Below are 71,426 nucleotides of genomic sequence, written 5' to 3'. Positions count from 1 at the left end.
CTGTACGAGGAACCATACTGAAGAACAACTGGATAGAGAAATGAATACACTTTGTAATGTTTTGGAATAATAAGTTCCGAGACATGGTTCATCTTCGTGTATTTTTCTTGGTGTTGTGAATCACCCTTTATATGTTTGCTCTGTAGCAGTTCTTTAATTTTCCTAAGAAAACAAACAAACAAACAAACATGACAATCTTATCCACATTTCCCTGGGAGTAAGTCCCACTGACTTAAAAGGATTTGCTTCTGAGTAGACATGCATAGGTGTGCACTGTAAAAACAATTGACATACCAATTTAAGGAAACCACAAATCCCACCCTAAGAAGCACATGCAATGCTATGTCTGTGGACTCAAAAGCAGATCCCACTGAAATGAGGTTTCCTCCAAAGGAACTGAGTATTGCAGGAGTGAGAAACCTGCCATCTTCCAGATGTTGATGGGCTGCCAGTTCCCATCTACTGGATGGGACTAGTTAGATGTTATGATTCCAACAATGGGAGGGTTGCAACATCCCTATAATTTCACGGAGGCTTGCCAAAAGCATGATCCCGTATAAATGAAATTTCTACATGTTTCCTTTATGTTCCACTTATGAGATTCCCTTTTAGCCCTGAAATAATGGGGCTCTCCACGATGTCACTTTCCCACCTCCTCTTTCTGGGAATAGCACATATAATACATAAATACTTGAAAGGCAAATCAATACAGCATAACCTTATTATGGAAGACTCCTTCTCTCACACATTTTAAATAGGCTGTCAAAAGCGCGGGCCTAGAGATTCTTTCCTGAATACCAATGAAAAGCTGTACGTGAGCTATATGTATTTTAAGGATATATTTTTTACGTATTAAAAAGAAAAAAAGGTAATAAAGTACTGGTAGCAGCCCTGATCCCCACCCCTCTTTTATTAGGAATGCATTTGTGGATTTCATTAGTGGCATCAAATATTTTGTCTGCGTCTTTTGGGCTTTAATTATTTCAGTACTCAAGCAAAATCAAATAATCGTTCACCAGAACAATCATTGTGCTGCAGAGTGGCAGTGTTTTCGATGGTAATGTTTTCTTTGCCTTTTCTTTGCCATTATCCTTGAGTATAATTGTTTTGATCGCAGGACTGCACTCGTTTGATTGATGGAAATAGGGCTGCTGCTGTTCTTTCTTTTGCATGAAAAAGAAAATCGTCTGCTCCAACCAGAAAGCTTGCAACTGAACGGACTGAGGTAGTGGTGGCAAAGGTAAAAATGAAGGAGCCACTCTAAATCAACACAAAAGAGCACATAGGTTGATATAGGTTAAAATAGCTTTATTAATTATATTACTGTAAGGAAAAATGCAAATGCATGATAATTAGTATGTACTGACCTCCCAATCACCACAGTGCCTTATGCAATGCAATGAGTGCATTAGCACTCACTGCCAGAATACAGGAATGGAGCAGCCTATTTGTTACTATGTATAAATATTGGTTGTGGATAAGTAGATAACCTAGAACAGAATTAGTCAACATGGCACCCTATGGATGTTCTTAGATGACAACCTCCGTCACACCTGACCATTGGATTGTAGCAAGCTAGGGCTGATGGGAACTGGAGCCCAACAACTTGTGGAGGGCACCCAACCGGGTGCTTCCATTCAACCTCTTTGTTGAGCATTCATCCTGATTCATTTTCAGGGAGGCATTGGCCATTTAATGGGCATTCATTATGATTTGTTGGTTGGGAAGCTGGATGGTGTTGCATCAAAGGAAGAGTTCTCCCATACTCTCCAACGCACTTTCCCATCACTTTCCTTTCAGCAAATAGTCCAGTCTTTTAAGGAAGAGGATGTGTTGCGCAATATCGCCCTATCAGCTATAACTGCAGTATAATCTGAATTTGCCAATATGATTGAATCCCATCCAAAACATGTGCCAGTCTGGAAGTGCTTATTTGGCTACCCCTGGGACAGAGAGGCACTTCTTTCTCTTTCTCCCTCTCTTCCTCCATGAAAACTGGGTATTTGGGGAAGGGGCCAGCTCCCTGCATTGCTGCGCCCTTCGATTCAGGGATTCAGGCTGACTTTGAATAGGCTCCCTATTGTTCTCTCTGCCTAGCCTATGATACAGAACTGGTGTTAAGGTAAGGGGGGCATATACAAGGCCCTGGGCTCTGTGGGATTACAAATGAAATTAATAATAGGAAAAATGTCTCATTTGGGGAATGTTATGTTTAAGACTTAGGTGCTGTGTGGAGGAAAAAGTTGGGTTAGGTTGTTGTAGTTATAAATGCTGGTGGTAGTTACAAATACTGTATTTTCTAAAGCCAACCTCTGTTTTGGGGGGAGGGTCAGTAACAAGAGTGTGTGTAATGCTTTGCTATACATTTGATGTGATTGATCGTACTACTTAGTTTGTTTCATGTCTACTCCTCCAGTGAGGAGCCAGTGGGCTGAAAATGAATTGGGATTTATTCTAAATACATTACGATCTGCATTGTGTTGAATTTTGCTATGTGTGGTGCTGTGGAATTAGGGGGAGGGGGGCTTCCCATTTGCCATATGTTTCATCAAGCAAAATCAAAAGCCAAATGACCCTGTTAAGAGAGGTGCTTCCAAAGCCATCTCCTTAATTTTTCCCCCCAATCAGTATCTAACTGTTTAAAATAATGCAGAAATTCAAGCTATTTAATTACACTTGGGAAAGCATTCAATAATATCAATTATCCTAAAGACGTGCCTCAGAACTACTCAGGTGTCATTGTAGATTTAAAAGGTCTTATTTCTGATCGGCCTGAAATCCTCCAGCTGTGAAGATGTGCTAACTAGATAATAGATATGCTACACCAAACTGAACACATCAGGAAAATAAATCTAACTCGTCAGCAAACAGTATCCGAAGATTTGCTAGGGCTTCGCAAGGTGCCCACTCCTGTTCAGTAGATTTATACACCTTATGAGATCAATAGGACCGTGAAGAACGACTTACTACCAAAAGGGGGGGTCCTGCATATTTGACCCATCGAGTCATATTATCTGCAAGCCAACCTTTTCCTCAAGGTGCCACTTTCTATTAGTTTCAGAGCACCAACTGCCCAATGATCACTTGCCGAAAGCATATTGTCTTCACTTAGCACACCGTAAACATGAATTTTCAATTAGCCACACTTCATTCGGCAACATAGATAATTCACTTCCTTTAGATCGCTCAGTAACTGACCTTCACTGAACAGGTTAAAGGGAGAAATAATGCAGACTTTATCGGCTAATATACGGGTGGCTTCTTCAGCGGTTTTCAAGTTTTCTGCCCTCAGAGAATACTCTCAAAATTGACTCCTCTGCCTAGCAACACTGTGCCTTCCATGTGAGATGCAGAGGATTCTGAGACATGCTATAAGGCACATGGTTCATGTGGGTCACCAGCCATGCCTATCAGTCTACACCTTTGCCATGTATGGCCTACAGCTCAATAGATGTTACATCTTGCCATTCCACCGGTGCAAGAAACTTCTGCTTGCGGAACAGATCTTCCTCCTCCTGTCCTCTCCCTTGCAGCCCCCACCCACAAACCCTCAAAATCTGTTCCTGACCCCAAAATAATGACAGATATGACAATAAATGTGTGACTGGCCGGACACATGTTATACTGTTCTTGAAGATCTGCATTTGATCCCAGTTTGCTACCAATTCCAATTCATGATGTTAACAGTGTCATATCAAACCTAAATGGCTTGGGCCAAAAATATCAAAAAGTACATTCTCCCATGTTGACATTTTTAGGTGCTAAGATCAACGTGGAAGGCCCTGCTGATAGTGTCACCACTCTCTCTGGCTTGAGGGGCAGCTGTGTGTAAGAGGGCCTTTATTGTGGTGGCTCCAGATTGTGGAATGATCTCCTCCTATAACACACTTCTTTACCCAGGCCTTTGGTTGGGTGTATATATGTCCTCCTCCTGTATTGCTGTGCTGTGTAGTTATTTTTTATAGTGGTTGTTTTTCTGGTTTTATTTTATTATTTTAATGTACACTGTACTTGTTTTAATTGTGACCCATTCTCACATCGTTTGAAACACAGGCTATAAGTACAAACAAATTCATCTCTTTAAGGAGTCTCAAAGCAGCTAATATTCTCCTTTCCCTTCCTCCCCCACAACAAACACTCTGTGAGGTGAGTGGGGCTGAGAGACTTCAAAGAAGTGTGACTAGCCCAAGGTCACCCAGCAGCTGCATGTGGAGGAGTGGAGACGCGAACCCGGTTCCCCAGATTACGAATCTACCGCTCTTAACCACTACACCACACTGGCTCTCCAAATTCATCTCTTGTTTCCATTATTTGCTTCAGTCTCTAAGGCACCCTTCCTGCGGAAGTTATTTTTTCACAGAGATCTAGCCTTCATCTTCCACATTGAAGAAAAATCATTCAGTTTCTCTGAGTAACAACTGCAAGGGAATAATTTATAGCATTATTATTAATAATAATAACAACAATAATAATTAAATTTGTATACTGCCCTATATCCGCAGGTCCCAGGGCAGTTCACAGTTTCATAGTTGCCAAATATTACAAATGTTTGCCACAAATCTTATGAAAAGCCCCAATTGAGGATATGATCAAAATATTAAGAAGCTCGATTTTACACACACACACACAAGCGTTTAAAAGGTTGGCGCCAGGAGCTGATTCCATTGAGCTCTCTGAGGATCAGCCGTCAACATGGTTGTGAAATATGCATCTGCATGTGAATGCCAAGTGCAATTAAAGACTCCGAAATAAAAAAAGTACTTTTAGTTTTAGCCTTTTTTTTAACCCAGTGCACCATTATATTAAGAAGTTCATTTTTAACTCTCTGGGGTTGGCAATTGTCATCTGTCATTTATCTTTTCTGAAATGACACTTGTTTAAATTAGTTATACTTAGCAGAAACTGCAAGGAATATGGATATCTTTGAGTTTCTGGATTGAAGCAGTTGCTCTTGGGAAGCCCGCAATCCCTTTATAACCTTCTGCACCTTGCGCTTATAATCCTTGTTTTGTCTTCATTGATTTATTAATGCTCTTCTCACTCATAAGCATAGCATCTATCTGTGGTTTGCAGAGGGATAAATTAATTCTACTTTATTGGTCACTTGCGGCTTACACAGGCATTTAAGAGCACTTCATAATGTTCAACACAAGATGAATAAAGAGGATCTATACTAATTGTATTTATTTCAACTCACTCCACCAGACTATATTTCAGTTTATATCCAGTGCTTTGTTCTGTGTTCTACATTTAGCTCAGATTCAGTGCGCTCTCAAATGCTGATTATTAAGATCCCTTGAAGAAAAATAATAACTTAGATACTCTTACACAAGGAATGGGGATCATGTATCCCTCCTGGGGTTTCTGAGTCCCAGTCAGCATGGCCAATGGTCAGTGATGGTGGGAATTATATTCCAGCAACACCTGAAAGGCCAGAGCTTCCTCAGCCCTGTCCTACACAATACAAACTATCCTCAGCCCAAAAGTGCATTGCAGTCCTAACTTTGTGATGGACAGAAATAAGTAAGTGACTGGGGTGGGGGAACCCTGGGAAGTTCTGATCTGGAAAATTCGGGGACGAAGCCAACTACAGACCTGCCAACTGTCCCATTTTAAGCGGGACATCCCAGATCACGGAAGCCAATCCCAGCTTCAATCCTGGAATGTCCCATTTTTTGGTCTGGCGCTCTGGCCAATTTCTGGCCACCAGCCTCTTGGCCAATTTCTCCATGTAGTCACTTGCTTGGATTAGCTCCACCCACCAAGGCAGTCAGTTCTGTGATCACTCCTTTGAAATGTCCAAAGTTGACTCTAGTTTCACAACAGAAGCATCACACAATAGGGCTTGGTTTTCCAGTCATGTCTAGGCAGAGTTGTAGAGTGAGCTGGAAACCCACATCTGTAGGCTCTCCAGAGAGTTGTATTTTTTTAAAAAAGTATTTAAATCTTTTTATTTAATTCCATCTCTGGAGTGTCTTGTTTGCTATCACTCTTGGTTCTTTTGTTGCTTATTTCCTTCTCTCTCTTTCCAAAATGTGGAAATCAAACAAAATCATTGTGATGACTCATTCTTAGAAATCAACAATTTCTAAATAAAATGGGGGGGACTGCAGAAATAAATTAATTGTGAGAATCTTCACCTTTTTTCAATCCTGTTTGCTAAATGTGTTTCCGCTACCTGTTGTGATGCCATTTTTGTGTTTCTTCTCCCAATCAGGGATCACAATGGCTGGTAACCAGATTAGATATGTGCTACTGTATTTTGGTATTGCTGTACATTTGGGTATTGCTGCCTGAATCACTCACAAAGGAATCCCAGCCAATTAGGATCAACTCGTGAGGGGCATGACATCAGAATACTATGTCTCCAAGCAGATTTGGGTACATGCCAAAGCAACTGCTTTACCTGGTTTAAACTATGCATCTGGTGTACCTTGTCTCAAGACAATACAGGAAAATGTTGCAAGGAAACAGATGACAAGCAAATGAAAAACGGCAACACAATATGTCCCTCTTCCTTTTATGCAGGATGTTCGATCAGATGCAGATAGACTTGTGGGACAAAGCAGGGTGATAAAGGCAGCCTGGAATATTATGTCATTTTGCAAAGAGGTTTCCCCTGGAATTTAGTGCAACGAAATGCTTAGTTGTGTGTCAGAGCTGTACAGAATAGTAAGATTCCCCAAAATCCTCACAACCTACGTCTGTAATATTAAGAGGATTCTCAGAAAACATGCCTCTGAATTGGATTCCCAGGCCATCACACTTCCCTTTAATATTACCCAGTAGAAAGGCTGTATAACCATTGCTGTTTATTTCAAATGCAACATTCATGTATAGAATCGAGCACATGTGTTCATGGAAGGCAATGCCAATGGGTTCTTCCAGACCCATCCCTTACTGAATAATCGCCATGTCCTTTTCATTCAAATTCTTCAGGGCTTCCAAATGACACCATCCTCCATTTGCAGTTGTTTCAGATTTCTTTTTCAGGCTAATCACTTTGAACTACTTTGTTCCGTATGAAAGAAAACCTAGTAAGTGAGAAAAAGGGAGCTTTCTTGCTCCACACCCTCTGTGTGAAAGCTATATGGTGGGATATAAGAATAAAAACAACACCAAAAGAACCATATCATTGTAGAGTTGGAAGAGACCCTGAGGGTTACCTAGTCCAGCCCCCTGCGATGCAGGAATGTCAGCTAGGTCCTACATGACAGCTGGCCATCCAACCACAGCTAGTAGGACCAGTGGTCAGGGATGAAGGGAATTTTAGTCCAAAAACAGCTGGAGACCCAAGTTTGAGAAACACTGGTCTAAAAGGACCCCCTAAGTACATTAACCTTCAATATAAGCATTTTGCTATCCCAGTAATTATATCCAAAGCACAATTAGATGTGGCAAAACTCACATTAGAAATTCCTTATGAGAGGCTAATTGAAAACCAGTTCAAACCCGTGGGGACAGATTGTTAAAAGGCCTTAATTATGGCAGGTTCAGAAATCGGAGGAAATTAGCCACCAACAAGGACTGCATTCTCAGAACAGCAGGTTGAGATGTTTTCAAACTGTAGTCCACATCATCTGTACCTGATTTTAGTTCATCAAAGTCAGAAGAAAAAACCTGTATTGCTGCCACAACCATCATTTCTGGCCACCTCATTACATGGAACGGTGAAGATACATCATGCCCATTGACAGAAAAGCGACCAAAAATGACTAAGAGGCTTCAGAGATACAATCTATTAAAAAAGATGAAAAGCTCATTTCAGCTGTCATCAATATACCGGTAAATACTCAAATCCTAGGCTTAAATTCTGATCACAAGCAAATAGGACGTGATAACAGAGTAAAAACATTTAAAGGGTATAAATGCCTAGGATGGATGATTCTGCACTGCAATGGGATGATGATGCATGGAGGGTTTAGACATCATTTCTTCCCTGGGGGGAAAAAATACTAATATTGCCCATTCTCAGGTTGCTACATGTTCTCCTCTGTTGCGTTCGCAAAGTAAAGGAAGGATTGAACTCTGATTAATAAGAATACACACAGAGACTTGAACCAGCAAGACTCTGGGAAGGGTGCGTATAATCGTCTCTCTGTGCTTGTCCGAGTCTGCAGCCCCCTCGCCCAGGTAGTTTTTATTCACAAAAGAGCTTTTTACAGAGTGTTCGAAAGAACCAATCAGATTTCCTCTGAGCATTTCCACAAACCCACGTGGGGAGAAAGTTAAACTACTAAAACTAATTAAGCACAAATATTTCTGGGATGAATAAGTTGAGAACTACAAAGAAGAGTATCTGGCAACCCTGGAGGTAATAAACAAGCAATACATATGATAAGGAGGATGGCCAGAAGGACAACAATCACTATCACCTTCATGTGAGATCTGCTTCCTGGCCCTAAGATTAACATCCTAAGATTACCTATTAGAAACTACAAAGACAAAACTGCCCAGTCTTTGAGGACACAGGATGCCTGCCTGTCTAAGTGTGTACGTGATTTGAGAAGAGCAAGGAGAAATGGGCAGCAAGGGCAAAAGGGCATCAAAAGGGCATGTAGAATCTTATGGGATTTAATAAGAAATTATCGTCAATATATCAAACCCAGTCAACACAATGCTTTCATCGTGGACACGATGGCTTGATGTATATTTTATAATATACCCGCTGCCTGCCTCCCAGCTGAGTGGGAGGAGACAGGCAGACTCCGGAGCCCCCGTGGTGTGTCCCACCCCTGGGCGCACTGCCCCAGGCACCCAAGCAGCTTCCTCTGCCGCTAAGCAGAGCATAGTAGAAGGAAGTGAGCACCCCTGGAGCAGGCAGCAGTTCCTCAGACAACAACTTACGTAGCTGCCATCTCAGGCTGCACCCTCACTTTTAGCTGAGGCAAGTTAGGAAACTTTCAGCTCTTTCTCTTTTCACTCAAACTGCTGTTCCCCTCTCGCTTTCAAACATATACTCTGAGGTCCCATAATTGCAGATAAATTGCTCATCCAGGGAACCATCCGCCATTATTAAGAATCTCCTTTGTCATCCTTTCCCACACTGAGTGAAATCATGAACCCATCCTAGCTCTCCCTCTCAACATGCTGCCAGTTCCTCCTTCCTTTGTACTCTCCCAGTCTGGCTACTATCCCCTTTCCTGGATTGCCACAGCAACCATCTTCCACATCCACAGCTATTACCGAATAAACTGCACACATTAGTCATCAGAATTATTCAGGTTAATCACAGACCCAGAAAGTTAAATGTCTTTTAAGGGAGTTGAGAGGCTCTTTTTCAAGTGTTACAGTTCCATACAGTTCTTCCACCGCACGGAAGAACACAACCCTTTAAAAAATAAAACGTATGTTTAAATAAATACAAATTAATAAAAGGTTCACGAAATGACACAGACAAAGGGCTAAAAAAGCGGTGCCACTTGGCTCTAATTACATCACGCCCAATAATCTAACAGGTACCTTTGACAAATACAATTCCCACAGCAATCACAGTAGCAACGAGTACGCTATGTGAGTATACATTTCATCTTGCCAGCTACAAAACACAGCAGTTTTGAGAGCTCGGGAAATATAATATCTTTGCCAGTAAAGTGCATTCTCTGGGAAACATAGGAATACTCTGTGCAACAAATACACATTTATTACACAACTGCATGAACTGAACATGTTTGCATGAACTGAGACAACATTTCCTGTATTTATACAATAGAGTTTCTACCTGGTAAACTGCCTTAAAATTAAGATGATTTAGGCTGCAACATCATGCTGTCAGAAGAACTTCTAAATAAAATCAGGATAATGTCTCACAACAACAAACCTTTTCAAACAGAGGGCTAGATCTGGCTGCTTTCAACTCCTGTTTCCAATTACTCTGTAGCAGGCATCGTTTTAGACATATTTAATTATATTTATTTTTTTTAAAAAAACAAAAATACTGATGTTACCTTTCAGGGTCAAACCCTCCAAAGGCAGCTTCCAGTAATGCATCACACAACACATAGCCTCTCCTTCTAAGCAGCTGAGTTTTGTTAAATCCAACTAATGACCCAAAAGTGTCTTCTTTTTTTGACAGTGATGAACTTAGTACAAGATAGTTCTATTATGAATGTCTTTAATAGTGGTCAAATGCCTCTGCAATTTTAAATATGGAGAGCTGATTGCAGTGGCGGAGGGGTGGGGGACGGTTTCCTTAGAAGTTCCCAAATATTCATATTCCCATCACCATGAGTAGCAATGACTTGAACAGAAAGCTTCATGATATAAAGGAGGTGATGAAAGGAAAATTGAGGTCTGTGATGTTCCTTTCATGTACACTTATAAGAGTAGGTGCAGAGGAAACATTTTATCTTTCTGCTTTCCAGATTTCTCTGTTTTCTCCTGCTTGAATAATATATCCTACAGAGAACCAGCAAAAGGTATTTATAGCACGGAACGCAGTAAGCCCGTTGCCAGGCCCTTTGTTCCTGTGAATCGTAGACTAGCATCGTGCTAGCTTTGCACAACAGCCTTGGAAACAGAAATTTAGTCATGGAGAAACCCAATTTTAGGACCCAAACAGGCAGTTTTGGTGGTCACGATAAAAATAAAATTACTGAAATGGGGGTTTTATTACTTCTTTCACATTTGAAGCTTTAATGAGTTTGTTTGTGTGCCCTCAGGGTGAAATGATGCCACAGGCAGAGGACTAGGTAAGTCCAAACACTGAAAGTGGTACTGTACTCGATTTCTGAAAGGTTTTAACTTTCCAGAGCATATGATATATTCCAAATATATGTTCCATAGCCATGCAGCTTCACCTCTTTAACCATTCCAAGTTTTCATGCGTTTTTAATAGTCACTCAAACATTGTGGGTCTCAGCATCTTCTTTCTTTTGGGTAATTATTGAAGATACATCTAAGCAACTTTTATTCATTGCAACTGTAGCTGTTATATTATTTACAAAATCTGGAATAACCCCATGGAAGATTCCATTTAGACAGTGGGACTGCTCTGTTCGCAAGTAAATGGCAGCAGAAAAGGAAAAGGCTGACGAAAAAGAATTGTAGGTTTTTACTGTACTCTTCAGCTACTTGTTCATTTCACCTGTACTTCACCTCAGCTTTTAATGACTCCAAATAATCTTTCTCTCAGTTCCATTTTTAGCTTAAATTATAGCCCAATTAATCTTCTGTTTAAATAGGCTTTGGTGGTCACTATTGTTCTCCATACAATTGTTTGTGTGCATGTATGTCTGCACGCACACACCCACACCAAATGAGAGGAAAGACACTTTGGGGGCTCCCAGGTCAGTATTGATTGATTGATTGATTGATTGATTGATTGCAGTGTCCACATGCTATTCTGGCATCAAAATTTCAGCCTGCACCCCACCATCCTGCCCCTCAATTTACCTTGGATTTACCCTGGAAAAATCTGAAAAGCTACAAAATCCTGTTGTGGGCCCAGTCACAGTGAAACACACACACACACCCCACCAAGGAAGCAAGGCCTGAGCCAAGAAGGTGAACAAACTGACAGGATAATCATGTAAAGGCCCTGCGGGGTCCTGCGGTGTGGAAAAGAAGAGTTTGAATTTGATATCACTACCCGAAGGAGTCTCAAAGCAGCTAACATTCTCCTTTCCCTTCCTCCTCCACAACAAACACTCTGTGAGGTGAGTGGGGCTGAGAGACTTCAGAGAAGTGTGACTAGCCCAAGGTCACCCAGTAGCTGCATGTGGAGGAGCAAGGAAGTGAACCCGGTTCACCAGATTACGAGTCCACCGCTCTTAACCACGACACCACACTGGCTCTGGTATCATTCTGTCTGGCATGTACCCCATATCAATGTAATATACAATAATTTGTTGTTGTTGTTTAGTCGTGTCCGACTCTTTGTGACCCCATGGACCAGAGAACGCCAGGCACCCCTGTCCTCCACTGCCTCCCGCAGTTTGGTCAAAGTCATGCTGGTAACATAATATACATCACTTATTTATGCAGCCAAATGCTCTGCCACTGAGCTATACTCCCCCCCCCCCATTATTTATGAACATAAGGATTATTTATTTATGCCCAGCAGGATCAGGCCAAAACCCCACCTAGTCCAGCATCCTCTTCTCACAGTGGTCAACCAAATGCCTATGGGATGCCCACAAGCAAAGATTGAAACACAGCAGAATTCTCTCCACTTGTCGTTCTAAACAACTGGGGAGGAATTCAACAATGTGCTGCTGCAAATGTACTGTCAGCACAAGGATTCCTGCTTGCCACATGGAACAATCTCCCCTCTCCTCCCTACACATGCTGTTCTGGGGGTTCTCCCACCTCACCCCCTGGAGCCAATTTGGGGGGTGGGGATCAGAGGAAGGGGGGAAGCCCTATTGCTCTGGCAGAAGTACTCGCATGCCCTTCCACTAGGAGGACCAGTTAGCTGAATATGACCCTCCATATTCAGAGGTTTGCTGCCTCCAGTACCGGAGACAGAACATAACCACCATGGCTGATGGTCATTGATAGCCTTATCTTGAATTTGCCATATGTGTGGCCAGAGACCCACCCACCAGGTCTCTGGTTCTGAGGTGCTGTACCCACTACAGTGCAGTGTGGCTAAGAAACGTCCATGCAAATGAAGGCACGAGGCTACACAGAGACAGACTGTTTTAGTTCCCAGTGACTCTCACCAATTCCTGTGGGATGAAATAAATGGAGGTGGGACCCACGCCAGATACGTAATTATGTCAACAGGAACAAGGACCAGAGGGCAGCCCTGCTTCGTTAATATCTAGCATGTAAGTTAGAGATGGGGATGTTGTTGGACTCCAACTCCCATCAGCGCCAGCCAACATGGCCAACAAGCAGGGATGATGTGAGCTGGAGCCCAAACAACGCATGAAAAGCCCCAATTTTCCCATTCCTCTTCAAAGGGCTGCCTCTCACTCCTACAGGAAATGAATGCGGGCAAAGCCATCTTATGGACACCCCCCCTTCACACCCGTCTTGCTTGTCATGATGTGCATTTTGCTGGTCCTATACTAATTCCACTTCTGATTATCTGAAGTGGAATTAAGATTATTAGCTGACTGCTTCAATAACAGACATTTCAGTACTAATACATAACTGTCAAGTATAACAACATCTGGCAGAGTTCTGTTTAGCCGGACAAATTGTTAAGAGTCAATGATTACAACCTGCAATAAACAGAGATTAGCAACTTATTATTGTACTGAATTAATGTTTTGCGGCTTTTAGGACCTGTGTGGGCTGACTGTTCCACTGAAATGTTTCAGTGCCATGGAAACGCCGGTAGATATTTTCTCTTAATTGCATGAATGGCTGACAGATAACAGTGCAGCACTGTGGAATTAAGTCCTTGATTGCTGGTGAATAGTGCCCAGAGTGGGGAGCAAAGAGAGCTGCGCACTGAATTGGCATGAAGGAAGGCCACAACTCGGTTGCAAACGTACAGACATCCAAACAGCTGGGCTCTACCAAGACACAGGCAGACTTGAGGTTCCAGTTGCCTTAGACCAAGTCAGAACACTGGTCCATATATCATAGCATTGCCTCCAAGGTTTCAGGCAGGAGTCTTTCTGAGCCTGACCTGAAGATGCCAGGGATTGAATGCAGATGCTCTGTCGCTGAACTACAGGCTTCTCCTAATGTGCTTTTTTTCTTTAAAAAAATGTTTAGGGGTACTCTCATTTTGACTCAAGAAAATCACCATTTCATAGTTCGAATCGGGAAAAATAAATACAGTAAATGGACAATAGTACAAAGATTCACAAAATGTTTAGGGGTTTGCGTATCCCTGCGTACCCCCCCCCCCAGAAAAAAGCACTGGATGTAACCCAGCCTACAAGCTTTCGGTAGCATAACAAGGAGGCAGTTTATTACTCAGCAAAGAGCACACCAGGATCCCTGGCAAGTAGCTGGAATACCTTGCGTGGTATTATTCAGTTTGTTGACAAACAGAATGTCATTCAGGTAATGGGGAATGTGACCAAGCCTTTTTGACAGTCACTGGGAAAGAAGCTGAACATTTTGAATGCAGCACAAGTTATCGAGCAACCCCCATGGATGTGACTTTGTTGTAGCAGTACTTCCCTCAAAAAGAATTCAAATGAGGTAAGGCCTGCAGAACCACAGGAAGCAACCAGAAGCCATTTGATATATTTAAAAAATCATACATGTAAAATTCACTGTCCCAGAACTGGGTTGTGAGTCCTGGAAGACCTGCTCCCTGCCTTGCAGGCATTTTTTTCACCTGGCTGGGAGAGCAGGGCCCTGACTGACTCCGGCTACAAAACCTGAGTCTGCTGAACAGAATATTGGACCGGGGTATTATTTATGGAGGTTGTGGTGGGGGTTGTTACTGTTAATTTTTTGTACCTTCATTTTGGATCTTGTGATTTGGGTCTTATGATTCATGTGGAAATTGTTCAATTTGGTCGTGTACCTTTTGATGTTTTGTCTGTTGTTTACGGCCACTTGTGTTATATTTGTAGCTATATAATTTTAAATGCCTTGAGCATGGCTTTAACTTTAGAAAGGCAGCATACAAACAAAATGATTGATTGAAGAAGCTCACATTAGTCACAGTGCCTCTTTGAAAAGTGGTTCTGACATCATAGTTCTTTACACTCAAAACTTTTGTGTTTAGCAAGTCCAGCTGCCTAAAAGTAGAATTTCTAAGGGTAAAGAAAAGAAAAAATCAGCATGGATCTTCAAATCACCGGGCCTGTGCCGCTCAAACTCCCAAGTGGAAAAGTAAAGATTAATATAAATACAGCATGACTTGGTCTGATCATTGAGTAAAAGAGTGTTAATTCCCTGTGCAGCTAATGCTCAATCTGAATTCAAATCATTATAGCTCAATCAGCTCCCATGCCTAATAACAGCAGTATTAATGTCCCCAAACCAGTAATATTAACATTAATAATTGGCGTTATTAGCACATGTCAAAGGGAGAACTACATTCCTTGGATTGCAAGCAGAGCTCAGTTAAGGAACAAGACCTTATAGCCAAGAAAAAGTCTCTGGTAACAAGAAACTTATTCTTAGTACCCTTTAAATGAGAATTGTTTTTTCCCCTAATGGTTACCATGAAGCTTTACGCCCCCAGAAACTGTTCTCTGACTAGATGGATGTGGGTAGTTTGGCACACTTCCGTAGCATTACTCAAATCTGTTGGATTTTATTTTCACCTCATTACATTACTCTTACCATCTTCGACAGTTCTCATATTTTAAATTCATTTGTAGTCTAAATTTAGACCTGTCGAAAGTGGAGAAACCGAGGTTTGGGGGGGGAGTATGCCTCAAAACCAACTTAATTATAACCGCATATATTGTCATAAATTTTCATAACACTGTTTAAAAGCTTATATAAGCACCTTCCTGATAAATAACAAAGAGCAGCAGGAACAGACGATATACAAGGAACGGGTAAAAAGGGGGGGAAAGTGTTCCTTCAGTCATAGATCTTCTTTTAAAAAATCTGTTGAAAATACCAGATTAACTGAAATATGGACTTGACTTTGTCAGGAGGATTTCATCAATCCCCATATTGGAAGATAAGAAATAATTCTTCACTAATAACAAAGGAGGAAGTATTTCTCTGGTCTATGTGTCTTAATTCTCTTGCTTATTTTATGAGCCTAGTAATCATTGGCAGTCTAGAACCTTGGCCAAACTCTCAAATCATTGGTGGTCTAGATCCTAGGCCAAACTCTCAACTCTCACTATGAAGTTGTCCTGCCCTTCCCCATTCCTGCTATGGAACTGCCCTGCCCCACCTCCCATTGTGCTGAAACTTATCAGCAATCTGCTTTGGATGGTGGCTGTGATCACAGCAGCATCTCCCCCAGTGGGGCAGAGCCACAGCCACCACTACCAGTTGCATATACTGGCCAGGGAAGAGTGAGGCAGAGATAATGTCCTAACTCGCTACCTCTCCCCGCCACCAACCTCAAAGTGGGTTTAAGTCAGGCATAGCCAGACTTGGCCCTCCAGATGTTTTGGGACTACAACTCCCATCATCTCTTATAGTCCCAAAACATCTGGAGGGCCAAGTTTGGCCATGCCTGGTTTAAGTGAAACAAGTTACATGGCAAAACTAGACCAAGATATAAGCTGCAAACTAGGTGCGCAGCAGAATTGGATCAATCCCAGGCTGAAGTGGGATGTTTTGAGCAGCAGAATTCTCCTGAAATGCTTTGTGTTATCTTGTCAGTTTTTGGGGATCTGATCCCTCCCACGGTGGCAGTCAAGAAGCAGATAAACCAGAAGAATTCTTACCAAGTCTTTTGTTTAGTATTCACAGAGAGAATTATCTTAGATAATGGCATTGCTCCGGGTAAAGTCCCACCCCCTCCATCCCTACTATTATACGTCATCCCTGCCCCAGCTGATCTGTGTTTTCTGCCTCTAAGCTTTCTGTTCTTCAATACACGCCGGGTCCTGGGAGAGGGTGGGTCAGGAATGCTTCCTAAAGACAATGAGTCTGTCAGCTGTCTCTCCCCTGGTGCGTTTTCTTCCTGCTGCCCCTCTCCTAATATTTCCCAGCTTCTCCCCTCTGCAGCCTCTGAACTACGACCTTCTGCAAACCACTGTTGTAAATCTATACTGTCCTCCTCTTCTCGGGAAGGTTCAGGAAGGGGGGGGGGTCCATCCATTTCTCCTCAGTCCAGCCCCTGGCATGCTTTGGATGCACAGATAATAGAAAAAGTTCTGCATACACTTTGCTGCACGAGTGCAGGACTCTCCTCTACATATAATCTAGAATCCTGCACCAGGAGCCCTCCTAATGTAGAGCTCTATGTGTGTGTTGGCTTCCTATAGGTGGTCTAGTGATCACAGTGGTTTTGTAAAGATAGGCAAGCTAAGGCATATTCTGAGTACTGTCCAAGGAAATTCTAAGTACTGTACAATAACTACATGGGTTCCCACCTCCACACACCCCACCCCGCAATCATCCACTCCTGCTGGTTTGAAAGACCATCAAAATGGGACTTAAATGGAGTGTGGTGTAGGTTCTGACACTATACCCTTCAAATACAATTGGTATTTTATTCCGTGGTCTAGTAAAGGATTGCATCTTCTGCATGAGGACTACCGAGTCAGGGCTGCTCAAACAGGATCTTCTTGCAACTTTTCCTACTGTGATAATGCAAAAAACTCTTGATTAAACATGTCAGGGTATGAAAAGCAAACCACTTGAAAATCAGCATATTTTTATCAGGAGTCGCAGCAACAGCTGATTAAAAGCCAGGAGAAAAGAAGAGCCGTGGCTGAGTGGAAGGGCTTCAGCTTCCTATTCAGAAGATTCCTGGCTCAGTCTCCAGGTCGGAGTTCCCCATCTGAAAGCCTGGAAGGTCATGGATATGCAAAAGTGAGCTAGGTAGAACAACGGTCTTGTTAAGTTGTGGGTGAACATATCAGACGACACAGCGATTCTTGAAACAGCTATTGTTTATTCACAGGCCAGAACAGAACTGAACTGAAGGGTTCAGCCAGCCTGCTTATATAGAGCTCGACATCCAATCACTGAACGTCACTTTCAATCCCTTATTTGCATATGTGGACCTGAGTGAAAACTATCTACAGTGTCCCACTGCTGGCCCAGGGTGAGAACGTCAGTACATAACAGGTCTGACTCAGTATAAGGGAGCTTCTTAGGCTCCTATGCATAAATCATCCAGAAATCACATTTGGAATTATCAACATGCAAATAATCTAACTCTTGGGGGGGGGTGGCTCATTGCTGTTACTCCCCTAAATGCTCTGCATGTTATAATGTTTAACACTTTAGGTAAAGGTAAAGGTAAAGGTACCCCTGCCCGTACGGGCCAGTCTTGCCAGACTCTAGGGTTGTGTGCTCATCTCACTCTATAGGCCGGGAGCCAGCACTGTCCGCAGACACTTCCGGGTCACGTGGCCAGCATGACAAGCTACATCTAGCAAGCCAGCGCAGCACACGGAACGCCGTTTACCTTCCCGCTGGTAAGTGGTCCCTATTTATCTACTTGCACCCGGGGGTGCTTTCGAACTGCTAGGTTGGCAGGCGCTGGGACCGAACGACGGGAGTGCACCCCGCTGCAGGGATTCGAACTGCCGACCATGCGATCGGCAAGTCCTATGCGCTGAGGTTTTACCCACAGCGCCACCCGCGTCCCCATAACACTTTAGGTAGCACCTTCCAATTGTTCAAAATAGGGTTCTCTCACATAACATCAATTGTCCTCCCAGAACCTCGAAAGATAAGCTGATGCTATTGACCCCCTTGTTGCAGAGGGGGAGCCGAGAAGATAGCGGCGAAGTCCACCTAGCAAGTATGGGGTTGAGGTGAGCTTTTGAGGCATGCTTATACCGTGGTACCTCGGGTTAAGAACTTAATTCATTCTGGAGGTCTGTTCTTAACCTGAAACTGTTCTTAACCTGAAGCACCACTTTAGCTAATGGGGCCTCCTGCTGCTGCTGCTGTGCTGCTGCTGCACGATTTCTGTTCTCATCCTGAAGCAAAGTTCTTAGCCCTAGGTACTATTTCTGGGTTAGCGGAGTCTGTAACCTGAAGCGTCTGTAACCTGAAGCGTATGTAACCCGAGGTTCCACTGTAATTATTGTTGTTATTATTATTTATTAAATTTGTATGCCACTCTAAACCTGTAGATCTCAGGGCAGATCACAACATAAAATTACAACAGGGGTCAGCAAACTTTTTTAGGAGAAGGCCGGTTCACCGCCCCTCAGACCTTGTGGTGGGCCAGACTGCTCGCCATGGATGGAGAGGCGGGAGGGTGGTGAGTCAGCGCGAAGGCGGCAAGGCTTCGGATTGCCAACCCATGAATCACAATATAAAAACACAAAATACATAAAAACAAAGATAATCCAATAATCTCCCCTTCCACAACACATTTAAAAGGGCATTAGATGTCAGTCAGCCAAAGGCCTGGTTGAAGAGGAACTTTTTCGCCTGGTGCCTAAAGGTATATAATGAAGACACCAAACGTTTCTTGGGAGAGCATTCCACAAATGGGGGGCCACTGCAGAAAAGGCCCATTCTCGTGTTGTCATCCTGGGGACCTCTCGTGGAGGAGGCACACGATGAAAGGCCTCAGAGGATGATATCAGGGTCCAGGTAGGTTCATATGGAGAGAGGTGGTCCTTGAGTTATTGCGGTCCTGAGCTGTTGAGGTGTGCTCAGTTCACAGCTCACCTGTAGCTGCTTTGCCACATGAGCTCTGGAGCTCCTGATCTCTGAAGTAGAACCTAGCGTATGTTCTGTGACTGCAGCTCAACCCCAAGCCACAATTTCACTCTAAGAATTATTTTCTCTAGGATGGATATTAAACTGACAAGCACAATCCCTGTTGAGCTCCTGCAAGTCACAGTCTGCACAGAAGTAAAATGTTCCCCCTTTAGGCACCATCATGTCTAACAAGTTGAATTTATATGAACAAGATGTTTAATTATGTAAAATAATGTTTAAAAGGCTTAAAGACAAAAGCTTTGTATATATATTTTTTCCCCTAATGAAAAAAAACAACAATTTTTTTCTTTCCTGCTGATAAATAATTGGAACAGTTGAACATAATACATGGAAAACTGGCTTGAGCAGAAAAGAAACAGAGCTAAGGGTGATGATCTACCGAACACCCTGAAATTATTTCCCAGTGAGGATATTTCTTCAGCAGCTCACCTAGAAAAACAAAGGCTTCTTTATAGCCCATACATAATGAAAACTGAATGCTAATAATTCAACATCAATTCATATTTAATACAGTAATTATGCAACTATGACGCTCTTGCATCAGCTAAATGTCAATTCAAACAAATCAACATCTTGCTGAAATCCATCTGCATGCCTTTAAAAAATAATGACGCAAATTCAATAGCACCATCGTGTGGCAGAAACAAAAACTACAAAAATAGATATGAAAGGAAAAGGCACTCATTCTGTATCTCGTGTGCATCCTGAACCTCTTCGTGCTTCTTCTTCGGAAACAATTCCATTTGTTTTAGGGACTCAACTCCAGATCAGGACAAACAGATCAGCCTAAGGCAGTTCAGTTCCTCAGGGAACTGTCTTGGCAGAGACTTCACTCACAGGCAATATGCAGCACAGCCCTTCTCTCAGCTAAAATAACCAGCACTCAGCAAGCATTGCCCTGGACTCAGAGCTTGCCATGTGCTAGTGTATTAGAGAGATAATAATAATAATTTTATTTATATCCCGCCCTCCCCAGCCGAAGCCGGGCTCAGGGCGGCTAACAACAATCAAATAATCAAACAGTCAAATAATCACACATTCTAAAAATATTTCATTATAAAAATTAATTAAATTAAATTAATTAAAATCTTGGGAGGGACGCAGTGCATCACCTCTAGAGGCATGGCTGGTACAAACCAGCCACCTGCCACCTCCAGGAATCAGTGGCGTAGCGTGGGGGTGCAGGGGGGGCGGGCGCAACATCTGGGGGGGGGCTTGCACTCACAGCTCTCTGCCCCTACCTGGCTCACTCAGGGTTAGGGGGTGCAAATTACTTGCCTTGCCCTGGGTGCTGACAACCCACGCTACGCCACTGCCAGGAATTCCTTCGGGGAGGAAGGGAAAGGAGAGTGTTAGCCGCTTTGCAACTCCTTAGGGGAGTGAAAGGCGGGATATCAAGTCCAAACTTTCCTCCTCCTCCTCCTCCTCCTCCTCCTGGGTTTTTTTTTTATTGCCCATTAGACATAGCAGTGTGGCATATACAGTGGTACCTCAGGTTACATACACTTCAGGTTACATACGCTTCAGGTTACACACTCCGCTAACCCAGAAATAGTGCTTCAGGTTAAGAACTTTGCTTCAGGATGAGAACAGAAATCGTGCTCTGGCGGCGCGGCGGCAGCAGGAGGCCCCATTAGCTAAAGTGGTGCTTCAGGTTAAGAACAGTTTCAGGTTAAGTACAGACCTAAAGAACGAATTAAGTACTTAACCTGAGGTACCACTGTATTTACATTGGCTTTAAAAGAGGATTAGACAAATTCCTGGAGGATAAGGCTATCAATGCCTATCAATGGCTACCAGCTACGATGGCCATATTCTACCTTCACAGTCAGAGGCAATATGCTTCTAAATACCAGTTGCTGGAAACCGGGAGAGGAGAGAGGGCTCTAGTGCTCGGATCCTGCTGGATGGTTTCCCACAAGCATCCTGAGACAACAGGATGCTGGACTAGATGGGCCATTGGCCTGATCCAGCTGTCTTTTCTTACATGACATTCTTACAGCCATTTAGGCTGTAGCCACATTTAAAGCACTATTATACTACTTTGACCAGGCTTCCTCAACCTCAGCCCTCCAGATGTTTTTTGCCTACAAGTCCCATGATCCCTAGCTAGCAGGACCAGTGGTCAGGGGTGATGGGAATTGTAGTCTCAAAACATCTGAAGGGCCGAGTTTGAGGAAACCTGACTTTGACAGTCGTAGCTTCCGCCAAAGGGTCTTGGGAGCCCTAATTAGTTAAGGATGCTTAGAGTTGTTCAAAGGCCCTTATTCCCCTCACAGGGTTGCAATACCCAGAGTTCCTGGGGAATTGTTAAGCCACTTTGGGGAGTGTAGCTCTGTGAGGGTGATAGGATTCTCTTGTGCAACTCTACTTAAGAGGTAAGCCCCACTGTCCTGACCAGGCCAGCAATAGCTCTCCTGACAGATGATTTGAATTGGACTCAGATAATTGAGTACTTTCAGCGCTTTTCAATAATATTTGTGGATCGGGGGGCAGCTGCCCCCCTGCACCCCCTTGCCTACACCCAATCTTGAAGCCGCCACCGTCTATCATTCCTGACACTAAGGAATAATGCATTAGTCTCCTTTCAGGGCTACCTGAAAACCTCTGAATTCAAACCACGTAGCATAACCAGCACAGTAAGTGAAGAGTGATTATTGTTTAAAAGTGGGGCAATGTGTTGAGAAGGCTCCTCTTTTGTAATCTCACGGTTGAAAACAGCAGCCACCTGGTTAGACACAGGTTGAAAAAAATTCTGCTTTCATTTTCTTAATCTGGAAAATGTATTTCTATCCACGAGACAGAAAGGATAATAATCCTTGTCTAGATGAAAACAGAATTGAGATGTCCAGTTAAAAGAGAACTCGGAAAAGAATGAATTGCTCCCTAAGGTGTTCAGAGCTTAAAGAATGAGTGTTCCATTTTAAAGCTAATAGTATCTGTCAAAGCCATCTGTCATGGATGCTCTAGCTGAGATTCCTGCATTGCAGGGGGTTAGACTAGATGACCCCTGAGTCCATTCCAACTCTAAGATTCTAAGATTCTATGAAAGAATACGTACCATACAACTCCAACTACAACAGCAAAATACAATTAATTAGTATCAAATATCTGTGCAGTATCACAATGGCCAACACAGAACAACCTAAATTGATAATCCATTCTGAGGTCTCAACAGAATCCCGAAATTCTCTGCTGCTACCACAAATTAGTTTCAAGAACTGCAAAAACATTCATGCTGACTAAATATCTGCACCATTTATTTATTTATTTATTTATTTATTTTATTTATTTATTTATTGGAGTTTTTTATATTATGCCTTTCAGAATTCCTGTCATTCAAGCATCAGAAAGATTCGTTAATAAAAATTGCAATTATGATATTAAAGTATAAGAGTTCATTACAGGGCAGTTTGTGGTAGATGGCCTCAGATGGGGAGTGAAGAGTTCCATCTGAAGTGGCCTTTGTCTGCCTCCCTTTCCTTCCTTGAAAGATCTACACTGGCTCCCAGTACGTTTCCGAGCACAATTCAAAGTGTTGGTGCTGACCTTTAAAGCCCTAAACGGCCTCGGTCCAGTATAGTTGAAGGAGCATCTCCACCCCCTTCATTCTGCCTGGACACTGAGGTTCAGCGCTGAGGGCCTTCTGGTGGTTCCCTCGCTGCGAGAAGCCAAGTTACAGGGAACCAGGCAGAGGGCCTTCTCGGTAGTGGCACCCACCCTGTGGAACACCCTCCCACCAGATGTCAAAGAGAAGAACAACTACCAGACTTTTAGAAGACATCTGAAGGCAGCCCTGTTTAGGGAAGCTTTTAATTTTTAACAGACCACTGTATTTTAATATTTTGTTGGAAGCCGCCCAGAGTGGCTGGGGAAACCCAGCCAGATGGGCGGGGTATAAATAATAAATTATTATTGTTATTATTATTCTTTCTAAGAATGATAACCTTCCATCAGCCTCTCACACCTTGGAAAGTCAGTTGCTACAGAGCACATGTTATCTTCTGCATTATTTTGTATTGTTTTGTATTTGCAGGAAGAAGAATATACACCTGTAATCTTCTGGCAAACCCCCTACTTCTTCACTAACAAGCCACCACCACAGGGTGGCCAGCCCAAGATCAGTGGTCTGGAAGAGGTCATTTCAGCAAATTAACTCAATTCCACTTGATAATCCTCCTTTTTTAATATCCTCACCTTACAATTCCTATAAATTAAACTACTGTTTCACATGGAGGCTGTCTTGTTTCACAAAGAAGATAAATCAGAGTGCATTGATTTAAGCCAGTTTAGTTTCATTGAATCAACTGAGGTCCTCCAAAACATGTCAGCATTTATAGTTTTCATAATCCAGAAACAAAGCTGCGATGTCCTGGAGCTAAATAATTACAAGGAAAATCAGTGGCATTTCCTGCATTCTAACTGTGACGGTGGCACTACTGAGGCTTGTTTGGGTTGTAAGAAAGCTGAATTAATTTGAACACCACTGGATCCTATATTCCGTTCAGCCTCAGGCCATTATATGTTTAATTCCTGTCTCTTGTTTTTTTATACGTATGCCACAGTGCATTAAACAATACAGTATGAATTCAGAGGCAACTTCTTCAAAAACATGGTGCCTGCAGAGGCAGCTGGACTCCAGCTCCCAGAAGTCAGCTCCAGTTTGCAGAGTCAATGGTCTGGGAAGATGGGAATTGTAGTCCAACCCATCTGGAGGGCACCACGTTGGCTACTTCTGCTGTAAAGGAAATGGCACAAACCGTTCAGTCTCAGTAATCAAGGGCTGTTGTATAAAGCAAAAATGTACTTCTAAGCTTGTGAACTATTCGCCCTTCCTGTTAGCAAAGTATTTAAATCCTATGATTAGATTTATGTACGTTTGATTTAAGTTAGCTCCATCTACAGTGGTACCTTGGGTTACATACGCTTCAGGTTACAGACTCCACTAACCCAGAAATAGTACCTCGGGTTAAGAACTTTGCTTCAGGACGAGAACAGAAATCGTGCTCTGGGGGCTCAGCAGCAGCAGGAGGCCCCATTAGCTAAAGTGGTGCTTTAGGTTAAGAACAGTTTCAGGTTAAGAACAGACCTCTGGAACGAATTAAGTACTTAACCCGAGGTACCACTGTAAATGTTTTATATGAGCAAGTGTTTCCCACTTAGGACAACTACCATTCATCCCGGAAGGCCTTTGTAATTGCAGTCTTTTCAAAAAGGTCATCAGTAAGCCTGGGCAAAACTCGAAAGCTTCAGCTTTTTGTTTTACTGACGAATGAACAAACAGAATATCTGGCATGATGGACATTAATAACACTCATTTAACATTTTAAAATAGAAGTATTCCTCTCTTCTGTTTTTTACCCCCTGCTGCCTCTGGAGAAAGGTAACCTGGAATCCAGAATTTTTTGGATTATGGCTGCATGAGTAAGTGTTGCAGTTGCTGTAATGAGCATCATGTGAGTTTCTTAATTTGATACAGAAAATCTGTGAAAGTGGCAGTTATTGTGTTTTCCATCTACCCCAGGTGTGGCTCATATTTGGGGTGCTAAACTTATTTTTTGTCCCGGGTGAAGCCTCCAGAGGGCAGCCATTGAGGCTCTAAGTCTGTGTCTGTGTGTTTGCAAACGTGCATGGGGGGGTGCCAAACTGGGTATTTGATCCAGGTGAAATAAAGCCTAGTTTGTCCCCTGGCCTGAGCTCTTCCTTGTCTCAGTGTTGTACCTTCTGCAGTCCAGGGACTCCCATTTCTATTTTATTTATTTGCTTGTTTATAAAAAATATTTATACACAGCTGTATCGTTAAAAAATACATCAAAGCGGTTTGCAACAACAGAAAAACAGAAAATTTTCGGATAGTGTCTCTGTTACCATCTTCTGCATCCATCATACTCCACCGTTCCTTTTCTGCAACACCTTGTGAAGGTGAGGGACCCCGGAGGTTCAACCAATGAACCCTAGAATAAAAAGGAAACCCACCTATGGCATCAGGGGGACATTTCCACAGCAGAAGGCACTTGACTCTTTGTATAAACTGAACGTACACACAGAGAAACAATCCTGGATTGTCTGAGTCCTGGAACACCTGCTCCTTACAGTACTTCGCTAGCCTTTTCCACCTGGTTTGGGAGGTTGGGGCCTTGACTGACTACAGCTACAAAAGCTGAGGCTGTTCAGCAGGTTCTTGGGTTAGGGCATTGCCTTGGTGGGAGGTGTTTTTTATTGAAATTTCTTAAGTATACAAAAACAGTGTGATGTCTCTCAAGTTATGAATTCTACAATTCACTTGCATTTGTTAAGAGACATTAATGATGCATACAATGTTAGGTTATGAAGAAAAGAGGGGGAAGAGGGGGAGGGGTGGGTGAGTGGGTGGTTATGTTTCTATTCTTCTACTTAATGTATTGTATGTGTTGGGTTTTGTGCCAGCGTTACTTTGTGTGTGTGCGCTTGTTACTGCTGATACTACTGACTCTCTCGTTTTTGCATTTTTATCTTAGGTCTTATTCTTTATGTGGATTTTCCCCCATTTGCTTGTTTACTTTTTGATGTTTTATTTATTGTTTATGACCTTTTTTGCTACGTTTGTAGTTGTGCAATTTTATTTTTCAGGTTGCAAGCCGCCCTTGAGAGTGGCTTTAACGATGGAAAGGCGGCATACAAACAGAATCGATCCCTGGCCGCTGGAACTTAAGAGAGACGGTGGAAAAAAGCTCCATAATCTCTTTCCACCCCACCCTATCCCCAGTCCAGCACGCCCGATTTTCCCTCCCTTGGACAAATCGGCCGGTAAACTCCACCCGCGTCCGCCCTATAATACTATCTAGTCCTCCTTGACAGAGGAAAAATCGGGGAGAACACACCTTCCTTCCGCCCTTCGCGTGCGTGCGCGCGCGTCACATGACCTCGTGCTCCTCCAATCAGAGGCTCCGGGGCGCCGTTCAAACCGTCCGGTAGCAGTTGCCCTCCTGCTTGGCGTCGCTCGCCATCGCCTTCGCCTCGCTCGGTCCGGGCGCGCTATGGAGGGCCGTGTGGTGTCTCCGGGTCCCTACCGAGCCACCAAGCTAGTAAGCGGGGCGGAGAAAGCGGCGAGGGAGGGACTCGCCCCGGGGCGATGAATGCAGAGCGGCGTATTACTAGCAAGCCCGGAGTGCGCGGTTGGGGCGGCTTCACACGTGACACAGTTCGCGTGTCTGCTTGTCTTCGTGTCTGTTTTGTTCTTTAATAAGAACTTTTTCTTTTTTAAGGTTGCCTTTTGGGGCCCCGAAAGAGTTTCTCTCTCTCCCCCCCCCCCAATCCTTTCCAGGTGCTTGAAACTAATAAAAAAACACAATGAAACAAAATTAAACCCAAAGAAAATGGAGAAAACCTTCAGACTGGGCGGGGGGAGCAGTTGGGGGGGTTTCTAGTTTTAAAGTAGATGGCTTTAAAACCCTGATGGTTTAAAAGCCATCAGGGATGTGGTTTGTTTTAATTTCTTCTTGCACGCTACAGTCATGGCATGCGGAGGTTTTTCTCTTCCTTGCCCACATGCTAGTAAGCAGCAACTGGCTTCTTCGCCCAAGGACCCCAGGGGTGGGGAAATTGAGATTCCCCCAGATGATGTTGGATTGTGCGGTCCCAGCCAGCATGACAAGTGGTTGCGGATAATGGGAATTGTAGTCCAATAAGATATGGAGGGTCACAGCTTATTGATTGCCCATGGACATGGGGTGTAAAGTCCTCCACGTGTGATTGCTACATGCAGCACTACCCAGAAGTGGTTTCCACTTAGGGCCACGAAACATGTTTAGAAAATTATCCAGTTCTACACTGGTGAAGCTGGTATTTTTAATTTGGTTTGCCCTTTTGCCCTAGAAGTGCATGTTTAACATCATACACAAGGTGGTTACTACTCCACGTTAGAATCTGTGGATCAACACCTGTAAGTATGCATTGACAGGTGCTAACTGCTCTTAAGGGGCCTTGAGTATGTTTAGTGGTTAATGAATATGTGATTCGTGGTGGCAGGACAAAACATTTGCCTATATTGAGGAAGCCATGGAGTGGAGTGATCATGACTCCTCCTTTTGCACACCTGCAGATTCCACACTTCACAGCACTGCCATGTGTAATCAGCCCTTTGTTTATGCCCTTCTAGATAAGGAGGAATGTTACTACATTTTCAATTGCCATTATGGCTGAAATGAGGATTCTGACATGCATTAATAATTCCTTGATAAACAGCACAGGGTTTGTGGTATATTTGGGCGTTGGTGCATTATGTGGTAGATAACGTACCATTTCATTACCAATTCCAAACTGCAGATTCTGGTTAGCTTATTCTTGTTGTTTTTTAAAAACCTACATTTCACTTCTGCCTTGTAGTGGAATGAAGTTACTAAATATTTTCGGGCAGAAATGCCACGAAGGAAACACAGGCAACACTTCAAAAAATATGGGAATTGTTTTACGGCAACAGAAGCAATCGACTGGCTTCATGAATTACTGAAGAATAACAGTAATTTTGGTCCAGAAGTTACTAGGCAGCAAACTATTCAGCTGTTAAGGAAATTTCTCAAAAATCATGTGATAGAGGATATAAAAGGAAGATGGGGCTCCGAGAATCTAGATGACAACCATAACTTGTTCAGGTAATATATAACCATATTGATCGAACTTGGAAAAATGGGTTGATTGGATGCAAAAGTCCTTTTGATTTCCCCTGTTTCATGTGTTACTACCAAAAATAATGAGGTTTTAATTTATTCACAGTTTCCACCTTTGAGTAGCATGGAATTGAAAATCAGCTGTAGCATAAGATCAGCATCTAGTAGTATGATATAATATGCACTAGGCTTGTGCCAAACTGCTTGGGATGCTGGACTTACTTTTTATCCTGTTCATACAATGAAAGAATTCCTCTTCTTCCTACGTTTCAGTACTTGTATGTGACATGTATCCATTACCTTAATGAAAATTGTTGACTTTTATACTGTAAATGTTTTTGAGTGATGAACACTTTCCCAAATACTTTGAAATGCAAACTGTGTTTCAAAATAGTCTGTGACGCTACTGTTCAATGTTGAGCTTTTGTGTTTTAAAATTACAGGTTTCCTTCAGTTTCCCCAGTGAAAATTCTGCCACGTCGGTATCCGTTGAGTGAGAGCACAGATAATATTTCTAAACAGACAGAAAAGACATTTAAGTTACCACATTTCTCCAGAAGAACACCCAAAAAATATGAATTTCGGGAATGTAAGGTAATAGGTTATTTCTGACTCTGATTCTATGACTCATTATGCACACTTACCTGGGAGTAAACCCATGGAACACAGACCTGCTTCTGAGTATTTATTTATTTATTAGATTTCTATCCTTCTCCAAGGAGCTCAGTGTAGCAGCATACATGGTTCCCCTCTTCTCCATTTTATCCTTACAACAACCCTGAGACGTAGGCTAAGCTAAGAGATGGTGACTGACCCAAGGTCACCCAGTGAGCTTCATGGCTGAATGGGGCTTTGAACCCAACTCCAGACCAATGGCCATGCTGGCTGGAGCTGATGAACACGGTAGTCCAACAGCATCTGGGAAAGCTACAAGTTGCCCACTACTACGTTATGGTGTTGCAGGATTGCTGTAAACATTGTGGGAACAGCTAACTGATGAGCAATTGTGGGAACATCCATTAGCGGTCTTCTGGCTTCCAGACTCCTGGAAGGATGGGGAGGAGAATGGTTGTTATGAGACAGTATGACTGTCTCCAAACTCTTGAGTAAAAGTCTTGACTATACATATTTATAATGCCTGTTTATTATGGCTCCTTTGTAGGAGAACACAGAAAATGTGAAAAGTGAAATGATGGAAGAGGACAGGAAAAATATGTGCATAAGACAAATAACCCAAGCGGACATAGACGAAGTTTGGAGAAACACGGTTGTGATACAGTGAGTGACAAATGGTCTTCTTCACTCCTCTCATTTCCCAATGTGCCTAAGGATAGAATTGTTAACTTCTTGGGCAAAGATCATTGTAGTGTCCTGATGGTTCTCAAAGCATTCTGTTGGGAGAAGCCTCCTTTTAAGTTGTATGCTTTATTGCTGGCAGAGCATTTTGAGTACAGTCGTACCTTGGTTTTTCAAATGCCTTGGGAGTCGAATGTTTCGGCTCCCGATCGAAAACCAGAAGTGATTGTTCCGGTTTTCGAACATTCTTTGGAAACCAAACATCTGACGCAGCTTCCGATTGGCTGCAGGAGTTTCCTGCAGCCAATTGGAAGCTGTGCCTTGGTTCTCAAACATTTTGGAAGTCAAACGGACTTCCGGAATGGATTCCATTTGACTTCCAAGGTACCACTGTACTGGAAACTTTGAGCTTAGCAAGCTTATACACCAAATTGAATTAAAATATTAGCATTTCTAAAGAGCACTAGTCCTACTAAAACATAAAAAGTGCATGGATTATTGTAGTAGCTTAAGCTGGGAAGAGGAGTTATTTCTTCTAGGGAAGAATGTGTGTGCTTTGTCTCTGGCCCTGTTTATATTTTAATGATATGCTCCTCTGGTTAATTTCTTTTAAAACCTATTTTTAATGGGTAATGAAGATAGCTTGTTTAACTAACTAAAGTTTGCTTTACTCCATCTCTGGTTCATATGTAATACCAAGCCAGGTTTTGTGAAAACCAAAACTAAACTCAGCCAAACTCCTCCTGGCTGCATAGCTGATAATGAGCAGAGGGAGGAGTGTGTGAGCCCAAAACTCACAGCAGCTCATGCAAATAGTGGTAAATCATAGTTAAGCATTACTTATGAACACGGCTTCTGTGATACTTCATGGAACTTCTGTTGGACTTTTGAAGATGCCGGGTCTCTAGTGTCCTTGTCCTTTACCTGTCTGTGCTTAACAGATTTATCCTTGCTTATTATGATGCCTTAGACACCACAGGAAAATTCATTTCGAACTAGGCACTACAGTGGATTTACATGGCCACCCCTCTTCCCCTATACTATGATTTATTTACTGTGATCACCCAGTGGTGAAGTTTTCATGAAAGCTTGGTTTTGATTTGAAGGCAGTAACATTAAGAACACAGTAAAACGATATGCTTATCATTTCAGAGATGTTTGAACATCAATACATATTGAATCCTTTTGCAAGCCTGTTTTCTTTAGAGACCCCCCAAAGTGATGTGCTCAGTTCTGGAATTATCTGGTGTTGTGTTTTTTTCCTCCTTGCAGTTTGCAAACCATTTTAGGCATGCCATCACTCAGCGAAGTATTGCACCCTGCACAAATAGTTCCTCGGTACATAATATACAACATGACTAATACAAGTAAACGTGGCGTTGTTCTTCTGCAAGACAAATCAGGCAAGTCCTGTACAATTATTTGAAAACCTGATTTCCACCCCACCCCCCTTCAAATATTACAGAAAGTGCAGCATTTCTCCTGTCTGGTAATTTAACATTGGCATTAAAATCTAATAATTAAAATCTAATAATTAATTAATTAATAAAGCTCTCAGTAATTTGAAAGATATATGCCTCCTTTCCTACAGGCCCTCCCAGATGCTAAGATCAGCAGAGGGGGCTCTCTTGGTAGTTTCCCCTCCCTCAGATGTTTCCGGGGTGCCCTGGGAGAGGGCATTCTCTGTGGAAGCCCTAAGTTTTGGAATTCCCTCCCCGGGGGGGGGGGGGTGCCTGGCTTCTTCACTATTCCGCTTTCAGTGAATTTTGAAGATGTGCCTGACCTTTGACACCTGACACGTTTGTTTTCAGAGCCCCGCCCCCTGTTTTGTGTGATTGTGATCTGTTTTAACTGTTTCAAGTTTTTAATTGTAACCCGCCCTGGGATGTGCTAGTGAAAGGCGGGTGATAAATGCAATCATAATAATTTCAGCAGAACTTTAATGTAAATATGCTTCATTATCACAACCTAGCACAAGGGAAGAAGGAGCAAAGGGGAAGTCTAGAACTTTTCCTTCTTCTCAAACTGCATGTTTTAAAACCGGTTATGTCAGCTAAGGGTTAGCTAGTGTGATGCAGTGACTAGAAAATTAACCATGAAGCTTTTTTAGATTGTGACCTTGAGCAGCTGGTAACTCTTGTTCTAATTCCCAGCTATGTCTCATGGGTAGCATGAGGGTTAAAGTGAGATGTTATATCTTCCAGAATATGCCCTTAGATGATGGATGAAACAGGACAAATAGAAAGAATATGTGAAGTCTGCTCTTAAGAATAATAATGGGAACTGGTCAATTTGTCTCTTCCTTCCTCTACCCCCTTCCTTGCAGAAGACCTCCCTCACTGGGTACTGTCAGCTATGAAGTGCTTGGCAAACTGTAAGTTAGACACACATTGTTTGAAATGTCAGGTGCTGAAATAGAAATGGAAAACAGAATAGAAATGCCAATACTATATTGGTGACATCTGCTGGGCTCTTATTTATTCTGGGCTTCCAATAATCTGATTTTTAGAATATTTTATGAGATAAGTGAAATTAAGGCCAAAAAAAGAGCAAAATAGTAACACTGTAATTCCATAAATGCACCACAAATTTGTGCCTAATCTGTACAATGGGAGTTCTTAAAAGAATTGCTGTGTTACGTCTTGTCAGGGGTCCATCCACCACCATACCCCAGCCAGAATAACTAACTAACTTTATTTTTGCCACTCAGGAAGATAATTCCATTTGCATTATTATGTATAATGATGGTTATGGCCGAAATCCTAACTCCTGCCGTCAGGGCTTTTCAGAGCAGCAGAAGGGCTGCCACATCCACACACCAGCCACTCACTGAATACAGAATGGGGGGAGGAGGCTTGTACCCCATCCCTGTACCAGCTGCAGCAATTGGGCCCAATCCTAGGCTGGCTCCCCTTTCAGAATGCCTGTTTCTGAGCTTTCTACTGCTGGAGATCCTGCCTGCTAACCCCTACCATAAAGGGGGTTGGAGTCCTCTGCCCCATAATATCTCTCTCTCTCTCTCTCTCTCTCACAGCTCTTTGTGCTGTTTCGCGTTGTAAATTTTTGAAGAGTCAAATTCAGTGTTACTGAGATTTATTTCCTTTTGTATTTTAGGGCCTAGAAGCAATGGCACGAGCCAGCCAATGTACATGGGCTTTGAACGAGATGTATTCAAAACAGTTGCCGACTATTTTCTTAGTCTTCCTGAACCTTTGCTTACATTTCAGTACTATGAGTTATTTGTGAATATACTGGGTACGTATTCCTCTAGTTCTGAGGCACCTCAAACTTTAATGGGCATTTGAGAAGATGGACTAAGACGCCATGTGTCAGAGTGAAATCACTTGGTTTTCACTTGGAAATCACTTATTTTCAGAGTGAACTCTGGCTGCCTTAATAGGACAAGTAATTTATTATAAATTTTAACAACTTGGTTTTCTGTTCTTAGTCTTTGCACTGAATGCTGAACACAGACTGGCTTGTTATGTGTCCTTAGTCTTGCATATCTGAGCTATCTGTTGCACTTATGTTTTTGAATATCCTCTGACTGAGCAAGTGTTCTCTTCAACATGACTAACATTTCTGACTTAACTTTTCTGACTTGCGTTGCTTGTCTTGTTGCCCTGTCACATCGCCTGCATCTGAACTTGTATTTCATTTTCTGATAGTTTTGTGTGGCTACATCGCAGTTCCAAATAGATCCAGTGGAAAATCTAGTGCACGGAATGACTTGACTCTTTCAAAAACTCCACCCTTAAACTCTTTCAAGTCAACCGAATGCCTTCTGCTAAGTTTGCTCAAGACTGGCGAAAAGGACAAAGCTGAGGCTTCCAAAACAGTTTCTGTAAAGTGTACAGCTGAAAAGGGACATGATAAAAAGTTGCAGCATGATAGTTTGCCTTGTGAACATGTCACCGTTCATGAACTAGCAGGTGGAAGTTGTCAGGACCTTTCAAGACTGAAAAATGAACAAACTGTGCCTCTCAAACTTAAGGCAAGGTGTTACTCTTTGGAGGGAATTGCAGATACCGCCTCAGGCAAGTGTAGTAAAGACGGACTAAAAACACTTTCTGAAACTGGAGTTCATATACCGTTCGCAAGTAATGGAGACCAGCTGTTTCACTCTGCACGTAATCCAGACTGTTTCTTGGATCTTTGTTCAGATGTCGCTGGCCCAAAAGAAACATGTGTCTTCAATAGAGTTTCCGCAGCAAGTATTCCAGACCAAGAGCTATCTAGTGGTAACTACAAATCAAAGCAACTTTTCAGATCTCGTAGTTTACGTGGAAATAGCAGCTCTAGCTGGTGTAGTGCCCATGTTCCAGTTGCAGAGATCACGGTGAAACCACATCCTTGGGGCCATCTGGGCCAAAAAACCCAAAGCACCACTACACTGGTTACTAAAATAGGAAATAAACCTGGGAATTCTGATATGGCCATCAGTAAAAGACTCTGCAAAAGTGCAACACAACTTTCAGAAAACACGCTTCCCCCCAGCACCCTTATGTTGACTGGCACAAGTAAGATTGCTTTCCTGAGCATGGGATTGATTGATTTATATTTACTAACTAGTTTGTTTTTCTGCCTTTTTTTTTTCCTTTGCACAAACCCCAAGGTTTTAAATGACTAAACGTATTCAACAAGATTTGTCACAACGGTTCCTAGGGCCTTTGAGGTTCAGTAACTTTTAAAAACTAATATTTTGCCATGCAAGCACCAGTATTTTCTGTAGTGCATGCTAATGCCAAGTGTGTGTGCTCTTCTGTCAATGCTGTTATATTTGTGTAATTCAGCATATTTGTAACCCGCGTAGCTACTGGGCAACTCTTCCAAACAACATATAGAGAAAAGAGAGAAGCTGCTGTTGGGCACGGACTGCTAAATCATTCGTCTAGTCTCTAAACTTCTAAACAACTAGCTAGACGTTTTTATGTAACTGGACTTTAGCACACTTCGGTGTTAAAATAATAACGTTTCGTTTTCATTTGCTCTTCACCTGTATTGCTGGAGCAAAATGAAGCGACTTGAGGATCTTAGCACAAAAGTCTAGGATAGAGCACATAACTAACTTCTCAACTGAAGTAGAATCAATTACCAAAAAACTATTACTTTGTGTTATGCGGGGAAATTATCATGCAGGATTGCTAATTCTGCTTTTGATACAGTTACTGAGAATAATGTCTGTCCCCAATTTTTAATTTGCTAGAGATGCTCCAATCTCATTTAGAAAGAGTTGCTATTGAAGCACTGCAGATCTGCTGCTTATTGCTTCCTCCATCAAATCGCAGAAAACTTCAACTCTTGATGCGCATGATCTCTCGAATATGTGAAAATGTTGATATGCCACGACTTCATGATGCAGTGGGCACCAGGTCTTTGGTAAGATGCGTTGCTTTCCAATTTTTTCTTAAGTTGTTCCATTGTACAACTGAAATTTTAGACTTCCAATGTTATCAGTCTTCCCTTCTGTGCCATTGTTACTGTTAAGGGGATATGTCTTGGGAAGGAACATGATACCACATTCTTTCCCAAATAATTGCCACAATACAATTCTTTTGTTTCCTAACCAGTTTGTTTAAATGTTTCCAGATGATACAGACATTTTCTCGGTGTATATTGTGTTGTGAAGAAGAAGTTGATCTTGATGAGTTGCTTGCCATAAGATTAGTATCCTTTCTAATGGATCATCACCAAGAAATTCTGGAAGTCCCGATTTATTTACAAGTGGCCGTACAAGAACACTTAGAAATTTTAAAAACTACTCAGGTGAGGGAAAAGGTTGAAGCATGCCTTTCATGCTTCAAACAGAAACTCTTATGAGTCAGAGATCTTAACACATTCATCTAGTTACCCATTTAAGGCTCCTCCTTAAAATGCAGAACTTGACATTTCTTGCCCCTTAAATTTAAGGATGTTTTGCATCCTTGAGGTACTATTCTTCCCATATCTTCAGGCAATTGTAATAGTTTGGCTCCTAGCAAAGATTCTGTAGATATTGTTTGGTTGCTTTCTGGCTATTACAGCGGTGCCTTGGTTGTCAAACTTAATCCGTTCCGGGAGTCAGTTCGACGCCTGGTACCGTTCGAAAACCGAGGTGCGCCTTCCGATTGGCTGCAGGAGCTTCCTGCACTCAGTCAGAAGCCGAGGAAGCCGCGTCAGATGTTCAGCTGCCAAAAAATGTTCACAAACCAGAACACTTACTTCCTGGTTTGCAGCGTTCGGGAGCCAAGCTGTTCTACAACCAAGGGACCACTATACTCAGTTTGGTCTTCAGGGAATTCCGTGGACTTCCAGACCTGATTATTAATTGACAGGAATCAAATTTTCATTATGTTACTTCATACTATAACTGTTCTCTGCACTATAATTCTGAGTCCAATGGCCCTGGGTACTTCTGTGGTTTCAGAAAATTGGGTCATATTTTTATCATACTTTGATTCCATTGTTCATTGGTATCTTACCCTTTGGGAGTTTCAGCCTCTATAAGTAGGTCAGTATTATTATTATTATTATTATTATTATCATCATCTACATATGACAGATAGAGAGAGGGCTGAGAGAATCCTGGTTTGAAACCCATTCAGTGCATCCCTAGCTTAGATTGGAACTGGGAGCGTCAGACTGAGAGCACTTGCTGTTTAACAGAGGCACTAAACCAACTCTGTGTAAAATGCCTGGAACTTGACATTATCTTTGTTTGCAGATGGAGTGCCTAGGGGAAGAACTGAGCACCATATTTCCAACTTACTCCTACTGCAAGAGGATAACTTCTCAGGAATTTGATGCACAAAAGATTTTCACCTCTCAGGCAGCAGTTGCTGAGCTTCTGGAAAGCGTCATTAAGGACAGAAAATTAAGTGTGAAAGACAAGAAGAAGAAGCTTAAGCAGGTAATAGAAGATGTTAAACCTGCATCAACATTATTTGTGAAGCAGGTAGCCATTTAGTTTTCAGAACTGGCAGTTAAGTTACCTCTGGCAATCTCATTTAGATGAAAATTGTCTGCCTGGAAATGGTTGCTTGCAGTGTGAAGAACAAAGGGATCTGTTCAGCGGCATCTTTTCTTTTTCCTTTTAAAAAAGCTGCATCTGTTTCTGAAGCCTGCTACAGCCCCATCACTGCTACCTCTTCTGCTGTAGTGGTGAAAACAAGGCTTGTACCGCAAAGGTTTAGGTGGCACCTTAGGTCTGGCAAGTCGGGCAAAGATATAACAGCTCTGGCCCAGGTTGCTACTTTAATCTTGCTGCTAATTAGCTTTCTGCTTAGGCACTTATCTGTGTTAAGCAGATGTCCCTATAGTACACCAGAACTTCTGCTGAGGTGTAAGTGGCTGCTCTTCTCGACCTCCAAAATTCACCCCCATCCCTGCTGTGATGAACAGGGACTTTCTAGCGCTACAGTGTTCGTTGTGCCAGCGGCTTTGCAAGTGCAAATACGACTGTGTTGTAACTCTGTAATGGGAGGACATGGCATTCTTTTATGGGATTGAAATCCCTAGCTACAGTATGCAGAATCATATCTAGCCCACCTCAAGATGTCTGGCTGAATGGCAATGCATTTTGCAAACTAGGGGTGTGTGGTGGTGGGGATTCTTTTCATTTTTTTAATGGATCAAGAGCAAGTCTGCAGTAGAGATTTATCCCTCCTTCACCAGCCGAATCCTAGGCATGTTGGCTTGGAAATAAATGCCACTGTCCCATATGATTTGCTCTCCAATTAGTATGCAAAGGATTTCGGGCTTAAAGGGTTAATGGTGGACATGCTGTTTTTGCAGTTGGTCTCTGCTTTGATATTAGTAGTACTCTAAAATGACACAGAACACCCCTGCAATTGTTATGAAAAAGTGCATGCTAGGTTGAATAAGTAGGGGTTCCCCTCCCCCCCTAAGTAAGTGTTTAGTTTGGTTTATTCAGGGTCACCTGACACACTATTTACTGTAATCTACTTTTGGGTAAAGTACAATATCTTTGGAAGCTTAATACAGAGGATTTCTGTTCTTCTGCAAAAACCTTTGAGTTTGTTTTTTTCCTGGACAAACCCCCTACACAAAATTGTACTTGTCCCAGAATTTCTAAGTCTTATGACTGGAGTCCAGCTCTAAAGCAAGCAGCTTTTAAATCACCAAGTTGTTGTTACTATTCTCTGTTCTCTCTTGTAGTAATGGAGACTTTGTTGGGCTTGAATTGTTTCTTAAATTCAGCCAAAAGTACATTTTAAAGTTCCTACTCTGTAGCTAGCTGGTTGCCAGTGAAAGAATTGTTTCATTCTGGATAGCAAGAAGTCTTAAGCCAGTATTTTGTAGCAAAGTAGAATGTTAAAATTGAATAAATAGAAAATAAAACAAACTTGGCCACCTCCCTGCTCACCCCTGACTGTCTTTATAAGAATTTTTACTTGGTTGTAGCACTGTTTGTTTTTTGTAACTTCAGTATGACTAACATGGCATCTTGTTCCTCAGTTTCAGAAAGAGTATCCTGAGATCTATCGAAACAGATTTCCAACCACAGAAAGTGAAGCCATCCTGTTTGAAGACAGGCCCACAATTAAGCAGCCAATGCTCAGCCTGCGAAAGCCAAAGCTTCGTACCCTGAGAAGTTAATTTTATGTCTTTTGACGAATCTGATGTTTGTAAAGCCATTTTGCTTGGAAAACAAATATTAGCCACATTTAAGTGAGCGAGTATACAAAAATGTGAATTTGTTGAACTGTGCTAAAATAGGTTGGATCCCAGGGTTCTCTTGTCATACCTAAAGTCTGGAAATGACGACATCGATGTTTACAAAAGAAACCAACCAATGTAAATAGATAATATTTGTGTGTGAGTGGAGTTGGGTGAAATGAAGGGTAACCAAAAATGTACAGATACCAATAGCCAAAAAGAAAGAGATGGTGGAGTTAGTAGAATTGAGAATGCATGCTATAACCCATTCCAAGAAATGGGGGCATACTTTTACCTCAGTAAGCTGGTGTGTGTGTTAATTTTCAAGAAGTACTGCATTTTTTTTTAGAAATTGTAAGTAGAAAAGTAGAGAATATTTTATTATTTTTTGAGTGAAAGCAATAGGTGTGCAAGCAATTTGATTAGACAGCTTTTACTTTTCAATTTGCACTTACCGTGTATGTTGGTCGTCTGTTGTCTTGAAACTTTGCAAGGTCCGCTGTTGACCAAGAAGAGGCAGGAGAAAAAGGAGGCATGGAACATGTGTCACAGTGTTAAACAGAAGAGAGCAATTGTAAAGCTGATCATCTTTACACAAATTCAGCCTTTCTTAGAAAAAGGCTTCAACAGCCATAAAGAAGCAATTAAAAGTCTTGCTTGCAATGGTTCGAAGTGTGTTACATTTGTAGTCCTGGAATATTTGGAAATACGTGGTTAATGGGTCACTGGTCCCATTACTTGTGTTGAGGTTTTCCTCTCACACTGTCTTGGTTCTCTTTCTTTCCATTTAGGCCAGTAAATTGGATCTATGTGAGAAGAGCAGTCCTGAGTGGGATGAGGCGGAGAGTTAAGTAGCAGGCAATCTCCACTTCCAAATCTCTACCAGCTTGCTCTGGCCATGTTGGGAGTTGGAAGGTATTGCTACTGCCATCACCCTTCCATACTGACGGGGTTGGTTTTGTTTTTAAAACCTTTCCTCCCGCCTGTTTCAATGGGAGGGAAATTAATTACGGCAGGTTCAGGACAGCATCAGTAGGTAGCCCAGTATGTTGACTGTACAAGCGAAGGGGATTGAATGCAGTGGCTCAAAGGTCACCCCCAGTTGATCCCACCACAAATGGGAAAAACAATGGCTGTACTGCTTCCATGGCTCCTGGGGGCTTAGAGGGGCCTCTAAGGCAGATGGGATGTCCAGTCAGCAGAGCACTTCCCCAGTGGCAAAGCCACACTTCCATCCTATCCCCCTTCCCCCACCGGCCTTTGGCAAGGCTTAAATTCAACTAGTTTTCAGGGGAAATCTTAAGTCATCACTAATATAATTTAAGTGGGACCTACGTACAACTAAGGTTACTCTGAATCCAATCCATTGTGTGTTGTAGTAAGACTACACTGCCCAGATTCTTTTCACCTCTCCTTTTCTTTTTATGTTATGTTTATCTGTTGTAAATGTTTTGTGTTTACAGCATGTATCTGTCAATATTTAATTGATTTTATATTTTTAAAATATCTGTCAGAGGAAGCTTGTTGAATAAAATGACATAATGTTGGTACTCTATTTGTGTTTTGTTCGGAAGGGTGTTTCAGAAAGTGCATTGAAATTGAATTGTAGCAGAAGGACCTGCAAGTTTAGGAACTAAACGCAGAATTGCACTTAAGGGGTTAAATATCGTAGCAAATGGAAGACTATATGGAGTACCTTTTCTGACGCTTAACACTGAATTTAGATTATCGTAGTATGAGCAATGTTTAAAGGCTGCAGTGGTAAATGGAAGGCCCCAAATTGTAACAGCATAATTTATTATGGGGCAGTTCTAAAAACCAAAGATGCTCTGAGTTATTGCAATAATTGTGAGGTAACCTGCTTATTCCGAGTCTTTTCTGACGTGGGTTATTTTTCATCACACATTGGCTGTAGCTATCATACTGGGTTTTTAGATACCTTCATTTCCATGTGGAAGTTTGATAGGTTTATCCCTTTTTTCTTAATGCTGACTTAGCCCTGAGTCTGTCAATCCTTCTAAGCCACTATTTGCTATCTTTTTATGTGTGACAGATATTTCCTATGAAATGTGCCAGTATTCCTGATAATTTAATATGCCCATTCCCATCCTCTCTTCATGATCCCTACCATTTTATAGCCTTTGGCTACACTTGCAACACATGCCTTCAGTGCCTTTTGTATCAGAGACTCATTCACTTCCGCCAAATTTAATTAATGTTAATTAAGTTGCAAGAGCCATCATACAGCAGCTAACTAATGTTTTCAGCCCTACTGAGCATTTCTTCAAGGTTAGAACAGTGTTTCACAGAATTGGCTTCAAAATCTTTTTGGAAAATAACATAGGAAGGCAAACGGGAACAAAGAAAATAATTTTCAGGTATGTTTTATCTGAGTCCTTTACACTTTCAAGTCATATTCTTTATGGCAGACCTACCACACTTTATAGTTCCATATAAGCAAAGCTTAGACACCTATAAGAATGTGGCCTTTGCAGCTTAATTGCACAAGAAAAACGATTACTGGGAATTAAAGATTTGTTTGGTAATATTCTCTTCTCTGATACCTATTAAGAAACCATGTGTGTTTTGCAACACAGGCACAATGCTCACAATGTTTGAGAGAGTAACAATCTGCTTTAACTTGTACTATTCCCATAAATACAATAGTCTATTTCTAAGAACTATGGTTAATAGTTCTGTATAGCCCCAAAGCCTGCATGCCTTAGTCCAATGCAGTATGATAATTTGTGTATTTTATAGTCTCTAAGCCAGCCTTTCCCAAACGCTGGTGCCTTTCAGCTGTTTTCGACTACAGCTTCTCGCAGCTCCAGCCACAGTGGGACTTGTGCTCCCAAACATCTTGAATGCATCAGGTTGGTTGCTCTGGGCAAATCGCTTGCTGCCAAAATTGAGAAAAGGAAACAAGGAGTTGAAACCAATGTTCATCACATAGAACTAAGAATTTCAGTGGGTCGACTCTGAGTAAAAGTTATATGGCTACAGTCCATGCATGACCTTCTAATGCACTTTCAGAGGCCGCACATTGCTTGCTCTGATGCTAAAAACTGAACAGATAACTGACAAAGGTGTTTGTGCTGTTGTCCAATAACAGATGCAGTGTTTTTAATAAAACCTTTTTTTTTTTAATTTGAGAGGAGGCAGAGATTCCTCTTTTAAAATAGAACTTTACAAAATTGTTTTGGTGTATAATGAAGTGTAACCTACACAGCTGTGATTGGATTTAAGGACAGGTTAAATACAGATGCCATTGGCAGCTGCTGCAATCTTCTGCTTCTCGTGTCCATCAGAGACTCTCTGTTACATAAAATGGGGCGTCTGGCAGCCTATGTAGTCCAGTCTCCTGGAGCCAGCAGTGTGCCGCGGGCCAGTTCCTCCAAGCTGGAGGTTTGGGTAATGGGGCAAAGGTTTTGTGCCAAGCAGCGAGCACGTTACAGGCTGTGTGACTATAGTCCACTTTCTTTCCCCTTGTTGTTTCATTGTAATCCACTTCTGCATGGGGATTTAGGTCTCTGGAAAACATTCAAAGGCCTCTCTTGAGCAGCGGGGTGAAATCTCATAAAGCTTCAGGAGGATTTGAGAGGTGAAAGATGCTTCTGTTCCCCAGGGCCCAGCTGATTGGCTCATATGTTTCCATAAAGCTGTTGCTCCCGTCAGTAAGACCTAACCTTCATATAAATACCCAGCACACATCTCCGACTGCCGTACTCTGCATTTGGCTCAGGGAAGTCCAAATCCTTTCCTGGGGAGAAAATGACCAGCCAGTAAGTACCTTCCCTGGGCTTTGCTTTGCATAGAGTTTAAATGTCAACCCAGTAAAGTGTGATAATGTCACTAGATTCTTGCAGCTAGCAAATTTATCAGAAGCAAAAAGTCAGTCTTCACATGCTGCTGCTGCTGCTGCTGCTGCCTATGGGGCATGCATGATATTCGAACAAGAATCCACAAATTCTTGTGGCAGGGCAGTAGTAAACAGTAGTAAAGCTGGGCTCCTGATTCTGTGATTTTTATTGTTAAAGCTTAATCCATTGCAAGCATAGTTCTTCGAATTGTGACCAACATGTGTTGGGAGGGTATTGGAATAGGAGAGTTCACCCTGTGGTGAGAGCAGGATCACAGAGTTTCTGGAACATGATGCCTGGCACTTGTGAGGATGAGTAATCTGTGCCTTCAGTCCATGTTCAATGTGATTTGGTCATGGGGAAGCTTGCATTATGGCTGGAGGAATGCTATGCCGATTCCACTTTCTGGAAATTTATTCAGCACTCTCACTTGGCCACAACCTGCTCTACAAAGTGAATATCGCCACATTTCTCTAAAAACACTACCAATTTTATCGGGGGGGGGGGGGAGCGTGGCACAATCATACATTTCATCTCAAGTTACCTTGCCTCCTATTTATGCTGGTCAAAACAATTATTGTCGAATGTATATCTCTGTTCTAACCTTCATCCAATAGTTGGAAGGACTTGCTCACCCTTTGTTTTCTTAACACCCTTCAGAGTTGAACATCCAGCAGGTGGATACAAGAAGCTCTTTGAGACCGTGGAGGAACTCTCCTCACCAATAACTGCTAATGTCACGGGTATGTGGATTTCTAATGCTTTCTTTCCAAATTGCCCCAGTGTGCTATTTTCCTTCATGAGCAAACCTTTAGAGGGGGCAGGGCGGAGAGATACAGAGGGAGAGTTGAAGAAACCTTGGGTGTTCTTTGTTGTAATACTAATTTATTTAATTAAAGTCAAATATTGCATTTCCATAGCCTCATGCTGAAAATCCACAAATTGAAATTGTTGACCTAATCATCACAAGCCCTGAAATCCTGCTTCATACCTGGACTAATTAAATGCCATTCAAGTTAACCTGACAATCCTAGAACATCGCAATAGAAATTCAATAATGTAACAAAGCAACAAATCTCTGGACATGCCCTTCTTTCAAACGCCTTCCACGAAACAAAACTTTGCTCTCCCCACTCTCTGGCCTTTGTACAGTGAGGCTTTTTTCAGTGCAGAAGTAGACTTCTAAGTTTGGTAAACATCTTCTAAACAGAACATCAATTTTTATTTTTATTTTGCTGGATAACAAATGTATTTATTTAGCCCTATTCTTGGGGTTCATGTAATGTAAGTGAAATAATAGCTAGAATCTATAGTACCTTGGAGAAGCTCTGTGATGTTCCTCCCCAGAGACGTTATGGTCCCTGAGGCAGAAAACCCAAATTTGCTATCCCTTCCCAATCATTGCCCAGTCAGAGGGGAAAATATGTTTATCCAAGCAACTGACAATTTGCTGCTTTTTAATAGTTTCCAAAGATCAGCTGCTGCCTTACAATCTGTCTGTGTTGGCTTGGCACAGTGTGAGCGTATGTTGGGTGGGACCAGGCCTCATGCTGTCCTTCACTTGCAGCAGCATCTGGGAAGGCAGCCTGTGGGGCAGAAGATGAGGTGGAAATTACCACCCTCATGTTTTCCAACCTTAGTCTTCTTTTCTCAGCGGCCACCATTGTCAATTTGATTCTGTGAGGGGTGACCAGCCCTGAGGAGGTAGGCCTCCCCTCAACCCTCACAAATATATTGATACAAAGAATAAGGGAAGACTTGAGACCGCTTAGCAGCCTGATTTCTTAGTCGAACACAGTTGGCATCTCCCATGGGCCCTTTTATTTCTTAAATATGTGACGGCGCTTTTTGCTATCATTTCAATAGGCAGGATCCCAGTCTGGCTCAGAGGCAGTTTACTCAGATGCGGGCCGGGTTTATTTGAAGTTGGCTCAGAACCATTTTATCATTTGTTTGATGGCCAAGCACTTCTTCACAAGTTTGACTTCAAGGAGGGGCATGTCACTTATCACAGGAGGTAAGCATCTCCATTTTTACTACTCTGCCTTCCCCACTGATAGCAAGCCCAAGGCTTGTCCAAATCAAACTGACTTTTAAAAACATTCTGTTCCAGAGCTAATAATGCATTTTGGCTGTATTTTATGTTCTATGAAATGGGGATCGGCGATCTGCCTCACAGGCTTTACTGGACAATAACGTTAAGGATTGCATAGCACGGTGAACATTGAAATGTCAGGGGTTAATAATATCCAGAGTTCGGGCAACAAGGGCGCTTAGGGTTGGCTTACTCCGTCCTGCACATAGCTCCCCAGCTCCACCCCAGCCTTTTCTATAACTTGTTCCATGCCTCTTCTACTTCCATCCTTATTCACACATTGCTGGTAACAGCACGGGGACTCCACTCTGGTGGCTACTCCTTTGTCGCTTCTTGACAATGTCTGTAACTTCCATCCATATAGTTGGGGTCGTTTGAGCAGATATATGACATACCTGGAGCATGTGACAGGCGGCATGGGAAGCGCACTCGTCCTAGGTGACCTGAGGGCTCCAACATACCAGACCAAAACCACCTTTCTTCCTTCTCTATAGGTTTATCCGGACCGATGCCTATGTAAGGGCAATGACCGAGAAAAGAGTCGTGATTACAGAATTTGGCACCTATGCTTACCCAGATCCATGCAAGAATATATTTTCCAGGTGACAAAACAAAAGGCATATTGTAGGGGATGAAGCCGTGTTCTTTTTTTCCCCACCAGAAGAAATAATCTAGTGTCCTTGTTGGTTCTGTTTGGCAGGTTTTTTTCATACTTCCAAGGTGTGGAGGTCACCGACAATGCCCTGGTGAATGTGTACCCCGTGGGTGAAGATTTTTATGCCTGTACCGAGACAAACTTCATAACAAAAATTAACCCAGAGAATCTGGAAACTATTAAAAAGGTAAGAGAGAGAGAGAGAGAGAGAGAGAGAGAGAGAGAGAGAGAGAGAGAGATGGATAGATGATAGATAGATAGATAGATAGATAGATAGATAGATAGATAGATAGATGATAGATAGATAGATAGATAGATAGATGATAAATAGATAGATTGATATAGATAGATAGATAGATAGATAGATAGATAGATAGATAGATAGATAGATAGATAGATAGATAGATGATAGATAGATGATAGATAGAAGGCAGAGGTTGAGGAGAAATGCAAAAAGGAAAAGGAAAGAATGCTTTTGGTGACGCACAGTCTGCACCTGCAAAACAATACCTGATTAGAGAACTGTCTGGCTGTATATGAGGTCTGTGGCAGAGTTCCTACATGCCAGACCTCTCTCCCCATTAGAATCTAGTCCAGACATTGGAATACTTCAATAAATATTTTGCAAAGTCTGTGCTCTCAGAATGCACTAGTAAATATGCAAACACAGACATTTTTAGTATTTATGCCAGAGCCAAATGACATTCCAATGACATTCTTCTGGTTACTACCACTTGTGGGGCATTCATAACTGGATTTATGACATCGTAAAGTGGCCGTGTTAGCTTTATAGATGTCGTGCTTCAGCAAGAGCTATAAAGAGACCAGTAGTTTTACAGAATTTGCTATAAATATATCACTGCTGGTACGAGCAGGCAGACCTTCTTATAGGTGGTACCAGAGGACAGGACAATGCCATCATTAAGAGATTCGAGTCGGGTTGTTTTTCATTGCAAGAGATAGTTTTTGTGCATGAAAAAACTGCATAAATAGTTATGCCTTAGCAGCAGTGTGTTTATCAAAATTAGCTGCAAGGACATGTTGCAATGTCAATGTGAAACATACATTTATGGCAAAATAACATTGCATCATAACTTCATATATTTCCAAGTATGTAGAACTTTTTTCTACAGTGATTGCCTCTGTTTAGGAAATTCTGTGGGGCTGAAATCTAGCAGAAGGTGTCCTCCGGCTGGAGGAAGGGGAAACTTTCTCAGGTGACTACTCAACCTTTTCAGGGAACTGTGCAGAGAGGAATTGGCGGGGACTGGGGAAGAAATATCTTTTCCCCCTTCCTGTAGCAGGGATGTCCTGTGAGTGGAACTCTGCTTATAGGAACTCAGGGTCCAGCCCAATGTGTGTAGGGGCTACTACAGTATCCAGAATCATTCTGTGAATAATCAAGGACTCAAGACACAGGCACAAAGTATATTTGGAGGAGTCATCTTGCCTTCTGATCTTATTTGCAGTTGGTACAAGCCTTGATTTTCCAACAGGCCCATCCTATCCCAGTTGAAGGGGGATTATATTACCAAGTCAGGGGAACTGGACAATATCAAACCTCTTTTAAAATGTCATATTCCTTGTTTATCAGTTTGAATTCCTCCCCCCCCCCCGGCAAATGGTTTCTTTTTAGATTTTTTGTGTCATAATAATAATAATGTTATTATTTATACCCCACCCATTTGTCTGGCTTTCCCCAGCCACTCTGGGCAGCTCATACCATATATCAGAACATACTAAAACAACAAACATTACAAAGTTCTTGATACAGTGCTGCCTTCAGATGCCTTCTAAAAGTTAGTTATTTCCTTGACATCTGATGAGAGGGTGTTCGACAGGGTGGGCGCCACTACCAAGAAGGCCCTCTGCCTGATCCCTGCAACCTCACTTCTCGCAGTGAGGAAACGGCCAGAAGGCCCTCGGCACTGGACCTCGGTGTCCAAGCTGAACAATGGGGGTGGAGATGCTCCTTCAGGTATACAGGACCGAGGGCGTTTAGGGCTTTAAAGGTCAGCACCAACACTTTGAATTGTGCTCGGAAACGCACTGGAAGCCAATGAAGATCCTTTAGGATCGGTGTTATATGGTCCCACAGCCACTCCGAGTCACCAGTCTAGGTGCCGCATTCTGGCTTAGTTGTAGTTTCCGGGTCACCTTCAAAGGTAGCCCCACGTAGAGTGCATTGCAGTAGTCCAAGCGGGAGATAATCAGAGCATGCACCACTCTAGTGAGATGGTCAGCAGGCAGGTAGAGTCTCAGCCACAAGATACCAGGTGGAGCTGGTAGACAGCTGCCCTGGACACAGAATTGACCTGTGCCTCCATGGACAGCTGTCTACCATGATGACTCCCAGGCTGTGCACCTGGTCCTTCAGGGGCACAGTTACCCAATTCAGGACCAGGGAGTCCCCCACACCTGCCCGCCCCGTCCCCCCAAAACAGTACTTCTGTCTTGTCAGGATTCAACCTCAATCTGCTAGCCGCCATCCATGTGTCAAGCCCAGATGAATGTATGGACCAACAAGCCATCTTTCTATTATGCTCTCCAGGTGGATATCAGCAAATATGTTTCTGTTAATGGAGTAACAGCACACCCCCACGTTGAGAATGATGGAACTGTTTACAATATGGGCAACTGCTTTGGAAAGAATTTTTCCCTTGCCTACAACGTTGTACGGATACCTCCCCTGCAAGCAGGTTTGTTCACTTCCAAAAAACATCTGCGTACTTAGAATATGACTGCATTTTTCCTTTTCCATTATGAGTAAAATCTATCCGCTACACATAGTGCAATACTTCTCGCTTTTCCTATGATTTCTGTCGCTTTTCCTTCTCTTAAAGGTAAAGGTAAAGGTAAAGGTACCCCTGCCCATACGGGCCAGTCTTGCCAGACTCTGGGGTTGTGCGCCCATCTCACTCAAGAGGCCAGGGGCCAGCGCTGTCCGAAGACACTTCCGGGTCACGTGGCCAGCGTGACATTGCTGCTCTGGTGAGCCAGAGCTGCACACGGAAATGCCGTTTACCTTCCCGCTAGAAAGCGGTCCCTATTTATCTACTTGCACCCGAGGGTGCTTTTGAACTGCTAGGTTGGCAGGCGCTGGGACCGAGCAACGGGAGTGCACCCCGCCGCGGGGATTCGAACCGCCGACCTTTTGATCGGCAAGCCCTAGGCGCTGAGGCTTTTACCCACAGCGCCACCCGCGTCCTTTCCTTCTCTTGCACAGTAGCTAAAGTGTCAGAAGCTCTGTGTGTGTGTATTTTGCAAAAAAAAGTATCAAAAGAGGTTTTTGTAATGACGAGCTCATTTTCAGAGAAGCCGTGCTTGTGTTTGAAGACAGAATGATTGAGTTGTAACTAAGTTCTACTCAGAGTTAGACCCCTTTAAACTAATGGACCTAAGTTAGGTCTGTCCATTAGTTTCAGTGGGTCTACTCCCAAGTATAATTAATGCTGGATACCCTTCGTTTTTTCATATATCGCACCGATTTTCTTATTCTTGTATGGAATTCTCATTCATTGGCTTGTACAACATCAGCAGATGAATTGTGTCTTATATATATATATATATATTCTTTTTAGATAAGAAAGATCCAATGACCAAATGCGAGGTGATTGTTCAGTTTCCTTGCAGCGACAGGTTCAAGCCATCTTACGTGCACAGGTAAATTCCACCCTCTAATATTCCATCAATATAAACATTATGACTTCAGCTAATATAAAAGGGCCATATTGTTGGCACCCATCTCTCTCTCTCGAGAGACAATGGAGTGCACCTCTGGGAGTGAAGTCAAACGGTTGAAGAATCACAGCGCCTACTATGACTGCAGAGACTGGTAACGCATAACTGCTGCCTCCTGCATTGTTTTTGCTGCATTAGCAGCACCGAAGAGACCTCTCTGGGGCGCCAGCCTGGGCAGTGTGTATGGAAGTCCTGGGCTGCCCAGATGACAAGACTCCCCTCCCGGCTTCACTGATGTAGTCCAAAGGAAAACAGAGCAATACGTTTGGCAGCAGGAGTTGCCAGGAGGCATACAGGATGCCATCCAACTGTCTTAGGGACTCAACTCTGGATTTGTGTAGGGTTTACTTCCCTGAACATATCTTACAAGATAATGGAGGTTTAGGATCAGAGTTTTCCTTCTCTTAAATGGGCTCCCTTCCCAGGTTGACGAGCCCCATCTGCCTCATTTCCCTCTATAGTACATGTATCATGGAAAGCATTGCTAAAGAGATAATGTGATCAGGTAAAGAGAAAAGCATCTTCAAATGTTTGTACTGCCTAACTTACATATTAGGTATTTTCTGGAAGTGCAAATATGACTGGGTCATATGGAGAGGGTTGGTATTCAGGTAGATACTCCTCATTTTGATGTTCTAAAAGCTTTTAATCATGTCCCTGACCAATAATATCATTCATATAATCAATCCAAATTTGAAAGCACACATTTCTAACAACAAATTGTTTGCCCCATATGTCAAAGCCCTTGTCTATTATTGACAGATAAGATTGAATTACGGTAAATTAGCAATTAAAAACGGGAAGAAACAGCATGCAGCTGAATATTGCACACTTTCATGTATGCAAAATGCTGCGTCACCTGAAATAAAACCCACAACTGTATTTCTGAACAGCTTTGGAATGACTCCAAATTACATCGTATTTGTGGAAACACCAGTGAAAATCAACTTGCTCAAGTTTCTTTCTTCCTGGAGTCTTTGGGGTGCCAACTACATGGATTGTTTCGAGTCAAATGAAAAAATGGGGGTAAGTGATGCTGCTCTGCAATTTACATGCTCCAGGGCCTAAAAGTATATTATCTAAGGGCACAAAGCAGTAGATGCTATTTTATGGGTTCGCACAGTTCAAGTGTGATTTATTCTATTTTTTAGGTATGGATGCATGTAGCTGATAGGAAAAAAAAGAAGTACCTCAACATCAAATTCAGGACTTCACCTTTTAACCTTTTTCATCACATCAACACCTATGAAGATCACGGTTTTCTGGTTGTGGATTTATGCACATGGAAGGGGTGGGTATTGACAAGGTTGCTTTCCGGTGATTCTCCAAACCGCAGTTTGGAGGATGAGGAATATTCCCTTTGCTTGCATGCTTCCTCCTCTTTGGTGCATGTGTCTTACCAAGTTTATTTGTGGTTTAATCAAACCATAGCTTCCTGCAACACTCAAATAATGCAGCAAACTATCATTCAGAGGTTTGGAGGGTCACCTGAATACAGCCTGAGCATTGCATAGCACTCAAAAGAGCTCTGAAGAAATCCAAGCAGCATGTGTCAAATACCGAAGGATTTTGTCAGCTTTCTTTTTTAAGAGTGATAGAATATGCATGCTGAAATATATCCTAATACTCGGGAGTAATTTTGCAGAGACAAAGGGATCAGCTGAATAATCGAAGATTTTAAGCCCAAGTCTTACTGATTTTCTGGATCCTGTTTCTAGATCCTTAGGGTTGCATGCTCAATTCTGCTAGTTTTTTTAAAAATGCCACTTGCTTCGATTGTGGCTGGTTGTGCACTATATTTTATTATATGCTGCAGTTACTGTATAATTTTTTTTGTCAAACAAATTTTGTGGGCCAGGACTCTTCAGGAAATTTAATCCATCTCTTGCTTCTAGGGTGTCACAACAAAACCATGTTAGATGTCATTAATTGCTTGCTTTCAACATTGGAATGCTGATACTTTTATCCTCCTACAGGTTTGAGTTCGTTTACAATTACTTATATTTAGCCAATTTACGGGAGAACTGGGAAGAAGTGAAGAAAAATGCCCAGAAAGCTCCTCAACCTGAAGTTCGTCGATACGTCCTTCCCCTAAATATTGAGAAGGTACCTGCAACAGTGAAATAGAGTTCTAGCCTCCCTGGGGAAAGCATTCCACAAGTGGGGGCCACTACAGAAAATGTCTGTTCTCTTAGCCTCCTAGCCTCTTATTGTGGCAGAGGCAGTTTTAGGATAGCATGACCAGTGTGTTTGTATTACAGGCAGTCCCATTTACACAGGGGTTAGTTCCAAGGCACTGCACGCATCTGTGAAATCATTTATAATTGAAACCCATTAAAAAAGAATGCGAACACCCCATTCTGCCCCCACCCTGTCCCCATTCTGCCCTTTTAGTGATGTTTCAGTGACGTCTTTATGAAGTTTCCTGGTCACTTCCAGGTTCAGCACAATGCACGTTTACATGGTTGAACACATATTGAACACAATGGGGAGCTGCATGTATATGAGAAAGCACTACAGAACAGTGCCTGTTATTATTGTGTGAATCAAACTTGCTCCTACCTGCAAACATTTGTCCGAAGTTGGTTTTTGTAGCACTGTTAGTACTGTTGGAAAATGGAGCATGTCCTGTAAGAAAGCATAAGAATGTTCCCTCCTCACTACTTTTTTCATTAGCTTCCATTTTTGATCCTAGGCTGACACTGGCAAAAACTTAATCACATTGCCTAATACAACAGCTACTGCAGTTCTGCACAGTGACGAAACCATCTGGCTGGAGCCAGAAGTTATTTTTTCAGGGCCCCGTCAAGGTAAGATCATCCTCAACCAGAATAACAAAGACAGCCTAGTAAATCTCCTCCTCCCTCCCAATCTATTTTCCTTTTGTGTTGTATCTTTTTTCAGTTGTAAAACCGACAGCAGGAATTGTAGTTTTTTGTTTTTTAAGTGATCTGTAAGCCACCCTCTGAGCATTTTTGGGCCGAAGGGCAGGATAAAAATGTTTTAAATAAATAAATGACTAAAAATGACCCACTAATTCCTGTAAATGTTCTTGTGTTTTGTTTTATAGCTTTTGAGTTTCCACAAATAAACTATGCAAAGTATTCTGGGAAACCGTACACATATGCATATGGACTTGGATTGAATCACTTTGTTCCAGACAGGGTAAGTATTATGTGCTAAGATGGGTGCAAATTAAGATTCCTTAATATGGTCAGGGCCAGCATTGATAGGAATGTGCAAGACAACACAGTTTAGTGCAATTTTAACACTATCTTCAAGAGACTCTTAATATTAACATCAAGCCCAATCAAAAAGTCATCTGGTTTCACTCAAACCTGAAATATATTTAAAGTGATTCTCAGCCCAGCATTTAAAAGGTGTTCATAGTACTAAATGTATTCTTTCGCTCTTTATAAACACAGACACATAATCCATCAATACGGACATTAATTTATGAACACTGTATTTCAACATCTAGCCAAATATCTGTCTATTCTTGTGCACTGAGCTAAATCCATTCTTCACAAAATTTCTGTTCTCCTTTTACACCTCATGATAAAACATAGTCATGTTAGAAAAAGTCTGTCATCTATTGGGCTAAGATTTAATTTTCAACACAGCTTTGGATATGGTAAAGTGACCATCACTTTGTCATATTTTCATATTTTTGTGATAACATCCCATCCCATATTCTAATAGCAAGTGCATTGTGCAAAATAATTTATGTCTTAATTTGTGGTGATTTTGCAATATCTAGAGAGTTGGTCAGTGTTTGACTAACAACTCTTTATATAAAAGGGAGAAATTAACTTCAGTATCATCCCCCACCCTTATCTCTTTCTAGCTTTGCAAGATGAATATCAAAACAAGAGAGACATGGGTATGGCAAGAACCAGATGCCTATCCCTCTGAACCAATCTTTGTTTCACACCCAGATGCCCTGGAAGAGGATGATGGTAATGTTATTTCTTTATTCAAGTCTATTCAAGTCTTTTCTCCAGTGAGTTAGGAAAGCTTTCTTTGAATGCCGGCCGTCTTACACAACCTTGTACACAAATATTCACTGATAGAATAATGGAAAACTTGTTCAGATTTTGGTTTAATGGTCATTGCAGTTTTGTAGGATGATATAGTGGAGATTTGTTGAAGTATCTGGTGCTGCTTCAGCTAGGTAACTCCTATTTATTTTTGGTTCAGGTGTTGTCCTGAGCATTGTCATTAGTCCTGGAAGTGGACCAAAGCCTGGCTACCTTTTGATCTTGAGTGCAAAGGACATGAGTGAAGTCGCCAGGGCAGAAGTGGACATAAACATCCCAGTTACTTTTCATGGACTCTTCAAACGAGCATGATGGTTGCACCTTCACTAGACCTATTATTAAAGTCTGACTTTTAGCATAACGGATGCAGCTACAAAGTGTACTTAAAAAACTACACCCTTCCAACTACCTGCCTCGAGGACCTGTAGACGTATTTTAACATTTAAAAGAACTGCACACTGACAGAATTCAAGAATACTTTTATGATCCTCATGTACTGTAGAAAAACAAATGGTATATGAAACTGTCAGCATTTGGTATTTTTCATTCAACAAATAAATTTAACTGAAAAGAAGCATTGTCAATTGCAAAATAGTCTTTCATGAGTCGGTAGCCTGACACACAAACTTTTAAAGCAAATGGATGATTGTGTACCTACATCCTTTACCCATGTGGGGGTAAAGAGACTCAAGTCAATTTCACACACACACAAAACTTAATTATGGACAGATTTTGTAACTGTTAGTCACTGAGCAAATATATTTTCAGAAACAAAGTGAGAATGCATTCTTTAATATAGTCTTGAATTCTAATACTTTTTTTAACAATTATGAACAAGTTAAAAAAATAATTACAATAAATCTCTTAGCTTTTTCCCCACTTCTGAGGAAAAATGACACATTCATGATCTTACATCCAGAAAGAATTAATCCAAAAGTCTTTATCGCACCAACCTGAAGAGTCTTCAAGACAGAGGTAAAAACTGCATTAAAATTGTGAATGTTCATGAAAAGCTCTTTACAATCAGAACCTCATAACTTAGAAGACACACCTCTGTGCACCATCCTGCAGCTTCAACCACCTAATATAGTCAAATTTCAGGGGCCAACTCTGTGGGAGGTAAAAACTGCCAGAGATAAAAATAAGGTGCTTACATCAGTTGGCTCCCCTTCATTTTGGTTGTTGTTTTTTTTGTTGGTTTTTTTTTGAAGTGGTGGCAAAGAATTATTTAATTTATTAGGTTTATACACCAGCCTTCCTCATAGGATCTCAGGGTGGCTGACAGAATACAAGATAAAAACAAGTAAATAATTAAAAACAAAACAGTAAAACGGTAGCTTTTGGCTTGGCTGGTTAGTATATTCTGGTGTTTCTGGTGCTGTTAAATCTGTTTTCTGTATTAATTGAGTTTTGTTTTAAATTATTAACTTGACACACCTTAAACCTTGGTATATCAGCTAATAAATGATTTCCATAATATTTGTTTGGTTATATTCAGCACAAAAGACATCAATTTAAAGTATCCTATCATTGGGTGTGGACAGTAATAGAAGCATGATTGAAGACTGATATATAAACATATATAGAAATTAAACATTTTCCTACTAAGAAATCATGATGACAATATCAAAATACTAATTGTTTCTATTTAACATCCAGGGAGCCAGATGTTCAAATTCATTTTTTTACCAGCAGGCTTTCCTGCTTACATTCTTATGACAGGAAGAGGAGACTGTTGCGGGGACATGATCTGGTATTTCTGCTGTTTCATAATTCTTAAGCATTGTGCAATAACCTGCCAAAAGAAACACACAACAAATACAACAACAACAATTAATGTATTTGGAATATTCGAAAGTGCTTCACAAGACAAATGCAACTGACAATTACTGTAGAAGCTGAATAAAACGTATCAGAAGGTCACTCTAAGGATAAAGGAGAAGATGCTAAAAGCAATTATCATGAAAAAATACGTAAAGCAGAAACTGTAGGAAAGGCAAGCAAAGGAATATAGGAGGAAGCAGATAAACAAGAGGTGAATGTGTTGTGTCAATTTATTGTTGCAGTAAATTAAGAGGAAAAAAAACATCTACCCATTATTTCAGAGAGAATTACATCCCTAAAGTATGCTACCAATAACTGTTCTGTTTCAATTATGTCTAGGGATGCGGGTGGCATTGTGGGTTAAACCACAGAGCCTAGGACTTGCCGATCAGAAGGTCAGCGGTTCGAATCCCCGCGACGGGGTGAGCTCCCGTTGCTCGGTCCCTGCTCCTGCCAACCTAGCAGCTCGAAAGCATGTCAAAGTGCAAGTAGATAAATAGGTACCGCTCCGGTGGGAAGGTAAACGGCGTTTCCGTGCGCTGCTCTGGTTCGCCAGAAGCAGCTTAGTCATGCTGGCCACATGACCCGAAAGCTGTACACCGGCTCCCTCGGCCAATAAAGCGAGATGAGCACCGCAACCCCAGAGTCGGTCATGACTGGACCTAATGGCCAGGGGTCCCTTTACCTTTACCTTCAATTATGTCTGCCCTACCAACTCCCTTACTAATCACTAGGGCTGTCTAAAGCGCCCTTACCCTTGATCTGCCCTGTGGCTCTAATCTAAAAGGTTTCCATCAGGCCAACCTGCTCCACAACTGGTCCAAAATAATTCAGAAGTCACACTAATGTTCAATTAGTTTTTGTTTTTAAAAAGGGGTTTTAACCGGGGGGGGGGGGTAACAAACAAATAAACAAACAAGCATACAGCCAGGAGGAAGACAGGAGAAGGAAATGTGCCTTCTTCCCCTCCCCTCCATATACTATTTTAACAGGAAAAACCAGAAACCAGTATTTTTTAACAGGTAGGCATGGGAAGGAAGAGATATTGAACATCTTATAGAGACATACACTTAGAGAAAGAAGCTTACCTTCCTTGAACTCTGCGGTAGGATTACACCATCATCCCAGAGTCTGGCAGAAGAGTAGAATGCACTGCTTTCTTCCTCTAGTCTTAAAAGACAAAAGAAAAAATTCAATTTTCATCTGCATTTGTACAGATATTTTGTACTTTGGGGAATACTACGACATTGCGAGAAGCAAAGCTACAGGGAACCAGGCAGAGGGCCTTCTCGGTGGTGGCGCCCGCCCTGTGGAACGCCCTTCCAGCAGATGTCAAAGCGATAAACAACTACCTGACATTCAGAAGACATCTTAAGGCAGCCCTGTTCAGGGAAGTTTTTAACGTGTGATATTTTACTGTATTTTTGCTTTCTATGGAAGCCGCCCAGAGTGGCTGGGGAGACGCAGCCAGATGGGCGGGGTATAAATAATAAATTATTATTATATTATTATAATATAGCACATTTTTAATACCCCCAAACTGAAGAGACAACGGTCTGCTTCAAAAAGTAAAATAATCGCTAGTATAGAAAACAAGTAACTTCAAAAATTTATAATTCTTTTAGCTATTAAAAAAATTAGAAGCAGCACCCTGAAATCCAAAGAGAAACATCAATACCATTAATTTAATCATAACACTGAGGTTTTTGTTGAATGCACCTACTTTTCCTTTAATAGTTTTAAGTCTACTTCTGGTCCTTGTCGATCAGCATCCCAAATAAATGGGAGCATGTGGCAATGTCTTGAATCCACAAGGCCTATTCTTGCATTAGGCCAGAGGAACAGGAAGTTTGGATCAAATGATCTTCCACACTAAAGACAGACAACACAAGACGAGAGAAATTCAGAAATGAAAACTCACCATTTAAGCCAGCTTGAACAAAGCATTGACTCAAGGGAAACATATTAAGAAGGCATTAAAGAACTGTGAAATATAGTGTCCATCTAATTTAAAGCACCAGTTTCTGGTTTCAGTACAGTCTGATCCTTTGGAGCCATGTCTACTTGTGTCAACAATAATTCTGTATTTTCCTCACTACATGCTAGAGATTCTTAGTTATATCAAGTTTCAAGTGTGGTATTCAACTACCATGCCTTGTAAGCACAAGGATTTATGCTTACACAAGGGGACATTTTCCATTTCTTCCCACCACCACAACCTTCCCTTCAGAGGGTTGGGGGAACACCTAGAACAGATCTGTCCCAACCCAGTGACCACGTGATGACATCACAAATCTATTCCTTGGGTAAGTAACAATCCAAGTATTGGGGGGGATGCAGGGTCAGGAGGGGGAAGAACATCTGCCCCATTGTGCAAGGAGAAATCTTTGCACTGATGGAACAAGAGACTTAGCACCATGTTGAATTTTACCCTAAGAAACTAGCTAGGACAGGAGCATGTGGGTGAGGAAAGAGAAGCTGATCCTACATTCCAAAACCTACCATAGCATAGCTTTCATTTCCATAGCAGCCACCAATCACAAGGGTTATCTTGGGAACAGCAGCACAAGCAACTGCAGCCATCATGGATGCTTGTGCTTTCAGCCTATTAGTGTGATCCTCTGCCTGAATTAAAATGAAAGAATGGTGAGAGTTATTTATTTTACTTTTTACATGCACATGTTCCCTTTATTCCTGGTCTCAACATGTAAAGGATTTGCAAATCTTTTATACAAATATTTAAGTGACTAATTTGCCTACCAACAGTAAAAAAAGGGGGGGGGGAGAAGATGGTAGTAATTAATGCAGGATTCAGCACTAGAAATTCATTGTTCTAGTCTGTTCCTCTTCAAAACAGAGACCAAAGCTCTCCATCTATGCACATGCAGACTAAAAGGAAACAGGAGTTTCAAAAACTGCCGTCCATCATTTTCCAGGCACAAAAACAAAGTATACTACTTGGAAACACTGAGCTCTGTAGGGAACATTATTTTTCATTGTATATGGTGAAATCACCCGCGTCCCACAAGCTACCTTAAACCTGGGAAATACCAAGTGGAGAGATTTCCCCTCAATCATTTTTCAAACTTTTTACATTCAAAGAACCCGTTCCCTGTTGGATGCAGAGGAATCTGTTATTGCAGGGAAGAATGGAAGTGGGCAAACTTTTCCAGTGAGAAAACTTTTTTCCATTTGAAACTGAAAGCGTGACACCCTAATTCAGAGCCATTTGACTGTGCTCTGTACTAGCTGCTTTACCTGTGTGAGACTGGTTGGCTCTGCTGCACATGGAGCTGTATTCAGGACAAAAAGGATTGGAATGTTTCGTTGGCTACAAAGCTGTATGAAGTGGGAACCCTTCAGAGAAGCTTCCTGAGTCAGCTCACCGTTGTTAGCTACTATTCCAACTAGCTGTCTAACAAAAACATAAAACACTTTTTATAGTACAAGGGTAGTAGAAACATTGAAATCAACACAGTAAGTACCCTCCATGTGTTTACTACTATAACTTTATAATATCACCTTAAATAGGCAACAAATTTGCATTACTTTTGCTTCAAAACTCCCAAGATACTTAGAAATGTTTACAATAAATAATCTGCTGCTACAAGTCATTTAAAAGAATATGGTTTGGGCGAAGTGCAGGCATGGAACATTACTTATCTAAATTCTTGTCTAAATTCCCTTACTCTCAAAAGCGGGAATGTTTGTGCAAGAGATCTGTCATAAATTATTAGGAGGGGTCTAGGCAGCCCCTTATGCAAGGGGAAGACATGTTCACTATTGGCCATGATGGCAGTTGTAGTCCACACAAGATTGTAGGCTAGCTTAGAATGTATGGACAAACATGGTTCCAATGCCAAAGTATGAAGCAACAATCTAATGGGTTACTTATTATGTACTGGTTATGGACATTCAAGGCTGAAAAAGCTCAAATTAGTAATGCAAATTTGTACTTTTAGTGACAAAAGCATACATTTTTCATAAACAAATGATCCTGCATAAGTAGTTAATATGGAACTTATTTGTTAATGTTCTCAAGTCTGCTTACAGCAGGAAGCAAAATACAGTTCATATTCTCTGTGGTGTAATTTTCCATTGTGATGAAAAGACAAACCATCTCAACTATCATATTTTCATATCAGAGGAAATCAATGAGTTTGAGTCTGCAGCATGCTTTATTAATCCTTCCAAAATAATTCACTTTCTAGAGCTACTTAGAGACAAGCTTAACATTAATGGAAAAGGTTAGGCCACAAGAGGCTTCTCTTTCACTTACAAAACGGACTTTAAATATTTATTTGAGCTTTTTAAAGTTTTGAGTGATCTTAGAGTCAGTGAAAGCAGTCTTATTATCAGCCCTAGAGAATAAGGCCTGCTTAACCATTCAACTGACAATCCAGAAGGTGGCAGTTCATCAGGCTCTTTCAGGCTGCACCACAAGCACTTACTAGCTTCTGGATCCTAGACTTGACTTAAGCAGCTATGTGCAGAAATGGATTTTCTGCACAAGAAGCCATTACTTCAAAATATTAAATACAGTGTAGCACTTGCCCAAGGAAGGCTAACAGGATGGCATTGAGTTCTCACTGGACAGAGAAGGAGCATGGATAAGAACAATGGCCTGCTGCACGGAGAGCTGCACGTTGGGGGAAAGCCTGTTCAACATACTGACATTTTGTTTTGAAGACGTTGTATATGTTGCAATGCTATGGAGGGACTTGGGTAGACTTGCCAGTGCTGCTTCTTCATCAAATAGTTTGAAATGTTTTATGTAACTATTCCCACTAGATACACAAACCATACCACCTTAAAATTTTGATTTTTTAAAACGGACAAATGGTGAGGGGAGGCTTTTGCGGCTGGACTCTAGTTAGCAGGTGCCCAGCACACACATGCACATACAGTGGTACCTCTAGATGCGAACGGGATCCATTCCGGAGCCCCGTTCGCATCTAGAAGCAAACGTAACCCATGTCCGCGCGTCTGCGCGGGTCACGTTTCGGCGCTTCAGCGCATGCGCGTGACGTCATTTTGAGCGTCTGCGCATGCCCAAGTGGCAAAACCCGGAAGTAATGCACTCCGTTACTTCTGGGTTGCCGTGGAGCGCAACTTGAACATGCTTATCCCGAAGCACATTCAGCCCGAGGTATGACTGTATACAAGGTGTTAGTGAGTGGTGATGATAGCTGAGAACTCACATTTCTCTAGCAACAGCAAATTGATGTTTGTTGGGAATGCAAGTTCCCCACACATCAAAGTTCTACATGAGAGAAGGATTAGATCTCATGCAAGAATGCGATTGTAAATTATTTGTGCAAGACTATTCTGGAAAGATCCTAGAAAAAACTCATCAACTAGATTATATTAAATTAGGTCTGATCAGTATCTTTTAGAGCTGATCATTGTCTTTCAGATGTCGGTATATGTCTTGGCCCAAAGCTAGCCATTGCTATGTTTATTAAATAAATTGCTAATTTGCTTAATGTAATCAGGTCTTTGGCTGAACTTAATTGCTGGCGGTTTGTTAGTAGTGTGATACTGATGATTCTTCTGAGCTCTGAGATGCCAAAATGAAATTTTGTCTGCATGCTTTTTAAGTTGAAATATGAAAATATTTAGCAGAGATAAATCTTTAAAAGAAGAATTACTAATAGTAGAATCATATGGATTCTACACAGAAGTAAGTCCCACTAAATTCAACTGGGCTTATTCACAGATGTGGGTATAGTACTGCAGCTGTAAAGAATTCTATAAACACATACAATGGATTTAAAAAAAAACAACAGGTGCAATTTACTATTGATCAGCAATGCTGATTGTCTAGTCAGGTGGCTAAGTACAGACTATGTTAATTTAAAACCCCAAAATGTAAGCACTAAGCACTTGGAATACAATGAATCCAACAAAATTTAAATCCAGTTATACACCTTGGCTTCCAAAAAAGAGTAACATTGTAGAAACAATTGCATAAGTGATCCAAACAACCTGGGAGCCATAATATAGTATGGCTACATTTCTATCCCTGTAACAAATCTAAGCTCAATTCTGCAATTTCAAGTGACTCTAACAGGGATCAAATTACTATTTGCTTGAACAACTAATCATTAAAAAGTGTTGCAATAATGTGGCCCGCTGGTTTAAACTTCTCCCTTACCCTTCTACGTAGGCAAATCCTGCTACTAAGGTAGTTCCATAATTAGCTTTGAATTCCTGGAACCTGCTGCCATCTATCATCCGACTCAGGATCTATAAAATATTGTCAAGAGAAATGAAAAATCAATAGCAGATAGCTTGCTGGGGGAAAAATTCATGTCTTCTGTCTCCAATTATGGCTCAATATTCTAAGATAATGGATGATATCTGACTAAGTCATACTAAGAGTAGACACACTGAAATTAAATCCAATGATTTCAATGAGTCTACTTCAAGTATGATTGAGTCAGGTACTACTCTATGTTAGATCACAAAATTGTAAACTTTAACATTCAAAATTGTTTTACTTGTTTAGATACCGACTGTACATCCAAAGCTAAAATTTTATGATTTAAGTAGGTATTGGTAGGGCATAAGACTCTTAATCTCAGGGTCATAGGTTTGAGCACCACGTTGAGCAAAAGATCACTGCATTGCAGGGGGTTAGACTAGATGACCCTCATGGTCCCTTCCAACTGTACGATTCTATTATTCCAGTGGGTTCAACAGCTACAGCCTAATGGGGCTAGCCTGATCAGAGTAATCCAGGCTGTAGTAACTTCCCAGGTTGACTACTATTACAGTAGTAGGGCTACCCGTGGAAGATGGTTCAGAGACTACAGCAAAATGTTGCAGCACGGAAACTGACAAATATGATAACTCAGGAGCATACAACACTGCTTACAATGCAGTTGCATTGCCTGTCTAGTTGTCTCTCAGCCCAGTTTATACCCCGAGCTATTTATGGCTTTGTATGCCATCATCAATATGGCATATAAAGTCATAAATAGCTTGGGGCATGAATACCTGAAAAAAACACCTCTCTCAATACTATCTTGTCCATAACCTGAGCTCTGCTGGGCAGGTCCTATTACTTGTTCTTCTATCAAGAGAGATCCTGTTAACTGGCATTCAGAGCAAGGTATTCTTGGCAGCAGCACCCTAAATCTGGAATGAAGTACATCCTGCAATCAGGCATCTCCATTAAGCTGGAGGAGGGAAAGAGTAGGACAGTGTAACTGCTATTAAAACTAAGTAGAAGTAAATACTCAGACTAATAAGGCTTTTTGAAGAATATGGTGAATACTTCTCACATCTCTTCCTGAGTTTTATGAGAAATAACAACCAACTACAAACCATGGCCTCGACTATGCACACATAAAGGAGTAGACCATCTGAAATACTCAAATTAACCCTTGATCTACCTTTTCAACTCAGCACCTCAACACAGTATCATCTCTGGAAGTACTTCTAAAAGCAAACAGAAATGGACAACTTTCAGAGAAGTAGCTGTGTTTGTTGGCTGTGAACAACAAAAAGTCTTGCAAGCACCTTAAAGACTAACAAAGGTATTATAACGTAAGCTTTCATGAACTAAGATCCACTTCATCAGATGCATGAAGCATAATTAACAGTGCTGCCAACTGAGGGTCGCACTTCATGCAATGAAGTGGATTCTCTCAAAAGCTTATCCAATAATAAATTTCTTAGTCCTTAAAGTGCTTACAGGATTTTTTTGTTTTCACCAATTTACATAAATGATCCAAGAAAACTGAGCCACAGGATTTGTAGTTCAACCACTGTTAACTATACTGTCACACTGTTTATTTTTTAAGCCTACTAAAGTCAATGGGATTTATATCAAGTAGCCTAACTTCAGATTGCAACAAACATTTTCCTTACCAATTTTATATGTAGAGTGTAGCTATAATCTTGTGGTGCAAGCCCCAGAAGCTCATCAGCACTGTACAAGGGACTGTCATACTCTACAGTTTCTTCTGTAGGAATTTCATAACTGAGTGTTGAAATAATATTTCTAACACATTCATATGCTTCTTTTTCTGAAGATGCAAAATGGTCAACACAGCCACTGACCCTGAGAAAAATAATTTACAAATATTTGGCAACAGATAAAATTCAAGGCAACAAACATGATCAGAAAACATTACTACTAACAGTAAAATAAATGATTCCTTATATTTATCTTCTGTCTTTCAAGTGATTGGAAATAATAAACATTTGCCTAAGACAAGATACAGTGGTGCCTCGCAAGACGAAAAGAATACGTTCCATGAGTCTCTTCGTCTTGCGGTTTTTTCGTCTTGCGAGGCAAGCCCATTAGCGGCTTAGCGGCTTAGCGCTATTAGAGGCTTAGCGGATCAGCTGATAAGCGGCTTAGCGGATCAGCTGTCAAGCGGCTTAGCAGATCAGCTGTTAAGCGGCTTAGCGGATCAGCTGTTCAGCGGCTTAGCGGATCAGCTGTTCAGCGGCTTAGCGGATCAGCTGTTCAGCGGCTTAGCGGCTTGGGGAAAAGGGGGGGGAGGAAAAAAAACCCGCAGGAACTCGCAAGACATTTTCGTCTTGCGAAGCAAGCCCATAGGAAATTCGTTTTGCGAAGCACCTCCAAAACAGAAAACCCTTTCGTCTAGCGGGTTTTCCGTCTTGCGAGGCATTCGTCTTGCGGGGCACCACTGTAATTTCTTACAAAAAATATATTAAAGCTGGTGAGACTGTAAAATCAATTTGCATTAACTGTACTGAAGGAGGAGTGCTATTAGTTTTCTTCATGAATTCTCATGTTTAGAGTAGCACAACGCGCTCTAGACAGAAACTATTGCTACTGCAGAATGCAGGTGCCAGGGCTGTGAATGGTGCCACATAACACTTGTTCTGCACAAACTGCACTTGTTCCCAATTCAAATTTCACTGGCTCCCAAGTACTTGAAGGAGCACATCTCCCATTATTTGCTGGCCTATGGCTTCAGATGTGCTGAGGATCTTAGCTGCTTCTCACAATCCCTCTACCAAGCATAGGGCATGGGGCAGTGATGCAAAGGAAGGTCTTCTTGGTTGCAGCACTCCATCTGTGGACCACCACTCCGCTCTGAGATAAGGTTGGCTTTCTTCTTAAGATTTTAGTGTGGTGTGAAAGCACACCTTTCCAATCAGGCCTATAGTGCAGTGATGCTGTCTGGCTTTTTGTATTCTGATTCTTGCTGTGAAAATAACAATCGGTGGTACCAGGGCTTTTTTCCAGCCAGAACTCACAGAAACTCAGTCCCACGCCTCTCAGGTGGGCACCACTGCCATTCTAAGAGAACAAAGGAGGTGTTCTTAGTGAGCTCCAGCACTTCCTTTTTCTAGAAGTGGGTTGTACTGTTTGCTCTTTGGTTTTGTTCCTCCCTCATTTTAATGTAAAATGTGCAGTACTTGTGCAAGGTACTGAAAGAACAAGATATAAACAAACAAATGTTGTATGTTGAGGGGTGATTTTCGACCCAGAAATAGATATGGGCCAACTAAGTGCAAATAATGCAGCACTTTTTTGTTTCTGGATGCTTCTGACATTTGCAGGCATTTTTTAAAAATGAGATCATTATACTTAGAAAAACTAGGACTAAAGGTATCATTCAATCAACATTAAGAGCTCAGGAACAAATATTATACCTACTTAGCATGCAGGTTGGCTCCTCCCAGTGCCTCGGGATGAATATCTTCTCCTGTGGCAGCTTTAACTAAAGGGGGCCCAGCGAGAAACATTGTGCCAATTTTATCTACAATGGCTGTTTCTTCTGCCATGGTAGGAACATAAGCACCTCCTGCAGTACAAGAACCACACACAACTGCCACCTAGAGGACACACCAAGATAGCTGGGTAAGAAAAAAAGAACAAAGATGAGGAAATATTTAATTTTATGTTGTAAATTTCCAGGAAAAGTTATCAAGCATATGATTATATTGAGAAATTCCACAGAAGAAAGGAGTCAGGAGTTTTATTTCAGAGAGCAGTATCAAATATCTCAGACTTAATTTTATATTGTACAGCAATAATATATAATCCTTACTTAAGCAAGGAAAGAATGTGCAGGCCATACCTCAGATACAAAATCTGTATTATGATTTGTGACAGCTTGTCAGGGTTGGGGATTTTTACAGCAAGTTCTCTCCACACCTACATTTTTTGAGGTGGGCAGAACCTGCTCTAGTGTTATCACCAGTGAGAAGAGGTAGTAGTATCATGCCTGTGTGACATGTTGCAAAGGGAAGGGTAACCAGCTCAGATTATTCAGGGATCCACAGTGTTCAAGAGAATTTAGAATGAATGTTTCAGAATGTGACCCACTGGCTAGCTTTCTCTAATCTGTTGAATCAAATGAGATGAAAGTACTGACAGGTGTTTAATGCAAGAAGTTAATGACTAACTATGGTCAGATATTTAAGATATGAATGTAATGGCCAATGATTATCTACCATAATGGTTTCTGATCATAGTGGACCTATTCCTTGTGCAACAAATGCAAAATTTAAACTACTGGATGACACTTCCAAAACACCATGAACTGTTTTCCTCAGCAGTGCATTCTTTTACTTATTAACTATATACTACTTGGAAATGCATTTTTAATGCAGAGATTTCTTCCCAATATTATACCTGAGGGATTTTCAATGCAGACATCACAGCCTCATTGTAGAAAACTCGGCCTCCATGGAATTGGTCAGGAAACAACTCTGCCTAATAATACAGAGGCAGGAAATACAGTAAAAATTCAAAAGTTACAAAGCCTATGTTCTATGCGGTTGTTCTGCCTCTTTCTTTTTCAAATGTTGTTTTTAGCATACTGAAAGAATCATTATTTTCCTGGAAATCTGTATTTTCTTTTTTGGGCTTCCCCCCCCCCCACCCCCAAATATATTCTGTGCAGTAATTTTATACAACTCATCTTTCTTTGACATGGTTAATTCATTGACAGTTCAATGGCAAACTGGCTTTGACTTTGTTACCTTGACTATTTTTCGAGTATACATTATTTTTAGGACACAGACTTGAAAGTTAACGATAAAACAAGTCAAAAGGAATAATTTTAAGCAAATTAAATCAACCAGTTTCATAGAATATGTCTTTTACCTGAAGTGGCAAGAATGCTCCCCCACTGTCCACAAGGTAAACCGATGGAAGTCTATTTTTAATTGCTATTTCTTGAGCTCTCAGTTGTTTCTTCACTGAAATAGGATAAATGGTCCCACCTTTCACAGTTGCATCATTTGCCATGAAGACACACCAGACTCCACAGATTTTTCCAATACCTGCAACAATGACTATTATCATTACATTTTACAAACAGTATATAGTATCCACATTGGAATATTTTGTAACTGGATCATAAAGTAAGGCAATTAAGTACATAAATATGCTAGAGAGCTCTTTTGTAGCATATTAAAATGCTAAGGAACTCAGAAAGAATGCAGCTCAACTTTCAGCTATCCTCTTTTACTTACAATGCTGCTAGACTTTGAACATGTGTAGTGAATGAGAACAGTTGTGGAACTAAGAAGTGACTCAGCTGATAAGGTATCCTATGGTGACATTTTTCAATACATGCAGATAAAATTACTTGTTTATCAAAAGATCCTATAACAGAGGTCGTCAAACTAAGGCCCGCGGGCCGGATACGGCGCACTGGGCTCCTTAATCCGGCCCGTGAACCTTGCAAACCCTGCCACCCGCTCGGTCAGTCCCCGCGCTAAACAGGCGCAGCACAGAGGCCTCGCCGCACGGAGACTGACTTCCGTGATGCAGCATGGCTTCTGATTGGCTGCAGGAAGCTCCTTCAGCCAATCAGAAGCTGCAGACGCCTCTGGGCACCGCCCCTTCCTTCCCACTGAGGCGGCCGAGCAGGAGGAAGTGGCCGAGCGGGAAGTAAGCGGCAGTGGTGTGGAGGCTGCCTCCGCCGCCCAGGCCAGCAGCATGGGCTCTGTGCCCCACCAAGACAGAGGACACTGATGCTACCGAAGACAAGGCAGCGTCGGCGGCTGTGGTGTGAGTGGCATAGGCGGAGGGCCCTTTTGGGAGGGGGGGTTGCTTTCAGGAGGCGGTGGGTGTGGCCCCCGACAAGGTCTGAGGGACAGTGGACCAGCCCCCTCCTGAAAAAGTTTGCTGACCCCTGTCCTATAAGCTCAGTGTAGAATCTCCTTATTGCTTTGTTTGTTGTCACAGAATTGATTCTTTCCTGAACAAATTAATTCTTTCAACCAATTAAATAAAGGCTGCAATCCTAATTCCTCCCCACTGCTAAAAGAGGAGCCACCACTGCATTCCCAGCCCGGCTGCTCATGGTGGCTGCAATGGAAGCGGGGGAGGCAGGACAACTGGGCCTGATCCCTGGGCCAGCTCAAGGTCTGGATCCCAACCCCTGTATTCTCTTGGGCTCTGAAAGTGTGAATACTACCAGGAAGCCTTCTATCTACTTGAATGTCTGGCAACCAGTTAACTGAGCTGAAGGGTGTCTCTGCTCAATCCAACCCCACATCTGGTATAAGGTTGGGTATGGATTGCACTGATCAGTTAAAGTCAGATGATAATCTATCAAATGTACATACAGTATTATCAATATTTCAGCTTGAGATATTAGATTTAAAGGCCAGCTTTAATACTTTTTTCATTCCTGCTCCACAGACATGAATCCAAAACATCCTCAGAACAAGTGTTTTCTAAATCACAGCCTGCCCAATTAATTGACTGAGGCTTTAGTTGATTAATTTATCAATTTAACTTATTAAACCTTGTGTCCATGCTGCAAAAGAATTGAGGTTAATTTTACGCATCACAGATGACACCATAATATGTACTACACACATAACCACAATGGGAAAACACAAATGAACAGCTTTCCTACCAACTTCAAGGCCACTACTTGAATTCTATTCAATTGTTTGAATTCAATTCTATTGTTTTCTCATAAGCCCCTCATCAATCTCTCAATTGTGTAGCTTAGTAAGGACTGGTTTCCACTGCTGACATCATGTGTCACTACTGCACTGGATCAAGGGGCAGGTAGGCAAAAGAGCTGGCAAGAGGCTAACTGCAGATATGAGCATGCCATTTTGTCTTTTCCAGAGCACCTAAGTTTCTACTTTAATTTAGTTAACAGATACAATGTGCCCCTCAGAAATCTTTCATTACTATATGCAGAAAAAAAGCATTACTTTAAGCATGAAAGAAAAACTATGAGTGTGACTCTTGCCTTGTGGTGGATACCATAAACAGGTTTACAAGTCTACTGTACGTTAATACCCACCTAGGAAAGCCTTATCTGATGTGCGCCAAACCAAACCTGATGCCAAACATTTGCTTCCAGTTGTCGAAAAGGTAGCTTAAAAGCACTCTTAAAGTCTCCCTCTCATGTTGTCTTTACTATTGCATCTTCCAACAGGCATAGCACAGATGGAATAGATTTTGTTATTTATTGGCGGCGGCAGGCCACACTATCAATTGGCATGAACTGATTAAGTGCATGCAGATTTATTATATTGCAATTTACCTTTTAAAAGTCCCTTACGCAAAACCTACCAGTGAGACATCCTGCTGCAGGAACATCACCATAAGGCATACCAAGGCCTGCAAAAGGGGAGAGCTCAAGGAAACTTTCATCATCAAGAAGCATCTTTAAGCGTTCACGAACAAGCAACTTTTTGTTCTTCTGAGTGTGGCGCAATATTGCATTTTTTCCTCCTCCTTTACTGACCTTCACAAGCAACTCTGAATACCTGATATCAAAATGAAAAGCTCAATGGAACTGAAAACCAACTTCTGTTGCCAAAGACAAAAATACCTTAAGAACAATTTAATCCAACACACATATTAACAACACTGCCATCATACTTGTGGGGAAATAGTGTGACTGTATTATTCAAAATTCAGCAACAAAGAAAAAATATGAATTTAAACTGGACACATACATGTGTTCACATGTCAAATTAGGGGAAACCTTGTATGACATAGACATAACCTTGATCCTGGAAAAACATGAAAACATTTGCTTCATGGAACTGTGACTAGAGATTTAAGTACAGACTTAAAACTAAACTAAACTAAAGTTAAACTAAAATAACTAATGCAAAGTACTCATTTTCATGAGTTTTCTTTCAGCTTGCACTACTAGTTTTGAATAAAGCCCTTTGGGCTGCTGCCATTTTTTTCTTCAGGACCAATACGTACAAGTAGTGAGTCACTTTCCTCTCTTTATCTGTGAATCATGATTAATTGAAAACTCTTAGGAAGATATGACTCATATATATCTTTGCATTCAAAATGAAATGAGGGACAGGTTTTATGACATTTTCAAAAATTTGTAAAGCATATAACACAGATAACATTTATGGTATCAACTTGCTAGATGCCTTTTTAAATGAGCTAACATTACTCCAAAAGTGCTAAAGCATCTACCTAACTTGTGAAAACAAAAATCTTCACAAGACATATGCAGGTGCGTATATAAGTTGAGAAATCATTCTAAACCTTTCAGGAGGCAGAAGAAATAACTTGTAACAGTTTTCAAGTTTATAGATAATTGAATTGAGCAAACTGATTAAGGAAAAAACTGAAGCCAGAATTATTTTGGATCCTGGCCTAAGGTAAGGCTAGTTTGCAAGACCCTAAAAATGCATAGCTTACTCAAAACTGTTGAATCAAGGGACTAATGCTGTAGAAATATTTTTTAAAAAAAATTAGTTACCTCTGAATGCAGATCTCACTGTTTCTTGCATTGCCTTCAACTACGTGTCTATACAGGGAAGGGATGCTTCCATCTAATACTGGAAAGTTTTTTGTATGGTAATGTTTATTGTTTATTTTGAAGCTCATAGAGGAGGAATGTAGCATGTTATGTGGAACCATGCTGGTGCATTTTGTTCCATCCTTGCATCTCCAGAGGCTCCATATTTGTTGTCTGCCTATGCCAACTTCCTGACATATGCTCTTGGAAGTTTGGAATAATGAAGAGCAGGGAGTAGACGAGGGGTGTCGTGAACACCTGGAGAGCATGGTGAGAGCGATCCACATGATCCTAGAATCATAAATAACATATTACTTATTTTTAAAATGCATATCCCATATCATGCCTGAATTCATACAAAAATAAACCAATAGCCCTCCCAAGATAAAATAATGTGGCATACAGCTAGAACATTTCAGTTATCATTTTCAATGCTGTATGGAGGCAAGTACACAAAAACTTTTCTTGAAGCAAAATTTCTGCTAGTTAATTTCATTTCACTTCAACAGTTAAAGAATTTAACTGAAAGGAAGGATAATTCTTGGGTCTACCTTTATACCTTACACCAGGCATGTCCAAAGTCTGTTTCGGGGGCCTAACTTTGGTCGGCCCCCACAGCCCTTCACTTCATCAAATCTGGCCCTCTTTGAAAAAAGTTTGGACACCACTGCCGCTAGTTGGGATGCTATACTCTACCAGAAGCAAGATCAATAGCACAGTAAAAGCGCTAGAAAAAAAGCTCTTGCCAACCACCAATTACATATTCACAATGATACACTTACAATGCAAAAAGAGATCAATCATCCTGTGGTAACAGCATTAATACCATGATGATGTGATTGAACCCATTCCACACATGAGCACTGTGCCAGGAAATCTCACAGCACCCCATCCAAAATAGCTCAATTCCAAAGCTCAGTGGTTAGGAGATTCCAGTGCTTCCCTGAGGCTGGTATTTGAATCTTCTGACTGCCAAAACCCAGGCATTAGCAAAAAGTCTCTATGCCAAGGAAGGGGCCAGGGTCACACACAAAAAGGAATGCCATTTCAGTTATAACAGTGCAACAACGCAATAACTAGGAGGAAGCCACCATGCAGAATTTAGGGGAAATTAAGATGTGGTGTATCTGGGAGTTAGTACTGCACCTTTACTCACAGGTTAAGTGGGCATAGGTTTGTAGCCTGCCAGCTAAATTAAGCCATTAACAGGTCAACTTTATTTTGTAAAGTGATGGGCTGAAATTAAACCTCAACCAGCTATAAAAAAAATACGGAATTATTTTGCAGCATGACAAACCCTGGGAGTCCATTTAGGGTGCACCAGCAGCCTTCTGCAAGAGAGAGCAGATGTTTGGGGCTACAACTCCCATCTTCCCTGATCATTCGCTAAATGCTGGCTTAGGCTGATGGGAGTTGTACTACCCCTGAAGAACAGGATAGGCAAGGCTGCTATTCCTTCTGTGTCTGCTTCATCTCTTTGCTTCTAAAATGGTTGTTGTATTCGACTACTGCTGTCCGCCTCATGTTTGCTCGTTTTTGTTTTTGTTTTTGTTTTAACTGGCGGGTCTCGGCTGCTGAGCGAGCCCAGCAAGTGAGCGTGCTTGCTAAGGCCCCAAAAGAAAGCTCTTTCTTTCCCGAAGGCCCCGCGAAACACCTCAGAGCTCTGGCCCCAAGGGCGGCCCTGGAGTTTCGAGGGAAACAGCTGCACAGGCAAGTTCGCTTGAGGCGAAACCAAGGCCTTGTTTCCCTTTTTCATCCGTCCCCTCCGTCTCTGGCGTTAACCCGATAGCCGGACTGGGTTCGCCCACCGCCAACTGCGTCACCCGTCGAACGTTTTCTAACGGCCATTTTCTACCCGCTCCGCCCCCCGCTTCGGGACGCACCGAAGGAAAGTTCGAAGTTACCGTTTTCTTTCAACTCTTGCCTTTTCCCAGAAGTCCCGGCCCCGCTTCAGTACGTAAAGCGTCCTCCGCGTCCAGGACGGGCTCCGCCCCCTCGGCGTCTCTCTCTCTCTCTCTCTCTCTCTCTCTCTCTCTCTCGTAAGGGCGGAAGCCAACGCCTGTCCCCTGGTAAGTGTGGGAGTGCGCATGCCCGTTTTCTTCACGCGCTTCCCCCTGCCCCGTTAACGGCACGTGCTGAGCGAGTCTCTCGCGGGCGCTTCCTCACGCCTGTTCCTCGAGTACAGCGAGCGGACCCAGTGCAGAAGGAAAGCCATGCAGTCCAGCGTCCTGTTCGCACGGTGGCCAACTAGACACCTGTAGGGAATCCCGCAAGGGGCCTCTTACCCACGCCCACCCACTGTGGTTTCCAGCATCTGCCATTCAGAAACATTGCTGCCTCCAATTTTGGACGCAGAGCACAGCCACCCTCTTTTGAAGCTATCTAGATTGGTAGCCATCACCCCCTCCTGTGGAAGTGAATTCTATGGTTTAAATGAGGTGGCTCTGTGGGTTAAATCACAGAGCCTAGGGCTTGTGGATCAAAAGGTCAGCGGTTCAAATCCCTGCGACAGGGTGTGCTGCTGTTGTTCAGTCCCAGCTCCTGCCAACCTAGCAGTTTGAAAGCACATCAAAGTGCAAGTACAGTGATACCTCTGGTTACATACGCTTCAGGT

At 41.9% G+C, this 71,426-nt stretch overlaps 3 protein-coding genes across 6 annotated transcripts; 2 read left to right on the top strand and 1 right to left on the bottom strand.

Annotated features, from left to right (window-relative positions):
- The first annotated feature begins 26,162 nt into the window (after positions 1 to 26,162).
- On the top strand, positions 26,163 to 39,400 carry DEPDC1 (DEP domain containing 1). Its single transcript, XM_083742990.1, has 12 exons — positions 26,163 to 26,315; positions 27,616 to 27,881; positions 28,340 to 28,490; positions 29,059 to 29,174; positions 30,465 to 30,595; positions 31,519 to 31,566; positions 32,307 to 32,447; positions 32,861 to 33,712; positions 34,399 to 34,571; positions 34,782 to 34,958; positions 35,896 to 36,081; positions 37,650 to 39,400. Exons 1-12 carry the CDS (start codon positions 26,268 to 26,270, stop codon positions 37,788 to 37,790), a joined length of 2,430 nt encoding a protein of 809 aa, XP_083599116.1. The 5' UTR covers positions 26,163 to 26,267; the 3' UTR covers positions 37,791 to 39,400.
- A 100-nt stretch (positions 39,401 to 39,500) lies between these two features.
- Positions 39,501 to 52,815, top strand: RPE65 (retinoid isomerohydrolase RPE65). Its single transcript, XM_083743089.1, has 14 exons — positions 39,501 to 41,632; positions 42,371 to 42,453; positions 43,577 to 43,727; positions 44,300 to 44,407; positions 44,506 to 44,647; positions 47,012 to 47,159; positions 48,042 to 48,123; positions 49,095 to 49,227; positions 49,353 to 49,492; positions 50,178 to 50,307; positions 50,897 to 51,011; positions 51,272 to 51,366; positions 52,049 to 52,160; positions 52,402 to 52,815. The coding sequence occupies exons 1-14, from the start codon at positions 41,622 to 41,624 to the stop codon at positions 52,551 to 52,553; spliced, it is 1,602 nt and encodes a 533-aa protein (XP_083599215.1). The 5' UTR covers positions 39,501 to 41,621; the 3' UTR covers positions 52,554 to 52,815.
- A 202-nt stretch (positions 52,816 to 53,017) lies between these two features.
- LOC310846460 (methylcrotonoyl-CoA carboxylase beta chain, mitochondrial-like) lies at positions 53,018 to 70,891 on the bottom strand. 4 transcript variants are annotated; one of them, XM_083743069.1, is made up of 13 exons: positions 70,717 to 70,891; positions 68,774 to 69,103; positions 67,609 to 67,805; positions 65,167 to 65,345; positions 64,693 to 64,773; positions 63,712 to 63,890; positions 61,944 to 62,136; positions 60,223 to 60,314; positions 57,324 to 57,480; positions 56,568 to 56,690; positions 55,789 to 55,937; positions 55,154 to 55,235; positions 53,018 to 54,036 (listed from the first exon to the last, which is right to left on the bottom strand). In XM_083743069.1, exons 2-13 carry the CDS (start codon positions 69,097 to 69,099, stop codon positions 53,947 to 53,949), a joined length of 1,848 nt encoding a protein of 615 aa, XP_083599195.1. In that variant the 5' UTR covers positions 69,100 to 69,103; positions 70,717 to 70,891; the 3' UTR covers positions 53,018 to 53,946. The 4 variants fall into 4 exon arrangements, with proteins under 4 accessions (XP_083599195.1, XP_083599196.1, XP_083599197.1 ...); XM_083743070.1 differs by having other exon boundaries at positions 70,696 to 70,825; XM_083743071.1 differs by lacking the exon at positions 67,609 to 67,805 and having other exon boundaries at positions 70,717 to 70,827.
- Between the last annotated feature and the right edge of the window lie 535 nt (positions 70,892 to 71,426).

This window comes from Podarcis gaigeae (assembly GCF_964106915.1).
Source record: "Podarcis gaigeae genome assembly, chromosome: 6".
NCBI lineage: Eukaryota > Metazoa > Chordata > Lepidosauria > Squamata > Lacertidae > Podarcis > Podarcis gaigeae.
Note: the sequence above shows the minus strand (reverse complement) of the source record. Positions and strands in the feature narration are given on the sequence as shown.

Bases quoted from the DNA above. Each gene is read 5' to 3' on its own strand.
- RPE65 (XM_083743089.1), top strand. The intron at 43,728-44,299 runs GTAAGCATCTCC...CCTTCTCTATAG, and splicing joins CATGTCACTTATCACAGGAG to GTTTATCCGGACCGATGCCT. The intron at 52,161-52,401 runs GTAATGTTATTT...TTTTTGGTTCAG, and splicing joins TGCCCTGGAAGAGGATGATG to GTGTTGTCCTGAGCATTGTC.
- LOC310846460 (XM_083743069.1), bottom strand. From the start codon at position 69,099: ATGTGGATCGCTCTCACCATGCTCTCCAGGTGTTCACGACACCCCTCG. The intron at 60,315-61,943 runs GTAAGGAAAATG...AATATTTTATAG, and splicing joins ACACTCTACATATAAAATTG to ATCCTGAGTCGGATGATAGA. The intron at 55,938-56,567 runs GTAGGTTTTGGA...GTCTGTCTTTAG, and splicing joins GAAATGAAAGCTATGCTATG to TGTGGAAGATCATTTGATCC.
- DEPDC1 (XM_083742990.1), top strand. From the start codon at position 26,268: ATGGAGGGCCGTGTGGTGTCTCCGGGTCCCTACCGAGCCACCAAGCTA. The intron at 30,596-31,518 runs GCAAGTCCTGTA...CCTTCCTTGCAG, and splicing joins TCTTCTGCAAGACAAATCAG to AAGACCTCCCTCACTGGGTA. The intron at 32,448-32,860 runs GTACGTATTCCT...ATTTTCTGATAG, and splicing joins GTTATTTGTGAATATACTGG to TTTTGTGTGGCTACATCGCA.